Raw genomic sequence first — 72,089 nt, forward strand, 5'->3', positions numbered from 1 at the left:
CTCACAACAAACTATGAGTCATGACCTATTGTTTTAGCTATTTTACTAGTACAGTTGCAACACCAAACGTACAGAGAACATTAAGCTGCTTTCCAAGCTCACCTCGGCAGTTGAGACAAAATGAGGATTTAAAGCTACTTAGTGTGTCATCAGAGTTTGCCTTCTTCCACAAAGCACTACACTGGCTTTTTTATTTTTTATTTTTTTTTTACCTTCATGAATATAAAAAAAAGATTCAGTCAATATTTTCTCCTGATTGGTATCAGTCACCTGTGACTACAGTTCCATAAGATTAAATGTATTTTTATCCCTATTTGCTCAGCAGTCAAGAGGAATGATTTTAAAATGTTAATTACAAGTTATCCCTATATTTTCTCCATCAGATCGCTCTCTGTTAGGCAGTGCTAATGTTCATATATAGATAGCTCAGATCACCTTGCTATTTCTCTTTGCCCTCCAGCTACCTGCCATCTTGTCATTTGTCTTCTCCCCTGGAAGCTGTCCAAGTTCATGGAGAGGAGGGCAAACTCAAATGGCTCTTAATAGCAGCTCTTATCAATGCAGCTGTGAGGGAAGAGTGAACAACTATTGTCTGACATCTTTATCATCTGTGAATTTCAATTATCCAAATGATCCCCACCCCCATTACACTGAATAATTGAGAGTTGGATTTACTGTATCTCAGAGATATTTTGCATTCGTTAATATTTAACACTAAGCTAATATACTCATAAGTATGCAAACTTCTAAAACAAAAGCAAACTTATAAAACAAAGAAAATACTCATTTTTTTCTGTTTCATCCCCATTCCTGTAGTTTTCTATTAACAAAATACAATTTTAATGTGTTGTTTTTCCATAGCTACTTTGAAATTTTGGCTCAAATTTGAGATCATTAAATAGCTATAATGATGTCACCAGAAGTGCCATGCTCAACCAAATGCAAACATAATTAGAATTTAAATGCCATTTTAATTTCTGTTACATACTTTTTAGCAGGAATTAATTTAAGAATATTTACATATCAAAATTTTATATATGTACCATGCCAATTACTAATTTTTTCAACCAAATATGTTGCTTTGATTAACATTTCTTGTTTCAATAAGTGAATATAAATGCACACAGAGATATAGTAGAAATAGACTGGTAGATGATAGATGATAGATAGATAGATAGATAGATAGATAGATAGATAGATAATGAATAGATAAAGTGTAAAGTGTATTTTTGGTACAATTTCAGAGTGCAATGCAGTGTGTTATCTTGTACAAAAATATAAGATGTTCTTTAAATCACTGTCTGGGAGATGAACAAATTACATAAAGTGAATTCAAAATTTTTTTGCTCTGTACAAAAAATTATGTTTTGCAATTATAAGTGATCATATTCAGATTGATCCTTTCTGAAGTGGGTCAGGAAAGGGGAGTAAAAGACTGTGCAACACGTGGTAAATATGTTTTCATCCCAGTGTAGTATTTTATTTTTTACTTTTCTCCACTTAAAAAAAATCAACAAACACATATTAATTTCTAAACCAAAAATACTATTTAAAAGAACAATATTCTGGCTTAATAATAGTAACTACTTACCTGTATTGAGAACAGTGAAGTGATACATTAGTGTTATGTACTTTACAAACATTACACCATTTTCATCCTTACAGCCACCCTATTAAGTTATTTCCATTTTCAGATGAGGAAACTGAGGCTAAAAAATAGTTTATCCTGTCTAAGTTCCCAGAGCTATTTCAACTTTGTTTTCTTATTACTCTGATACTTAGTAGAAATGTTAGCCACTTGTTCATGTTTTCATAAATTGTCAATATGTAGTTTCAGGGAAAATGGATTATTGTCATTGGATTTTGGTTTATTAGTGACTGAAAAGGAATTTCTGAGGCCTTGGATTGATAAATACTAATTCCTGGAAGTTATCCAAGAAAATTTGAATTTTTTTGGTAATAAAGGTCACCTTATAGAAAAGTTGGTTTTCTATCTGAGTAGATAGTTTTGTGTCTTTGCTTATAACTGCACTTATGGTCATCCAATTACTAGTGTGTAGCCCATAGAATGCAGAAGAATTGGTGTCTTCAGCCCTGAAGGGGACTTGACTCACTGAGGAAACTATAAATATCTTCAAATACAGGGAATGAGAATGCTGTTACCAAGAGATTTTGGCTTAGAAATAGTTGAAATAAAAAGTTAAAAAAAATGCCTCAAACCACGAAAACCTTAAATTGTGTTGCACTTTACAAATAAAGAACCACATTTTCTACCTAATATAATCTTCACAAACAAAGCCATCAAATTTTCCTCTCAACATTCAGCTATTTTGCCTCCCAAACAGGAACTCCAGGCTCATAGGAATTTTGGCTGGCTCTGTAGCCTAAACCATTTAAACTTTTATTGATGCTAGCTCAATTCAACTTGAATTGAGCCTATATCTATTATTTGTCCATGATAACTGACCCATGTAAACCAGTTCTAGAACATCAAATCTTTTTTTTCTGTGTATTAATTACAATCTGAAAATTTTACATCTACTTCTACCCTACATGCGCATACCCCCACACCTATAAAATACTGATATTTTATCCCCAAAGGAGTTATTGATGAACATATATAAATTATTACTGCATAATGAAACCATTGTCACTAATTGTTAAATCTGTGATTGAGCAAAAGTATCAAATGAGAAATTTAAGGAAGTTGCTAGGTGACACAACAAATAAGAATGTTTTTATTTTTGAAAATAATCCTAATAATCCTATCATTTCCCCCCTTTATGTAAAGTGACTAGCATTGGGGCAGATTGGGAAGAGGGACAGAGGAGGAAATGTTCTTTGGCTTTATGAATGCCCAGGAGCATCAGCAGCTGTGAAGACTAGTAATGAAGCATTTGGCCCTCGTTTGGCATTGCTCACTATTGGGAGGATTTTCCTACAAAAGATCAGCTATTTGATGTGTTCCACAGGCTATCACTTTGTGGCATATTGGCATCGACATGCTGTTGAAACTGATGTTCCACCTTCAGCATGGCACAGTGCCCTTTTCACAGATGGGCCCAGGTGTTGGCATGACACAGAGAAAATATTGTCATTACATTGAAGTGTTAGGTACTAGATTTCTTTCCTTAAGTGTCACATTGTGATTTTGGAAACAATTTTATCCTTGTGAGGAATAATAGTAGGCATTATTCAGGATTTTATACTGGCTGAAGGATACAAGAGGCAGCAACTATAGAATTACTAATAAGATATTATTGTAGTTCTAAATTTTAAAGTATGATAGCAGAATGATTTATCCTAAGGTCAATTCTCCACTAAAAATATAAAAAGGGTTTATATCTAACTTGAAATTTATCTTATGTGCTTTAGTTTCAAAATTCACTAGAATGCAGATCTTTCTTGAGTTAAATGAAATCTAAGAAATGAACTTATTAGATGTTACTAAGCATTGGCTAAATCAATGTTAAAATTTTGTCTAAAAGCAGAGGGAGACACCTAAACTAGTTTTCCAAATGAAGACTAGATCTTTAACTGAAATAGTCCTCAGAGACTGACAGGAAGGACATTATCCAAAGTCATTTTGCATTATGAGCCCGGAGTGCCCAGCTGCGACATCGGTGAGGTTAAAAGGTGTTAGCGCGTGTGCCTTTTAAATGAGCATAGTCAATGACAGTGAACAACTCGGTCAGAAATTTGGCTTACTGGTTGTGCATGCTGTGCTTTATTGTGGTGGTGCCAGCTTCTCTGAATGAAAACACAAGCACAAATTAAATGGCTTTATGAACTCATAGGGGGAACAGTTGTTCTAGTGGCTTTCCTACAAATGCCTAATTAATTCTTGAAGTAACCAAAATTGTTCTTTTGTGATCTGTGATTGAGAATCTAAGAGAAAACCTGTGCAGAAGAAACTAAGTGAAAGGGGAGTGGGGATTTCATGATTAGCTTTCAATTCGCTGCTTTGGGGACCAGCACAATTTAGTTATTCTCCTCATTAATCTTACATTAAGCAAGCTAATGAAACATTTGGGTGAATAAATTATGAGTAATAAAAGCATTAATTTTATTTTTCTGAACACTCAATTATGCTAATTGGCATCTGTTATTGTTTATTGTATATATTTATCTATGGAAATTAAGAACAAATATAGAATACACAAATGATTTTAAATACTGCCAATCCAATACATTTCTGTAATTTGCACACTTTTTGTAATTTGAGATTACCACCAATTTATAAAACTTAACCATATTTAAATTATATTTCCATTTAAGTATACCTCCTTTTTTAATTTAAAATACAATTGGGTTCTTTTAACATGAAACATACGTTTCTGTTAAATAAATACCATTGTTTTATGAACCAATTCAATACAACATGATTAGTATACATGTAGACTATTTCTAAGCATGAACAGTGTACAGGATGAGTTTAGGAGTTTATAAATTTTCCTATTTCTGGATGCCCAATAGGATAATTTAGAAAAAAAAGACTCCGTTATATTTTATCAGATATTCTTATATTTAGGTGTTTGTTTGTTTTTCAGGTAGTCTCTATATTTTTTACTCTTTCACAGCTAGAATACCTCTCTTCAATGTAGATTTCCATTTAAAGGAGACTTTATTTCTACAACATTTTCCATGGTTCCCTATTTTAATGTCCCATCTCATTATTAGCAAATAAGAGACATTGTATTTAAACATTGTTTTCTAAAATAATTTATGCAATTAATTACATATAACAAGGTGAGCATGACTTACAGGTGTTCAGTCTTAAACACTGTATATCAGAATCTAATTTCTATATCTGTCCAAGTGTTGACTTATAATTCCACATACCTGTCATTGTTAATTAGAAGTCAGTTCCCCCTCCCTCTTCTCACAACATATAAAATGAAGCATAGAAAGCTAATTAAACAATCTGGGTGAGTAAGTTGGTTGTCAAAACCAAACCAATTAATTGAAGAAGTTATATTAGTTCCTCTTGTGTCTTCCTCTTGAGAATTAGTCAAACAATATAGTAGTGACAAAATAAATCAATGAATTACTGTGCAATCCCACTCCTGGAACTTGACTCATAAAAAAAGTTCTACCTTTTCCATAGACTGTTTGTCTATTGTTATATTTATCTGACTATATTAAACTAGAGGCCTGGTGCATGAAATTCGTGCACTGGGGAGGGTGTCCCTCAGCCCGGCTTGCACCCTCTCTAATATGGGACCCCTCGGGGGATGTCCAACTTTAGGATTAGGCCCGATTCCACAGGAATCGGGCCTAATCCTGCAGTTGGACATCCTTCTCACAATCCGGGACTGCTGGCTCCTAACCGCTCACCTACCTGCCTGATTGCCCCCTAACTGCTTCCTTGCTGGCCTGATTGCCCCCTAACTGCTCCTCTGTGGGCCTGATTGCCCCCAAATACCCTCCCCTGCTGGCCTGATCACCCCCAAGGCTTTTATTAGTATAGATATGACCCTGCACAGAAAATTTTACTAACCCTGCTTTACAATAAGGGCTTGACGATTGAATCATTAGGACCAGACACCAAGATTTCCTTTCTTTGAATAGTGGAGGGAATACTTATATTGTCTTTAAGTTGCCCGGAAATTAAAATGAGATAATGACTTAGAAAAGTATAAAAGCACCATATAAAGACAACTGTCTTTTTAATGAAGTGGCAAAATGAAAAACACTTTTTATTCTCTCCTTCCTTCCTTTACAGCTTTTATTTAAACTTTGAAATTTATAAAAATTTCACTCCAATTTTCATTTCTTTACATTCAACATTATTTTGTATTGGTTTCAGGTTTTATATTAGTTACAGAATAGTGGTTAGACAATCATATACTTTACAAAGTGTTCCCCGATATTTCTAGTACCCACCTGGCATCATACCATCATTACAACACTATTGACTATATTCCCTATTTAAGTGACAATGGGTTTACAGGTTCCTTTCAATCTTTCTTTTGTGTTGCTCGTCCTTCCTTTTCTTTCTCACTTCTTCCCTCATTTTCTTTATATAGTATCTCAATTGGCCATCAAAGCTCAGTGTAGGCACTGGGACACGCTTCATCCATTTTACAGACCAGGAAACGGAGGCCAATTCCAGTTGGCTGTGGAACTTGACTCAGCACACAGGAAGCCCTCAGAGCCATGCTCTTTGCGCTTCCTAAGGGGCAGTGGCCCAGCAAACAGAACAAACCTTCCAGTCAGGCTTCTGAGCCTCTTTCTCAAGCACCTCTTCATTGCGGATGCTCCACATTCTTTCCTCTCCCCCCATTCTTTACTGCCCCCCCCCCCTTCTCCGAAGCAGGTGGAAGGCTTCCCACTCACTGCCTAGGCATGCTCTGCTATGGGACAGGGTGTAGCGAGCTTGCTTTTGGGTCAAGGCAGGAGCAGGAGTCACTGCCTCTGAAGTGTGAAGGCCGCCTGAGCGAGGCCCATTAGCACTGGGAGCTTCTCTGAATCATGTCAGTCAGTCCAGTACCCTGCAGTGCAGCACCCCTTCACTGAGGTGGCTCCACCCCTCAACACCCGCCTCAGGGGTGAGGGTCCTTGCCCCTCTGCCAGGAGTCCTTTCATGCCCCTTGATCCCTGGCTGGGCCCACCCACATCTTGGGGGCACTGCAGAACCTCTGTCTCTCTGCAGATGAGGCAGATCCCTGCCCTAGGTCTCCGCAAAGCTATGAATCTGTGGCCAGAGGCCTGGTCTGGGTCTCAGCAACCACATGCCTGCAATGTTCCCAGGGACCCTGGGAGGGGCTGGGCGAGTCCTGCCACGCACCCCGCAGGGTGGCGATCGCTGCCCGGGACCCCTGGAGCGCCTGGCTCGGCCCGGACACGCCCCCCCGGGTGGCGATCGCCGCCCGGGACCCCCGGGAGCGCCTGGCTCAGCCCAGACATGACCCCCCGGGTTGTGATCGCTGCCTGGGACCCCCGGGAGCGCCTAACTCGGCCTGAACAGGCCTCCCAGGTGGCGATCGCCCCCGGGACCCCTGGAACTAAGAGGATTGGGCGCCACCATCTTGGTCTTCTCAACGGCCGGATAGGCCACCCGTAGTCCCGCCCCCAGCCTCTCGCAGGCCCAATCATGGGCATAGCGGAGGTGCGGTCAATTTGCATGTTTCTCTATTATAAGGTAGGATGGCTGTATGTAGTTTGTTTTTTGTCCTAATTTTATCCAAATCACTTCAGTTTGAATGATGAGGCTTATGTGTATTTTGAGCTTCTAAAGTCTTAATAAAAAATGTTATTGTTCACCTAAAAGATTAGCTAATTAATTCAATGTGTGCATGCATGTTTTTTGCTGTTGTCATAAAACGGAGACCAACAAATCACAGTAATAGTTTAACAATGTATTCTATAAAGTTGCTAATAATCAGTGTGTTAGAGATAAATATTAGAATATGAGTTGATACACCACTTTAGATATCACCACCAATTATATGTTAACTGTTATAGTTTTATAGTTGTCTGAATTACAGTTTGAGATACTATTTTGTTGTGTGTATAGAATTTTTGCTTAAAATATGGCTGCCCATTTTTATATGAAGGGTCATTAACAAGGTTCTCTTTATTTCACTGTATTTCAGGCAGGTTTTCATCTATTTTATGTATTTATGGGAAGTATAAAAGGCACGCATTTATGAAATTTTCCTAAACCAGATGAGTTTGAACTGTAACTTATTTTAAATTACTGGGATATAAGTATATCAAATCTCACAAAGCTACTCTATAACTTACTTACAGCATTTCTTTTGTTAAAAATTTGGATTTTAATTCTGCCTTATGAAGCACCGTCTTCCAAAACTATTTATTCTAAGTTCTACCTATAAGTGTGGTTACCTTTTTCAATTTGTTATTGTTAGAAAACTGGCAAGTTATATTTCCTGGAATGTAAATATATATATTTATATATAATTTACTCTGAGTACTTAATATTCTGAATTTCTGTTCTAAACCCCTCTCAATGGAAGAGGTAAAATGTAAAGACCACAAACTGAGGTGAAAAATATTTAAAACAAAACAGTATTTTGTCTAAATCCCCATTCTGCTAAAATTTTAAAAAGTTCCTCATTTCCATAGCTTCTTATTGCTTTGAAATGTCATAAGGTCAACTTATGACATTTTTTTTTCTCTTCATCTTCTCTTTTTCTTCTAGGCGTGATAGGGAATAGGGTTTCTTACATATAGTACTAGAATTGAACAAAAGGTGTCTATACCCCTATCATGGCATTTGTCCATAGTGTATTCATCATTTGTCTTTACTTGTTACTATCTATCAGACTCTCTCTGAAGCTGAAATGCCTAAGGTTGCTTCATGCTTCCAAGTGATAAAACTCAGAACTTAAAGTCTCTTTCTTCTAAAAAGGAAATTTGGGCCACCAGAGACTCTGATAAAGAATATATATTCTTGTCCTAACCAGTTTGGCTCAGTGGATAGAGCATCGGCCTCCAGACTGAAAGGTCCCAGGTTCGATTCCGGTCAAGGGCATGTACCTTGGTTGCAGGCACATCCCCAGTAGGAGGTGTGCAGGAGGCAACTGATCGATGTTTCTCTCTCATCGATGTTTCTAACTCTCTATTCTTCTCCCTTCATCTCTGTAAAAAATCAATAAAATATATATATAAAAAAAGAATACATATTTTTTACTTAAATATATAATTACTTTTATCATGTATATGGAGATATACATTTCCTTCTAATCTAGTCAACAATGTTAATATTAATTTAGGGAATTACTGTGTTAAAATATAATATACAGATTATGTATTATAGAACTGTACACTTGAAACCTATATAATTTTATTAATCAATGTCAACCCAATAAATTTTATAAAAATAAAAAAGAAATACATTGCATAAATATTTTTGAAACAAAAACACAGGCAAAAAACAACATACTTTAAAAGGTGTGGAGAGCTGTCCTTTTTCATTGACATGGCCATGCTTCTCAAATGGGTGAACCCAATTTCACCTCAGCATTTAGTTTCAAACATCCTAAACATAGAAAGTCAATTCAAAAAGGTTTACCTGAAGTAATGTATCAAATAAGGCTTTGGAAGTATTTTGTATTTAAGATTTTCATTGTAACTTATACATTAAAACAAAATGTTTGTCTATATCACCTGCCAGTGCACAATCCATTAAGTCACATAGGCATCAGTTTTTCATCAATCAACCTACAGAACAATTGGCTACATTTAATTCTGAAGGTGCTACAGAAAGAACTCCTAGTCATAACTGAGAGCAACATGAGCATAAAAGACTAAGACACAACATTTTCTCCTTATGTTATAAAGTTCTCCTTATGTCATGCAAGTTATTTTCAGTTCCAGATAAGAACTATTTTTTGAGGAAGTAATCTTTAAACACAAAAACAAGTGATTTTAAGAAAATTGGAACATTTTACTTGATAATTAATTTTAACAAAAGGAACAAGAATACGATTCAAGCTAATATTTTTAAAAGTTTCAAAACATAGGAAAATGGCAATAATCGATTCATTATGACACCACCGATAAAAGTCTTTTATATCTTTCCCACTCGCAATCTGGGACCACTGACTCCTAATCGCTCACCTGGCTGCCTTCCTGATTGCCCCTAACCACTCTGTCTGCCACCTGCTCACCCCAACTGCCGCCCCCACTGGCTTTCTCGCCCTCAACTGCCCCCACGCCCCACGCCGGCCTGCTTGCTCCCAACTGCCCCCACTACTGGCCTGATCACCCCCAATTGCCCTTCCCTCCTGGCCTTATCAGCCCCACCACCATGGCTTTGTCCAGAAAGACTTCCAGAAGGTCTCAGGGTCTAATTAGCATATTACCCTTTTATTAGTATAGACTAGAGGCCCAGTGCATGAAATTTGTGCACAGAGGGGGGTTGTCCCTTAGCCCAGCCTGTACCCTCTCTAATCTGGGACCCCTCAAGGGATGTCCGACTGCCCGTTTAGGCTCAATCAGACATCCCTTGAGGGCAGTCGGACAGTCGGACATCCCTCTCACAATCCAGGACTGCTGGCTCCCAACTGCTTGCCTGCCTGCCTTCCTGATTGCCCCTAACCTCTTCTGCCTGCCAGCCTGATCACCCCCTAACCACTCCCTGGCCAGCCTGTTTGCCCCCAACTTCCCTCCTCTGCCGGCCTGGTCACCCCTAACTGCCCTCTCCTGCAGGGTTGATCACCTCCAACTGCCCTCCCTTGCAGGCTTGGTCCCTCTCAACTGCCCTCCCTTGCAGGCCGGGTGCCTCCCAACTGCCCTCTCCTGCTGGCCATCTTGTGGTGGCCATCTTGTGTCTACATGGGGCAGGATCTTTGACCACATGGAGCAGCTATATTGTGTGTTGCAGTGATGATCAATCTGCATAGTACTCTTTTATTAGCTAGGATAGAGGCCTGGTACAGGGGTGGGGGCCAGCTGGTTTGCCCTGAAGGGTGTCCCTGATCAGGGTGGGGTACCCTGGGGGCGTGGGGGGGCCTGAGCGAGGGGCCTGTGGTGGTTTGCAGGCCAGCCATGCCCCCTGGCAACGCAAGTGGAGGCCCTGGTATCTGGAATTTATTTTCCTTTTACAATTGAAACTTTGTAACCTGGAGCAGAGCCAAGCCTGGGGCTCCCTCCGAGGCCAAGGCCAACAGCCATTTGTGTTGGGGTTATAATTGAAACTTTGTTGCCTTAAGCGGGTGGGCCCTGCCAGGGTGTGTGGAAAGCTTTGCTTCCCCTGTTGCCGGCGGCAACCCTGGCCTGCTCTCTCAAGCTCCATTCTGCCGCCATTTGTTTGAATTTGTTTACCTTCTATAATTGAAACTTTGTAGCTTGAGTGGAGGCTTAGGCCTGCAATGGCTGGCAGAAAGCTTGGCTTCCTCTGTTACCTAGGAAACCTTGCTCTCTGTGGCTGTAGCCATCTTGGTTTGGGTTAATTTGCATACTCGCTCTGATTGGATGGTAAGTGTGGCTTGTGGGTGTGTTGGAGGTATGGTCAATTTGCATATTTGTCTATTATTAGATTAGATATTCAGGTGTCTTAATTGTATCAAATTGTCTATGGACGAAAATAGGACCTACATAAATAAAGCGCTTTTTTTTCACTAAAACTAGTAAAAAGTTGTCATGTCTTTCAAATGGTCCTAACATGCTTTAAAATGATGTGCAAAATTGGTGCTGCAGGATGTGCTAGTATTCCTTAAGACAATTCATTTTTAAAATTAATATACTTTAAGATATGTATTATATTGTAGGATCAATCCCTTTTATTAGCTTTATTTCTTTTATTTACTTTTATTTTTTTTATTAAATTTCTTGAGTATTGATATTGGTTAATAAAATTATGTTATTTTAAGTGTACAATTCTATAATGCATCATCCACATATTATATTATGTGTTCACAATCTAAAGCCTAGTCTTCTGTCACTATTTTGTCCCCCTTTACCCTCTTCTACCACCTCCGCCATTTCCCTCTGGTCATCATCATACTATTATCTCTTTCTATAAGTTTTTCTTTTTTTGCTTAATCCTTTCACTTTTGTCACCCAGACCCCCAGAACCCCTTTCCTTTGACAACTGTCAGTCTGTCATTTGTATCTGTAAGTCAGTTTCCAATATGTTTGTTTGTTTGTTTGTTTGTTTTCATTAGATTCCACATATAAGTGATATCATATGGTACTTGTCTTTCTCTGTCTGGCTTATTTCACTTAGCATACTCTCCAGGTCCATCCATGCTCTCAAAAGGTAAGATTTCCTTCTTTTTTGTGACTGAATAATATTCCATTGTGTAAATTAATCAGAGCTTTTTCATCCACTTGGCTAGAGATGGGCATTTGGGCAGGTATCTCTCCAATTTTCCCAATATAATTTATTGAAGAGATAGTCTTTACTCCATTGTAAATAGTCCTCCAATGAAGATAGTGGTGCAAATATTCCTTCACATCAGTGTTTCAGGTTTCTCTGTGTATATTCCCAGAGGTGGAATCACTGGGTCATTAGGCAGTTCCAATTTTCATTTTTTTAGGTAAGTACATACTGCTTTACACAGTGACTACATGAATCTGTATTCCCACCAACAGTGTACTAGGGTTTCCTTTTCCCACATCCTCCCCAACACTTGTTGTTTATTGATTTAGTGATCAAACCCATTCTGTCAGGTGTGAGGTAATATCTAATGTAGTTTTAATTTGCATTTCTCTAATTATTAGTGATATTGAGCATCTTTTTGAACGTCTATTGCCTATCTGCATGTCCTCTTCAGAGAAGTGTCTATTTAGGTAGTTTGCCCATTCAGTGGGTTGTTCTTTGATTTATTTTGTTGACAGTTTGTTTTCTGTGCAAAGCCTTTTCAGTTTGATGTACTTACATTTGTTTACTTTTTTGTTTCCCTTGCCCAAGGAGATATATCAGGTTATATATGAAAAACCCACAGCCAACATTATACTCAATGGGCAAAAACTAAAAGCGTTTCCTTTAAGATCAGGAACAAAACAGAGATGTCCACTTTCACCTCTCTTATTCAACACTAGTAGCCCTGCACACAAATCTGTGTGCCAGTAGCTCTCTGCGGGGCCTGGCCACTTTGAGCCCGCTTCCCAGAGGCTCTCTGGGGCCCAGAGGCCCATCGCGGCCAGGAGTGGAATGCTTGCCTCATTGCCGTGCCCGCTGCCCAGAAGCCCTCTGCAGCCGGGGGAAAGCTTGCCTCGTTGCCATGGCAACAAAGCAAGCATTTTGCCAGGCCACTCAAGCTGCCCGCTCTCAGGGACCATCCCCCCGGGACTTGGGGACTCCAGCGGGGCTGAGAGGACTGGGTGCTGACATCTTGTGGCTATGGGTGCCACCATCTTTGTGAAGGAGTGACAGTTAATTTGCATATTACCATTTTATTAGATAGGATAGTATTAGAAGTTCTAGCCACAGCAAGCAGACAGGAAGAAGAAATAAATGGCATTCTAATTTGAAAGGAAGAAGTAAAACTGCATTATTAGCAAATGATATCGTAGCATATATAGAAAACCCAAAGACTACACCAAATACTACTAGAACTGATAAACAAATTAGTAAAGTAACAGGATACAAAATAAATATCCAAAAATCAGTTACATTTTTATATGACAATAATAAACAATCATGAAAAAAAAAAAACTAGGAAAACTCCCATTTTTTATTGCATCAAAAACTGAAATAAAATATCTAGGAATAAGTTTAACCAAGGAGGTAAAGTCCTGTATTCCACAGGTTGCTCTTGTCTCTTTTGTTGAATGTTAATTGAGCAAAATGGCCTGGTTTGATTTATTGGGCCTCTGTTCTGTTCCACTGATCTACTTGTATATGCCTGTTCTTGTGCCAGGACCAGGCTGTTTTGATTATAGTGACTTTGTAGTATTACCTAATATCTGGTATTGTGATCCCTCAAACTTTGTTCTTCTTTCTCAAGATTGCTGCAGCTATTTGGACTCTTTTTTGTTTCATATAAATTTTTGGAGTATTTGTTCTAGATCTGTGAAATATGTCATTGGTATTATAGAAGGGATTGCATTGTATCTATAGATTGCTTTGGATACTGTGGACATTTTAATGATGTTAATTCTACCAATCCATGAGCATGGTATATTCTTCAACTTGTTTATATCTTCTGCTATCTCTTTTTTCAATGTCCTGTAGTTTTTTGAGTATAGTCTTTTACCTCCTTGGTTAAGTTTATTCCTAATTAATTTAATTTTTTTTGTTGTAATGGAGAATGGTATTGGTTTTACAGTTTCTCTTTCTGAGAGTTCATTATCAGTGTATAAAAATGCCATCAATTTGATTTACGGGTGTTAATTTTGCCAATTTGCCAAATTCATTTATTAAACTTAGTAGTTTTTGATGGAATCTTTAGGGTTTTCTATGTACAATATGATGCAAGAGGTGTATAATGACAGTTTTTACTTCCTCCTTTCCAATTTAGATGCCTTTAATGTTTTCTTGTCTGATTGCTATGGCTAGGACTTCCAGTATGATGTTGAAAAAGAGTGGTGGAAGTGGATGACCCTGTCTTGTTCCGGTGCTTAGGGGAAATGGGTTTAGGTTTGGCCCATGGAGAATGATATTGGCTGTAGGTTTGACATATATGGCCTTTATTATGTTGAGGTATGATCCCTCTATTCCCACTTTGCTGAGAATTTTTACCAAAAATGAGTATTGGATTTAGTTGAATGCTTTTTCTGCATCTATTGATATGATCATGTGAATTTTGTCCTTCAATATGTTAATGTGCTGTATCATATTAATTTACAAATATTGTACCAGCCTTGCATCCCTGGAATAAATCCCACTTAGTCATGGTGTATGATCTTTTTAATATATTGCTGGATCTGATTTTCTAATATTTTGTTGAGGATTTTAGCATCTATGTTCATCAGGGCTATTGGCATGTAATTCTCTTTCTTTTTAGGTCTTTATTTGGTTTTGGAATTAGGATAATGTGGCCTCATAAAAAGGTGTTGGAAAGTTTCTTCCTCTTGGATTTTTCTGAATAGTTTGAGGAGGATAGATGTTAGTTTTTCTTTGAATGTTTGATAAAACAAGGAATGAGGCCATCCAGACCAGGGCTTTGATTGCTGAGAAGGTTTTTGTTTTTTGTTTCTTGTTTTGTTTTTTTGTTTTTTAATTACTTCTTCAATTTCATCAGTTGTTAGTGGCCTATTCAGATTTTCTGATTCTTCCTGATTCAGTTTTGGAAGATTACATTTTTCTAGGAATTTATCCATTTCATCTGCATTGTCCCACTTGTTGGCATATAGTTATTCATAGTATTTTCTTACTATCCTTTGTATTTCTGTGGTGTTAGCTGTTACTTCACCACTTTTGTTTCTGATTTTATTTATTTGGGTCTTCTCTGTTTCTTAATGAGTCTGACTAATGGAACATTAATCTTATTTATCTTTTCAAATAACCAGCTCTGGTTTCATTGATCTTTTGTATTGTTTTTGTGTTTAAGACCCTTTCTTGCAACTTCAAGACCATCACAATTTCCTCAGTCTTAATCCATAGTATTATTTTTTTCTGCTGTTTCTTTAATCACTGTTTCATGAAAGGGCCTTGTATGCCAAGCAACCCTGAAATGCTGAAGAAGCTGAGTATCCAAAATCAATGAAGACAAATCCGGCTTGTTGCTTTACTGGGAATTTACTTACAAAAGAAGTCTGTGCAGCAGTAGGAGAGAAAAAAAATGGATCCCTGTATGGTTCAGCTCCCAGACCATCAGTATAATACACCCCTAAAACAGGGATTTATGTACTCCAAAAGGAATGTAAGGGTGATCTCGGGGAGCAAAGAGAACAGGTCCTAGGGCTCTGGCATCAGTACAGATTAAAAGATAGATAACACTGAGGGCACATTGCCCTAGAGAAAGGGCTAAATGGTGAAGAAAGTTAATTAATGTTAGTTCTGATTATTTCAAAGCCTCTGTGCACATTCCAGAATCCAAGTGGTAGGGAAGACCACAAGGGTTCAGGCCGATTAGCATTAAAATTAGGTCAGCTTTTTAAGATAAAGTTAACTTTTTTCCACATAATCACTTTATTTTTTTTCTTGATTTTAGAAACACTTATTTTTGTAGGTATCTATTTTTCCTTCCTTAAACTCTATTACTAAGTCAATTTTTAAAAATCTTTCAGTCTGTGGCTTCATAAAGGTAGAGCTATCCCAACCCATCATATTTATAACCTCAAAGGTTGTTCTTGACTATCACTTTTAAATTGTAAGAACTTAAAACTATTGTAAACACAATTTAATATTGTTATATTAAATACTAGAGGCCCAATGCATGAAATTCATGCAAGACTAGGCCTTCCTTCCCCTGGCTGCCGGCACTGGCTTCCCTCTGGCACCCGGGACCTTCGCAGCCCCGATTTCGTCCGGAAGGTCATCCAGAAGGACATCCAGTCTAATTAGCATATTATGCTTTTATTATTATAGATTATTTAAAGAAGAGACACCAACAAAGGATATTTTAACTGCCAGTATATTTCTTCCAGTATATCTGAATGATTATTGTTCATAGAAATACACAAGAAAATATTTTTATGAAATATGTACAATTAATGTGGCAATAATAAAATGGGACAATACAAATGAAAGAAGGAAACTGATATTGAAAGGAATACTTAAAATAAAATACAATAGCACAACCAAGTATTAAATGAAGTCTATAAAATATATGAAATTACATTTATATTACATAAAATCCTTGGTTTTATCAATACACATATAATTTCTGAACATATGCAGTTTTTCAAAACTCTATAAAATACTTGTAAGAATACTTTAATCATAACTGGAATATTTTCCACAAATATGTTAAAAGTGTATCTATAGTGAAAGAAAAATTAACTGAAGATTGAAATATTTAAATCTTTTTCTCATTATGTAGCTTCATTTAATAAGCTAGATTAGAAAATCAAAGTAATTTTAAAATATAAGCAAAATTAATGATGATATTTATTAAATGTGCTATGCTTTTCTTATTTCTTATATGATATAACATAGAAAGCATATAATTTTCACCCTAGCCAGTTTGGCTAAGTAGATAGAGTTTAGGATAGAGTGTATGGACTAAAAGGTCTCTGGCTTAATTCGGGTCAAAGGCACATGCCTTGGTTGCAGGCTCTATCTCCAGTAGGGGGAGTGTAGGAGGCACTCGATCAGTGAATCTCTTTCATCATTGATGTTTCTATCTCTTTCTCCCTCTCCCTTCCTCTCTAAAATCAATAACAATATATTTTAAAAAAGAAAGCATCTAACTTTCTTCATTCATGGATGGATATACATTCTATTGAGCAAGCATGCTTATTATTATGGCACCTTTAATTTTCAGAAAAATTTTTATAATACTGGAAGGAATCAATTGTTTATTGTTAGATTTTGTGTCCATGGAAATTTTACAGTGAAGAGTTAAAGATATCAGGGCAAAGACATAATAGACCATCATAGCACAAAGTGAGTGTGTAACACCTACACAACAAGAAGGAATGAGAAAAATACCTTCTCTAGTACAGTTTTAGACAGGTGGTGTAATAACAAGGAGTGTGCTCAGAGAGAACTAGAAGAGTATAACTTCAAATGGTGAAGAGGAAATGGTGCCTGGTTAAGGGAAAAAAATAAAATTAAACTTAATTCTAGAGAATGTGTTAGCTGGAATCACATATTAAAGCATGTGCCTGTCATTAAGTGAGGAGGGAAAGATGTGGAATAAGGTGATTTCCCTACAGAAACCAAGAAAGGAGAAACTGGGCTGCTCAAAAGACATGGGTAGAAGCAGACAATCAGACCATCTTCTTCAGAGGGCTGGAGTCAGAAGGAGCTATCAACAGTGCTCTGAGAAAGGCAATACTAAAATTGTCAGCTCTCCTTCAAATTTTTCAGGTCTCAGCATAAGACATTGTCTGAACCACCACCTAAATTTCATCTCTCTGAAAATAGAGATTCTATCATTAATCTCAAGTATCTAGAAACGTGACTGGCACACTTAAGGCATGGCATTATCTATTGAATGCATAAAAGAATAGAAAAGGTAAGAACTCTTGCCAGAGAAACTGTTTCGATACATTTAGAGACCTGGGGCATCTGTAGCATGTATAGAGTATGCATTACATAGAGCTAAAAATGGTAATAATAACAGAGAAGTGGTTCACATATATGTAGGTGATGCAATTCAACAAGTACTAATTGTCTACCAATTGCAAGACATTATGATTAGTGATGTAGATTTAAACAAACAAATTCTCTGTTCTCCATTGCTTACAATACTATATAATAAAAGCTTAATATGCAAATTGTCCCCTCAACCAGGAGTTCCACTCGACCAGTTGCAATGACACGCACTGACCACCAGGGGAAGACGTTCCAACCAATAAGTTAGCTTGCTGGGAGCGCTGGTGGGCTGGCCTGGAAAGTGAGGTGTGATGTGAGAGCTATCAGGAAGCTTCCACGGTTTGGCCCAAGCCCCTGCGGAGGCGGGTGGGAGTGGGAGCCAGGAGGGACCTGGTGGCACAGGAGGCTGCTACATGTGATCTGAGAGCCATGGACTGTGCAGCCCTCCGCAGCCTGAGGCATTCTCAGTGCGCAATTTATAATATTCAGAGCTGCTTCTTTGTATTTGTTAAGTTTCACTAACTACTCCAGGAGAGTGGGCAGCACCATTATGGGGGGACTGGCCAGGCGCACTTGCCCAAGCCCAATGACTGGCCTTGGGCTCCCGGGGATGCAGCAGAGAGGGTTTGGGGCTGAGTCAGAGAAACTGAGTCCAAAACTTGAAAGGAAGCAGGAGGCAGTGAGGGGCAGAGGGTGACAGCTGTGCAGGGATCTAGAAAAGCTGCTGGGTGGGGGCAGCCAAGGAGCCCAGTGCCTCTCCCTTGGGACAGTTTCCACATCCCTCCCTCCTCCTTCCCATGACCTGTCACCCCAGCTCTCCTCTGAGGCAATCCCTGCACAGCCCCATCCGCACTGCCTCGCCCACACCATCTCAACCACCCAGCAAAGCCCCACCCCACCCCATACAGTCCCGCCCTGCACAGCCCCACCTCACCCTGCACAGCTTGGTGAGCTCCACCCCTGGAAGAGAAAGGGGGAGGCTGCAGACAAGAGGTCACAGGAGGAGGGGGCAAAGCAGGGCCCACCGAGTTAGATGGAGGGGAGGGAGGGAAAGATCCCCCGGACTGGGGACAGAGATGGGCAGGGAAGGAGGGCCGTGCAGAGGCATCACCTTTGGTTGAAGTAGAAATTCTGACCCCATTTTACAGACCCCAGCAGAGTGTGTGTGTGTCGGGGACAGGGGCGGAGGGGGGGAGGCGGGGAAGACAAAAGAGGGTGAGAGGGGACTGGATGGATGGAGAGCAGCAACATTTGATTCATGGCCTATTTATTTTTATTTTTGTTAATATATTTTTATTTATTTCAAAGAGGAAGGCAGAAGGAGAGAGAGATAGAAATATCAATGATGAGAGAGAATTGATTTGCTGCCTCCCACACACTCCCTACTGGGGATTAAGCCTGCAACCCAGGAATGTGCCCTTGACCAGAATTGAACCCAGGACCCTTCAGTCCGAAGGCCATGGCTCTATCAACTGAGCCAAACCATCTAGGGTGACCCATGGCCTATTTAAAACCACTGCAGTAGGCTGAGCAGGGGTCTCACTACGATGGTATTACCTGATAATGAGGGTGTCCCTCCTTATGTTGGGGTAATCAGAACTGCAGTGAAGTAAAGACACACCCATGGAGCCTGCAAAAGGTTTCCATGCACACGATGAAATTTACTTCATGTGGCAGCTGAAGAGGGTGAGCAGAGCCTTGGAAGGACATGAGGTCTCCAAGACCCAGGGCTGGAGGGAAAGTGCGTACCGAGCATTCCATGCCATGAGTTACAATCTATATATATAAAAGCCTAATAAGCTAAGTGTCCAACCGAGCAGTCAACCCACCAGTCGCTATGACGTGCACTGACCACCAGGGGGAAGATGTTCCGATTGGTAGGTTAGCTTGCTGCTGGGGTCCAGCTGATCGAGACTGGGTGAGATGGGGCCAGACATGCCCTGGAGCCCTCCCATGGTCCCTCTCCAGCCACTGGCCCCGATTGGCCCCGATCGCTAGCCAGGCGGAACCCCACCCATGCACGAATTTTGTGCACCAAGCCTCTAGTCTAAATTAGAAGATTCAGGTCATTGAAATTAAAAACAAAACAAACAGAAACTACTAAGATGCTATCATTGTCCCCTAGGGATTTCCAGACTAATAGAGGAAAGAGACATAATAATAAGATAATTATAATCTATTATGATACTAGCAAACCAAAGGCATAGAAAATGTTCAAAAATGTTTGGTGAATGAATCAGTAAAGACTTTAAACTTTCTATAGAAACACACAAAATAATTAAAATTTATGTATAGAAGGTTTAGCTTGAGCTCTTGGTGGTTAGTAGAATAAAGAAAAAGACCATGTTTGTAGAGAAGTCACTGATGTGGGAGCCATATTAGGGTATTTGAAGTTGTTAGTATAAGATAATTTTAACATAGATTAAGAGTCAGATATAAGAACAGGATTCTGGCAAACAAAAACATTTAAGGGGCCATCAAAGAGTGACGTAAAAGGGGAACCAAGGAACAGATGGTTTCTAGGACTAAATAGTTAACAATGCCGTCATCTATAAAAGGACATAGCTAGGCAGATTATACCAAGTGCTCTAGAAATACAGACAAGTGTTACAGAGGAATTAAAGATAAAATGTTTTGGATTAAGAATACTTAGTGAGCTCATAGTAAAATTGATAATGGGCAGATTACAAATTCATATAAAAGCGAGGCTGAGTAGGAAAATGAGAGGAATTACCAGTTACAGAAATTTAAAACAATTTTATAGATGAGAAATCTAAGATACTATCGTATATGTTTGTATCAATAAAGATATGAACTGCCTTCTGATAAGAGTATAATCCAGTATATAACTTAATTTTTCTAATATATCACTTTGTTTTTATGGAACCTTTCTATAATTACCTTATTAATAATATAGTCCATGGATTTTTTTAGATAAGTATTGTGACAATTATCAGGAGTAAAAAAAAATTGTAGAAACCTGGAATTCAGTAAGTGATGGCTTACTGTATTATGTCCACATTACTGGAAATTATTTTTATAAAAAAATGTATTGAGGGGTTCCAACTTGTCAGAATTACAGCTTCTGAGTTCTAACATAAAATTTATATTTGTGTGTGTTTTTTTTTATTTTTTGCTATTGAGAATCACCTTTTATGCCAGTATAATTTTATATTATTTGGTTCATCTCACAGTTCTGCTAAAACATCATGTTATTTTCTTGGAGTCAAGACTTTCTTTTAGATTCTCCCACAGGTCTCTGAGTGACAGTTTTGTAAAGACACTCGTTCCCTCCACAGCTGCATGGCAGCTCTGAGGCACATTTTGCACCTCATTCCTCTTCTTGCCATTGTTCCAAGCAACCTTACTAGCTGAGCAAATGGTGAAGGTTGTGCGGCCCTCTGGGAACCCAAGAGGCTGAGGGAAAAGGCCAGACAGGAAAAAATATAAACTGATGATGTTTACAAAGTCTCTTTCAAATGGCAGGTTTTTGATCTTGTGATTCTTATTATACCTAGATGAAGCCTCTAGAGTATTGGCAGAAGCCAGCTTCCTTTACAGGTAGAAACTCCATTGAGGAGAAACTCTGGCACATACTAATTAAAATATGACTGAAGCTTCCATTTCCCTGTCTCTATTTAGATTTGATGGTGTTTTGTTTGTTTGTTTGTTTTTTCAAAAGTGGATTCTAATAGTCAAATAATGATGGTTTAATAATCTGAAAAAAAATTCATTAAAATGTATTGATTAACACAGTCATATTATCTACAATATACACAACTTGTAAGAGACTGAAGCATTTTGGAGGTTGCAGTTTGGCTTGAAAAGCATCAGAGATCTCAATTCTGAAGAGTAATTTCAAGTTCATTTATCCACTTGCTTTGATCAGTTTTCAATGTGAAGGTAAACCTTTCGAAGGTACTAATTCTCATTCAAAGTGCAGAGAGGTTCCAGGGAATTTAAATCACATGCGTAAGTGTGTGTAATGGCATCCATGGTTATTTCACGGTAATTTAGAAGGCCACTTTCAGGATGAGTGGCTCATTCTAACTATTATCATAGAAAACCTGTAAAAAAGGAGGACTGCTCTTTACATTTTAAACTTCAGAGGTGCTGCTCAGATTTTAACAGTTCTTAGGGGAAGAGTATTATTGCAGCTAGGCATTGAAAGAGACAAAATGAAAAAATATAAACAAGGGGTAATGGAAAATTCAGTAAAAAGTATTCCATATTGCCTCTTTATTGTATTTGCTGCATTCCCTGCTGTTAACCAGATGACATCATCTAAGTTATTTTCAAAGACATGAAATTTTAGTATGTAATTGTAATATAGAAAATATATTGCTTCGGAACAAGGAATTTCCTTGCAGGCAAAAAAGGTGTCTAGGCAATTTATGGTAGAATATTTTATGGCACTATGTAATCTGTACGTGTTCACTTGTCTCTGTAAAAATATAAAATATAAAAAGAAAAAAGAAAGGGGCAGAAAGAAAGGGCAGAATAAAGTTAGAAGGAAAACTGGTTGTTAAGAAACAAAGAAAAATACTAAGGGTGGGAAGGAAAGAAAAATGGGAAAAGGAGAGAAATGGAAAGAAAAGAGATAAGGATAAATAAAAGGAGTGACTTGAGTTGAATGGCAGAACTCTTGGATTGCAAGCATAACAAAACACTTTAATAAAACTAAAAGAATATGTAAAACAGTCATCATGCAGTATTGCAACTTGGTTTCCCTGGGAGCAGATTCTAAGTCAGAATACAGTGTGCAGGATGCTTTCTAGGGTGGGCTTTTCATATAAACACTTGTGGAAGGTAGGAGAAAAGAGGAGCAAATAGCCATAAAGAACTATATAACCTCTGCAGCCATCAGTCATTTGATTTGTGTCACCCCAGCAAAGTGCATGACCTTAGGTGAAGTGGACCTCTGAAATTAAGTAATTCCTGAAAGGGATGATAGCTGGAAGCTGTCTCCTGACAGCATTCCCAGGAAGGAAGACAAAAAGTCCTTCAAAGAAGGAGCATACAGATAGTGAGCACATCATAATGTCACCAAAGTCTGGCCCTTATTCTGCTCTCTCTACTTTTTTAGAATAAATTCCTAAAACAAATATTTCAGGGTATCTCAGGGGCTGTCTTCCTGGAGAACACTAATAGGGAAGGGGAGAGTGATGAACTATAGCCCTTCCTCTTGGGTCCACAACTGACAGTTACATTCTTCTTACTTCTCTACTCATTCTAGATTCCCTTCATGCTTTGCCAGTCTTCAGATGGTCTTGATGGTTGCCCGATGGCATGACAAAGACCCTCATGCTGGAGGGCCTGAAAACAGATCTTTGTGCTTTTCTCAGCGTGAGGTTGCTGCACTTGTCTATTTAGGATTAGAGTGTCAAAAAGGCACTCTGGTAATCACCTAGGCGCTAAACATAAATCCCTCTGTCACCACATGTTATAGCAGACTTTTGATATTTTAATGGTTATGGTCGATTACCCCCCCCCCAGATGGAAGGATTATTTTCTTGCCAATTAGTCCCTTAGCAAAAAGAATCTAGAGGTCCCAGGTGACACTCACAGCTTATAACAGATTTAGATGCCGGCTGTATCCCTGGGTGAAATTGTTCTCCTTTTAGGGATGAAAACATCTACACTCTCAGGGACCATATTTGACAGAAGAGAAAGAACACCTTCACAAGAAGGTCATGGGGATAATTGCAGTGTTTCCATTCTTTGGTTCCATGATTCATGTTTTGGAGACATAGAATCATGTAAATTGCTCTGATTCCAAATATATACTACTTCTGGGAATAGGGTGTATCATCCTCTTAATTATGATCTTCTTTGGCCTGGCAGTTTAATTTTTCAGGCTGTTCAAAAGCTCTCTCAGGCCTGCAGTTTCTGGATGGTGTGGTATAGGATCCCCTCTTTTCTATAATATAGGCCCTTGTTCTGAAGCTATATGATATGTGAGTCAATGCTGGTGGATAAAACATTTGAAAAGCACTGGGATAAGGACCATTGGGAAAAAAAAAAAAAAAAAAGAAAACACACATCTGATGATATCTTCTCCTGCCAGAATGTATTCTCATCCAATGTAATCAACCTCCCACTAATGCCATGTGATTTCTCTGGTGCCATATTGGGAACTGAACATTGGTGTCTTTCTGGAAGGTTGGGCCTTTGTCAGCAGCATTGCTAGATCAGCTTTAATACATCTTCATGTTGCTGAGCTCATGCATATCCTCTATCCCTCCTACTGTGGTCCTCTTACTTATATATGATGTGTGCCAGCACTGGGGTGGCCATTGGTGAAGTAAATATCAACTGGCCATGTCATTCTATTTGGTGGTTTAGTGCCTCTTTTATGGTAGATGCTTTCTGTAGATACTTTTATGATATATATCAACATAAGAAATAGAGGTGACCACATTTTATGCCCATTCCCTATGTCAATCCACAGGCTATAATGTTAATATTAATTTACCTACCATATAAGTACAAAACATAAGCCACTATTTCTCTTATTATATTATCCAACAGTAGCACCCAATAATTTTCTGTAATGTCATGAAACTGAAAAGTATTTTTTCTTTCTAAAACCAAAGCCCATTATACTTTGTAGCTGTTTGATGAATGCTCTTTGACACAGTTCAGAGAGCTGAACTCTATATATAAAAGTGGACCTAGCCCAGCCAGTGTGGCTCAGTGGTTGAACATTGACCTATAAACTAGGAGGTCATGATTTGATTCCAAGTCAGGGTACATGTCTGGACTATGGGCTCCATCCACAGTGTGGGGCATGCAGGAAGAAGTCAATCAATCAATGATTCTCTGTCATCATTGATTTTTCCATCTCTCTCTCCCTCTCCCTTTCCCTTTTAAGTCAATTTATATATATATTAATATTATATTATATATTATTATAATATATATAAATTTTTTATTTTTTTAATGGGCCTAATGGGCCTTATCCAATTTAAGAAAATGTGCTTGACTACTAAAAATAATCAGATGGTTATTTTGGGTGAGTGATTCCAAAACAAACCAATTTCTACCCAAGTAAACTCTAATCCTTGTTTATGCTTAATTTGGATTTTAAGTCATTAAATGTAAATCCTAAGAACTATTTGTAGCACTACATTTTAATTATCAAAACTCCTCATTTAATTGAGTTATATGGCTAAATCAGTGCATCTCAAAGTTTCAAAGGTGTCTGTATTATAAAATGTTGATACTCTTGAAATCTCAAATACAATTTTAAAACATATTTTACATTATATCTTAATCTTTTATAGTATAATTCAGGTATGCTTTGAGGAATCTGGATGGTTAATATAAACAAGTTCTACAAAATATTAGTTTTAAAATTGCTGATTATATTACAATATGCAGGTGTAAATATGAACAAAATGCTATTTTTATTAAATGTATTAATACCAATGAAGAGTAAATGATATCATAGTATGCTGTATTGGAAAGAAAACATATGAAGGTAGAAGTTATTAGTACTTTCTTATCATAGAAATTAAAAATATTTGAAGGTCATTGTAAATTAGAAAAGTAGTTACATGCTTACACCAACATCATCATTTGAAATATTCCCACAATTATGATCAAGGAATAATTAACTCTTTATTCTGTAACATTGGGGACATTGTATTCTATCTAGATAATTATTCTCTTAAAGTATGGTCATCCCATCATTGGCAAATGTATACTCCATCAAGCCATCTAGAATTATTATATGAAGTGCTCATTATTGAAGTTGTCAAATTTGATCTAAATGTTGTCTTTAAGATGAAAGATTTTTCTCTTTTCAATCAAATTGAGTAAATTATGATGATTTAATGTGAATATTTTTATTTTGACTACCATTTTAAATAATTATTTTTCTTACCTGCAATTGTTTTCCTACACTGTCATTATAATATATCTTTTTCCTGTATTCAGCCACCTGATGTTATAAACATTTTTTTCCTTCATTGCCTGCCATCATTGAGAGAGAGATACTTTTTATGGGTTCCTCAGGTCATAGAGGATAGATTGATTTACTAATTCCATCAATGGGGCATAGCTGCCTGGAGCAGTGTTTCAATTTATAAGCTTTCAAACAGATTCCAAGCAGCAAAATGTCAATTTATTTTGCCAGCATTTGAATTCACTCAAAGGCTAGGTATGATCCCCTTTATCTTTGAGAATATAAATTAGGTATAAAATAGGCAAAAATTAATTTTAAATTAATTTTAAACTCAGCAATTTTTTTCATATAGATATCTATATAGAAATATTAAACATTCATAGATGGTACTATTCTGTCCTTGTTTTATTCATATTTATTCTGTTATCAGTTATTCAATATCAACTGGTTTATTTCTTCAGAAATAACAAATTATAAGAAAGTATGTTGTTATTGTGTGGATTTGTTTTCTATTTTTTATTTGTATTCACAGAGGAGATTAGACAGAATAGTTAACTCACTTAAACATTTTATTTTTTAATCTGCACCCAACTATATGTTTTTTTTTATTGATTTGAGTGAGAGAGAGGAAGGGAAATACAGAGAGACACCTTGATGTGAGAGAGAAACATTGATTGGTTGCCCCCTGAACAAACCCCAGCTGGAGATCAAACCTTTTGGTGTACAGGAAAATGCTCCAACCAACTGAGCCACCTGGCCAGGGCTCTCCTAAATAGTTCTAAAACATTTCTTAATACCCTAAAACTTCAACAGTTTCTTTTCAATTCTGTAGGTCTTATCAGGCAGGAATTTCACCATTATTATTTCAAAAACAATCTTTTTTTTAAAAAAAATATGTTTTCGTTGATTGCAGAGAGAGGAAAGGAGAAGAAAACAGAGATATAAACATCTATGAAAAATAATCATTTATAGGCTGCCTCCTGCACACTCTCTACTGGGGATCAAGCCCACAACAAAGCGTATGCTCTGAACAGGAATTGAACCTTGACCTCCTGGTTCATGGGTCTTTGCAAAACCACTGAGCCACACAAGCCGGGCAAAAAAACAATCTTTGACTGGACTTAATGTTGGCTTATCCTATCTAAAAAGAGGGAATATGCTAATTGACCCTCATGTTGTCACAGATGGCAGCACCCACAGCCAATAAGGAGGGAATATGCTAATTGACTTCCCCACCCTCAAAGATGGGGGTGCCCAAAGCCACAGGATGGCAGCTCCAAGTGCCCTCAGCCCCGCCGGGGCGGCACGTGCACGGCCGTTCCGTGCACCTGCCCCCAGAGTCCTCCAGTCCCCTAGGCCCCCCAGCCACCCAGGGCTGGCCCAAGGCACAGGCAGGCCTCAGATGGCAGCTGCCCAGCCACCCAGGGCCGCCCGAGGCTCAGGTAAACAGGGCCAGCCGAGGCTTGTGCTGCTGGCAGTGGCAGTAGCAGAGCTGTGATGGGGTGTCGCCTTCCCCTGATCGCCAGGTCGCCTCCTGCCCCTGAGGGTTCCCGGACTGTGAGAGGGGCAGGCCGGGCTGAGGGACCCTCCCCCATTCAGTGCAAGAATTTTCATGTACCAGACCTCTAGTATTATTTATAAAAATGAAAACCAAGATAGCATCACTTCCCCTTTGTAACATTTAACCATATGTGATAGAAATATTTTAAATCATTGTAAAAGATAATGGGAAAAAATATTCTGTGTATATATTATTAAGCAGTCATCCTTATAGGCGTTGTTCCTATGCTCACTTTATAAATAAAAATACTTTTAAAATGTTAACTGACTTATTAGTGAATATACAAATCATTGATTCAGCTGAGATCTTTCTTCCTTCTCCTCCTCCACAAAATATCCAATTCTCATTTTATGAGAATTTATTGATGTGTCAAATAACCCTAACAACTTAAAAGTACAGCTGTTAGAATTGCTGGATAAGGTACTGCAAACACTCTAGGAAACACAGAACTGCTAAACAAAGCCCCATCAGTACCTTCCTTGTTTGGGACACATCTACTAACTCACTTTTCTGCTTTGTAAAATATAGGTCTTTACCTTAAAAAAAGAAATAAAATTAGGTTCCCAACCAGAATTGTCATTCTCTAATTTTTTTAATTATTGGAAATGAAAGCCCCTATTTTCAAATAAGGAATACATAGCATCTTTCCTTTGCAGCTAGTCATATGTTTCTTAGTGATTCTGTTTAGCCTCCTAGTATAACCTGCTACTATGAAATGCAAGTACTGAGAAATAGAATGAAGAGGCTCTTAATTTCAACTAAATCACACTTTGAAAGAAAAGTACATGGGGATGGTAAGGCAGATGCAGGAAGAAGAGTAAAAAAATTCTTGACTGCTTAACAAAGGTGAATTTCCACTCATGGGCCAAATTATTTTGCCTCTCTTCCCTCTTCCCAACTGCAAGAAACAGAAAAAAATTAAATTGCATTCATTGGAATGATTTGATAAGCTAATAGATATATTCATTCTGTCATCAACATTTATTTAAATGATCATAGATTACTTGGTCCTTAGAATGAGATGCTGTGCCCCTTTTAATACTAGCTAAGTCAAAGTCATTTTTTATCCATCAGTCAATGGAAGAACTATTTCCCCATGGGTGGGGAAACTGCCATATACATATAATGCCATCCAATATATACCAAATAGAAAGTTTGTTTTCTGTTATCTTCATATTTGTTGTCCCCTGGCTTCTGTAGATTAAGACTCAAGTATTACATAATGAATATCTTTTATGACATTTATAAATTGGAGACATATCACTTTGACACAAAGAAGGAGGTAAGTAATCTGGCCTACTTAAATCTATTTTGCATATAAAATTCAGAATTAGCCATAAGAATAGATATTAATTATTTCCTTTCATAATATCACTTGTGTGATGTGTGTTAATAGCTAGCACTTTTGTGTTTATTTGAGGAACTTTAAACTTCATATTTATTTAGCAATTATGTATTAGAAAATGGAAACTATAATTTCATTTTAAGAATTTTTACTGTATTATTATAAGTTAAATTCCTATTTGTGCCTTGTAATCTAAATAGTATCATAATCTTATATAATAAAGAGGTAATATGCAAATTGAACCTCACACACTCACATCACAAGATGGCCACCCCCATGTGGTCACAAGATGGCCACCCCCACATTGTCACAAGATGGCTTGCAGGGGAGAGTAGTTGGGGGGGACCAGGACTGCAGGGGAGGGCAGTTGGGGGTGATTGGGCTGGCAGGGGAGTGGTTAGGGGTGATCAGGCTCGCAGGCAGAGTGGTTAAGGGCAATCAGGCAGCCAGGCAGGCAAGTGGTTAGGAGCCAGCAGTCCCAGATTGCAAGAGGGATGTCCAACTGATGGGTACCAGATTGGAGAGGGTGCAGGCTGGGCTGAGGGACATCCACCCCCTGCCCAGTGCACACATTTTGGGCCTCTAGTATATTATAAGTCCTCTAAAATCCTACCATATTACAAAATATGACTTTTTATACAGTCTACTGTGCTTTAACTTATCAAATATATAAAGCCCATTTTTTATGACCCCCATGGAAATATGTTTTTCTACAAATATTTTTTTGAACAAACCCTTTATGCCAGATAATGTTCTAGGCTCTGGAAAAGCAGCAATGAATAGAACATTAATCACTTATCTAATTGTGCCTATATAGACTCATAAGGAAGAGTGTATTTCATTGCTTTAATATTGCACAAAATACAAATCCCCTAATGATGGAGCCCCTCTTATTGATATTTTTGTCAAAATATATAATAAATTGTAGATTTCAAAGTATTATTTTTTATTACAATTAACATACAATATTATATTAGTTTCAGGTGTACAACCTAGTGATTAGATACTCATATTACTTGTGATTATGCTGATTAATCTAGTACCTATCTGACACCATATGTAGTTATTACAATATCACTAACTACATTCCTTATGCTGTACTTCACATCCCCATGACTATTCTGTAACTACCAATTTGTACTTCTTAATTCCTTCATCTTTTTCACCCACCTACCCCTAACCCCCTCCCATTTGGCAACCATCAAAATATTCTATGTATCTATTGAGTCTGTTTCTGGTCTGTTTGTTTTTATTTTACTTTTTAGAACCCACATATAAGTAAATCATATGGCATTTGTATTTTTCTGCCTGACATTTCACTCAGCATAATACCCTCTAGGTCCATCCATGTTGTTGGATATGGCAAGATTTCATTCTTTTTTTATGGCTGAGTCATATTTCATTGTGTGTGTGTGTGTATATATATATACATATATATATATATATATATATATATATATATATATATATATATCACTTATTTATCCATTCATCTAATGATATACACTTAGGTTTCTTCCATATTTTGGTTATCTTACCTAATAATAGACAAACATGTAAATTGACCGTACCTCTGCTACACCACCAGCCAATCAGGAGTGATATGCAAATTAACCCAACAAAGATGGCAGTTAATTTGCATACACAGGTGCCATGGTAATGACGCAGGCGTTCTGCCCCACCCCCAGTCTCTCAGGGCCTCTGGACAGCGTGGGAAGGCGGGGCAGAGCGGAAAGGGGCTGGGACAGAGTGGAAAGGCGGTGCTGGTAGCCAGGGAAAGGAAAGACCATTCTAGCACGAATCTTCATGCATCAGGCTTCTGGTTGTAAATAATGCTGCAATGAACATATGGATGCATATGTTTTGTTTTGTTTTTTGATTTAGTGTTTTGGGTTTCTTAGGATAAATGCCGAGAAGTAGATGCTGAGTCCTTTGGTTGTCTCTTGTTATAACCTTTGTTTTAAAGTCTATTTTGTCTTGTATAAGCATTGCTACCCCAGCTTTGTTTTTTCATTTCCATTTTCATAAAGTCACTTTTTCCATCCCTTTACTTTCAGTCTGTATGTGTTTTTTAATCTGAAGTGAGTCTCTTATAGACAGCATATATAAAAGTCTTGTTTTGTTATCCATTCAGCCACCGTATATCTTTAGATTGAATCATTTAATCCATTTGCATTTAAAATAATTATTGATAGATATGCATTTATTGCCATTTTATTATTCATACTAGAGGCCCGGTGCACTAAATTTGTGCACTGAAGGGGGGTCCCTCAGCCTGGCCTGTACTCTCTCGCAGTCTGGGACCCCTCGCTCTTTACCACCTGCTTGCTTGCTGCTACTTACCGCTTGGCTCACCTCATCTTAAAGCCCGACTTCTGGCTGAGTAACACTCCTCCTGTGGGAGTGCACTGACCACCAGGGGGCAGCTCCTGCATTGAGTGTCTGCCCCCTGGTGGTCAGTGTGCATCATAGCAACCGGTGTTCTGGCTGTTCCACCGTAATGGTCACTTAAGCTTTTATTATATAAATTATATAGATTTCTTCTTCTTCTTCTTCTTCTTCTTCTTCTTCTTCTTCTTCTTCTTCTTCTTCTTCTTCCTCCCCCTCCTCCTCCTCCTCCACCTCCTTCTCCTCCTCCTCCTCCTCCCCCTCCTCCTCCTCCTCTCCCCCCTCCTCCTCCTCCTTCTTCTTCTTCTCCTCCTCCACCTCCTTCTCCTTCTCCTTCTTCTTCTCCTTCTTCTTCGTCTTCTTCTTTGTCTTCATCTCCATCTTGTCTCATTCTCATTCTCATTCTTATTCTTATTCTTCCTCTTGTTAAAGAAGACTCTTTACCATGTCTTGTAATACTAGTTTGGTGGTAGTGAACTCCTTTAGCTTTTGGGACACTGAGTGCAAAGAAATGAAGAATCAGCAGGAGCTGGAGAGGGAAAAGCTCAAGAGGAAAGAGATTAACTGGATTGAAGGCTGGTAATCAAATAAAAAGTTAAATAGAGAAAGCAAGTCTTGAGGATGTGTTAGGTTATATCCCTCTCTTATCTAAGATATCAATAGAAAGGTAGAATAATTTTATTTAGGAGATAGTTTTTTTTTTAAAAAAGCAAAAGAATGAAAATATCAGACAAACTAGCATTATAAATATGAAAACTAAATAAAAGAAGATAAAGAACAGATACCAGCTCTCCAGAAACAAGGATTAAACATGATGTAAGAGCAGGTTTGTTTGACCTCATCCTTGTATGTGGGAGGCCTAGTTAGGAGACTACTATGGAAGGATTTAGGTAGGCAGAGGTATGTTAGACTGGGGAAGGTTAGATGATGTCAACAAAGTTACATGGCATATGTAAAGATTAGAAATGAGGTTGTAGTCAATAGGTCTATTTAATTCAGCTCAGTGTCTGGAAAATGTAGAAACTACAGAGGAATGTGTATGTATACATGTAGGAAAATCACTCTTAATTTTGAATAAGGCAATGAGAAATTGCTCCACTCCTCTGAGAAGATAATATTTGAAGAGTACAAGGTAGGAACCACACAGGTATTCAGGGAAAGAGTTTTCAGGATAAAAGAGCAAGTCTAAAGGCCCAGAGAAATGAAAATGATTGATGTGTTCTAGAAACTATAAGGGATCCAGAGTGAAAGACTATGTGGTCATTGAAGTAACTGGCATTCTAGAAGTATAAGGAACTTTGTGACTTTAGCTTTTACTTTAAATAAGGTAGGAAGAATGTAAGGGCTTTAAGCAGAGAATGTAATGATCTCATTTGTGTGTTAAAAAGAACAGTTACTTGGTTGATGCTATATTAAAGATCAACCAGGGTCAGGGCAGGACAAGAAAAGAACCAGGAGAGCAGTTAGAAAGCTATTGAAATAAACCAGCTAAGATGTGATGATGCTTTGAACAACAGTGGCAAAGTGGAGGTGTTGATAAGTGCCTGGATTGTGCAGATATGTTGAAGGTGAATTTTACTGAATTTTCTTATAGATTTAATGTAGGGTTTGAAATAAAGAGAGAAGTCATGGATTACCCAAGGTAATAACAAATCCATAGTATAGCTTGATCCTTTTTTTTTTTTTTTGCTACTAAATTTTTGTCAAGTGGATCTGTGTACTTTCTTTTGAAAATAAATGTCAACTCAGGATCTCATTGTTAGCTGAATAAAAGCTAAGGAGATGTTAGCCTAACAGGATTCTGTGTTGTGGGGAAAAGGACAAACCAACCATTAACCTGGAGAAAATCCAGGATTTTTCTGAAACTGGAAACAACCACTGGCAACAATTATCTGTAATAATAAAAGCGTAATATGCTAATTAGACTGGACAGCCAAACGACCTTCCGGACATCATTCCGGACGTCCTTCCTGATGAAGCTGTTGCAGTGGGGGCTGAGGCAGAGGTGGTTAGGGAAGATCAGGCAGGCAGGCAGAGTGGTTAGAGGCGAACAGTCAGGCAGAGTGGTTAGGGGCCATCAGGCAGGCAGGCAGGCAGGCAGGCAGTTAGGAGTCAGCAGTCCCAGATTGCAAGAGGGTGCAGGCCATGCTGAGGGACCCCCCCCCCCCACCACCCCGCTCCATGCATGAATTTTGTGCACTGGGCCTCTAATATTATATAAAAGAACAAAATAACAAATGTTGATTTTTTACAAATTTAAGAATTAGTAATGAGGTAGGGTGCTCTCTTTCTCATCTCAAGCTGCTCTAACAAAATACCAATGACTAGGGGCCTAAAACAACAAACATTTATTTTCTACAGTTTTGCTGGCTGGGAGGTACAAGATCAAGGTGTCTGGTGAGAGCCTTCTTCCTGGTTTGCAGACAGCCAGCTTCTCATTATTTCCTCACATGGCCTTTTTTTGGTGCATGAATGGACCCACCTCCAAATACTAAATTAACAAGGATTAAGGCTTCAGCATTTGAATTTGGGGCATTTACAATTGCATCCATTGCAGGCTTTGATAACACAATACCATAGACTGGGTGGCTTAAACAATGGACATTTATTTCTCACAGTTCTGGAGGCTGGAACGTTTAAGATTAAGGAGTCATCCTATTTGGTTCTGGATAATAACCTTCTTTTTGGCTTGCAGACAGCAACCTTCTCACTGTGTCCTCACATGGAGAAGAAAAAGAGAGCTGTGGTCTCTTTTTTTGTTTCTTATAAGAATACTAATCCCCTCATGGGGGTCTCACCTTCATGACATAAGCCTAATCTGCAAGTACCATCACATTGGGGGTTAGTGCTTCAATATCTGAATTTTGTTGCATCACCAATGTTCATACCATGCAGGGACTCTAAGAATCTCTGAGACAGCTTGGTCAGAGTGGCTCAGTTGGTTGAGTGCCTCCCTGTGCACCAAAGGTTATCAGTTCAATTCCCGGTCAGGGCATGTACCTGAGTTGCAGGTTTCATCCCTGGTCAGGACATATAAGGAAAGCAACATTTCTCTCTCTCATCAATGTCGCACTTTTTCTTTCTCCCTTCCTCACTAAGCATGTCCTTGGGAGAGGATTTAAAAAAAAACAAAAAAAGAATCTCTGAGAGATGTAATATTTAAAGACAGTGGATAATATTAGATCACCTTGAGACAGAGAAAAACAAATAAATATATTTTGCATTTTACATTTTATAAAGCAGCTCAGGTTGATTCAGACCTTTATTTTCCTCACCACTCAACTATCATCCCACTTTGTCCACCTCTTCGAATTATAATTCTACATGAATTGTTTTTGATGTATGTTTTTAGATTAGTGGGCATAATAGCTTTTTCACCCTGATAAGTCTGGGCAAATGTAAAAACAAAGAAAAAAAAACCTATGCAAAAGTGAGGACTGTTTTATGATACACTTAAGAAATTATAAGTTAAACTTGGCTGTAGGGCAAAGAACATACTGTAAATGAGGAGAGTGGCAGGGGATGAGTCAATAAAGTTGCATAGAATTAGAACTCCTGTATGAAAAGGCAAATATTTTAGTATAAGGAATTTATAACTTTTATTTTAGTCTCTCAGGATTTACTTTATTTTATATATGTATATATCTATAGTTTGCTTTTTCTTACATTATAAAGGTTAAGTGATGTTATAGGTTAGGTACATAGATTGCATGAACCTATACTTAAACATTATATAAGATAAGTATTGATTTTGGAGTCAGACTCTAAATTTGAGTCTTAACTACACAATTTGTTGTTTTTATGTTTATAGAAAAATTATTTAATTCCAGTGATTTATTTCTAGCACTCATCTATCTCAAATCATTCTTGTCAAGTTTAAGTTTGATATATTTCTCAAGTTGTGGTACATGTTAAGTACTCAGGCATTATCTATTTCCTTTTTCATTCTTAACTGTGTCCTAGATATTTGATGTTACCACATAAGTTGTCTCAAGATAAATGGAGTATTAAGTATGTGTCTGCCTTTAACGTTGTCCAGAACTCAATTGAACATTTTATTAGCATTTGAAAAGTGATTTATTTATTTTTATACTTTAATATGCATTTCACAGGCCAAAAACTTTGCTAGTGTTCCATGGCAGAGTTGTAAATGTTTTACAACTGCCTCTTTGAAGATGAATTACTGTTTTCTATATTCCCTTGTGTCAGAAAAATGTTCAGTTAGAACAGTGTTTTGCTTAACAGTGACTGCCATTTATACTAGCAACATTTCTGTTGATACTAGTAGAGAAGAAGAGGGTTGGGTCGAGCATTTTAATATATAGCATTTGAATATGGGATGATATGATCAAACCTGATAAACTTATGTCAGTTATAATTTTGATCTTGAATATTCAGTAATATCCTGGGGTTCCTTTACATCTAATGTTAAATCTCTAAGCATACTTATTCATAGTTTAAAATAATTGATCTGTTATTAAAGGATAAGGAGGTACTAATTATGTAGAAGGACAATTAACTTCAAATTGTTCTGTTACAATTGACAGTTTAGAAAGTAGTGTGTTCTTAATGAGATTTCTATGGGCTTTCTAACTAATAAAATACCAATCTCACTTCTCACATTATACTTTAGGATTGAACTATAAGGGGGGGGGGGGCGGAATGCAGGCACTGCATACCTCATTACACAGACCTAAGAGGAGGTGATGTAGCAAGGGCTACAAAATTACTGTGAATCATCAGAGCCAAACAGAAGCTGATGAAATAGAAATAGTTTATCAGAATCAGTCAATCCAAGAAAGCAATGGATTTAAATCAAAATGATTGTATAGAGACTAAAAGAAAATGTCCCTCTATGAGCAATGGAATAAAAAATTATTATAAAAGGAAGAACAGGACAGAATGGAATTCATATTTTATTTTTTTATGAAATTCAAAAGGTAGTCTGCAAGTATGTGAATGTTAGAAATATTATTTTTATATGCATCTGTTAAAGTTAAATAGATAGAAAAATTAAGGTTCTTTTTAATACAAGTTTTAACATATATCCCCCAAAATAGGGAATTCAATTTCTACTTTTCATTTTGGTTGTGTTATGGGTAAAACAAAAAAATATATATATTTTATATTGAAAGAGAAAGTCACTCTTTTTCTCTGACATCCTATTTTTTTCTTATGTAAAACAACAGCATTGGAATAGATGTTTATCATATATGCCTCTGGTTTCAAATTTGCATGATTCCATAAACATCGTTTTCCACTGTAGTGAAATACCTTTCCATTCTTCACAAGAATAGTCATTTTAAGTGCTTTATTTTGTAATTTGTCAAAACTTTTGGTAACATTTGTTTGTGGATTATATTTGATTTCTCACTCCTCTCTGGTGATTAATTATATGTAAATTATTATTAAACCTCAATTTATCTCCATAAACTGAAGATATCCTCTAATAAATATGTGGACTAATATATTTATGCTTATAAAATATTTTATAAAAGTTATTATTTGTATGTAGGCCAATCTCTGTACTTAATAACAAACCAACAATGTAAAATTAAATTCTTGATAGGACAGGCTGTTTTTAAACTCACAAAATAAGTTTTAATTTTCAACACACAGGCTTTGTGTTTTTTACAAAGCAAAATATACTTCACCTAACTTTGTGGAAATCCACCCCAAGCCCCAGTTAAAACTTTCAAACTTAAATTATCATACTGATATAGCTATCAGCTGTCCCTTTTGATAACACTATATAGATGAATAAGAACAGAAAATTCATTTCATTTGTGTCAACATTAACAGAAAATAATATGACAGAGTGCAAGACTCAAGGGGTTCATCTGACATTATTGAACAACCTCTTACCCTAGGAACTGCCTTTCACTGGGCCTTCTCCAGACACATTACACAAAAGAAAATCTTCTGGTGGCCTTTGAACAATCTGAGACACTGATCTATGCATTTTTGAAAGGCTGCCCTAATGGAAATGCAAATAATTTCATCTGGAAAGCATAGTCAAAAGCCTGAAAACTATTACTTTTGTATGGTTATTTGAAGGATCTTTTACAATGACCATTCACATCTATACCAAATCCTTTGTGGGGAGGAGAAAAGAAAAACTTGACATAAAATTATAAAATACAAATTATCATTTTATTATTCAATTTAAAAGGGGATGAAATATGAGAGAGGTTTTAGCTTACTGGGAAATGAACTTGAAAAAGAGAAGCAAAATGTGTCCTACTAATAGATGTAGGTTTTTAATTTCTAAAGAGATAGGTTTCTTTGTCACAAGTTACATTTGGCAGGACAATTTTCTGTACAAAATTATTGTTTACTAGAGGCCCAGTGCGCACGAAATCGTGCGTGGTTAGGGTCCCTAGGCCTAGCCTGGCCTCCATCGCATGGCCTCTGCCGCCCTGCGAGGCTATGTAAAGCTCCCCACCCCAGGATGCTCCACTATGCTCGTGGCCCCTCAACTGCTCTGCAAGGTCCCCCACACCCCTCTACTGCTCCACGAAGCTCGCTGCCACCCTGTGAAGCTCGCTGCTGGACACTTCGTGAAACTCCCCCCACCCCGCCACTGCTCTGCTAGGCTCCTCCAGCCCCGCAACTGCTCCATGAAACTCCCCTGCCCTGCTACTGCTTCGCGAAACTTGCTGCCGCCTGGGTGACTGCTCTGCTGAACTCACAACCACCCCATGAAGCAACCCAGCATCCCCGCTCAACAGTTCCCAGTCCTGCCCCGCCACCAGCTCCCCCTCATGGTGAGCGGCTCAGGGGCTGGGGGAGAGAGGGGACTGAGAGGTGTTCCATGTACTTCATGGTGACCTGTCGCCCGTTCAGTCGTGATGCCACCTAGCTCTTTATATATAAGGATTATTTAAGAAAATTATTTATCATTTATTTTTTATGAACAAATAATGAAATAGTAATTAAATATGGATATATATAAGATATAGACATGCATAATAATTTTATATATAATAATCCATTGGTAAGTTATTATATGATATAGAATTGATTTTTTTTCAGTATTTGAACTTAAATAATAATTAAAATTTCTAATTACTCAAGATTATTCTTAGTGGTTTCTTTGGTTCAGTAACAGGCAAACATATCATTGGAGTGATATGCAAATCCAGCACAAATGAAATGCTGCGGTGATAGTGCTAAGCTTTATAATTTTCTTTCCATAATATTTCATGGTATAAATGTACCACAGCTTTTTTACCCACTTATCTACTGCTGGACACTTGGGCTGTTTCCAGATCTTAGCTATTGTAAATTGTGCTTCTATGAACATAGGGGAGCATACATTCTTTCTGATTGGTGTTTCCGGCTTCTTAGGATATATTCCTAGAAGTAGAATCACAGGGTCAAATAGCAGTTCTATATTTAACTTTTAGAGGAAACGTTTTCCATAATGGCTGCACCAATCTGCATTCCCACCAACAGTGTACTAGGCTTCACTTTTCACCACATCCTTACTTGTCACTTGTTGATTTGTTGATGGTAGCCATTCTGACAGGTGTGAGCTGATGCCTCATTATTATTTTAATTTTCATCTCTATGATGATCAGTGACTTTGAGCATTTTTTCATATGTCTCTTGGCCATCTGTATGTCTATTTTGGAGAAGTGTCTATTTAGGTTCTTTGTCCATTTATAATTGGACTAGAGGCCAATTCGTGCACTCAGCCCGGGGGGGAGTCGGGTCCTCAGCCTTGCCTGCACCCTCTTGCAATCTGGGAGGCCTTGGGGGATATCCAACTGACAGCTTAGGCCAGAAGCCAGCAGTCAGACATCCTTTGCACTGCCATGGAAGCCAGAGAGGCTCCCACAACTGTGGCTGTGCTCGCTAGCCGTGAGCCCAGCTTCTGACTGAGCGGCACTCCCCCTGTGGGAGTGCACTGACCACCAGGGGGAAGCTCCTGCATTGAGCGTCTGTCCCCTGGTGGTCAGTGCACGTCACAGCGACTGGTCATTCCGCAGTTCAGTCTATTTGCATATTAGCCTTTTATTATATAGGATTATTTGTCTTCCTTTTGTTAAGTTGTATGAGTTCCTTGTATATTTTGGATATTAGCCCTTAATCAGATGTATCATTACTAAGTATGTTCTCCCATACAGTGGGCTCTTTTTACATGTCTTGATGGTTTCTTTTGCTGTGCAGAAACTATTTATTTGGATATAGTCTAATTTGTTTATTTTTTCCTTAGTTTCCTTTGCCCTAGGAGATATAGCTGCAAACTTATTGCTAGAAGAGATGTCTGAGATTTTTCTGCCTATGGTTTCTTCTAAGATTTTTATGGTTTCATGATTTACATTTAAGTCTTTTATCCATTTTGAGTTTATTCCTATATATAGTGTAAATTTACTTTTGTGCATGGTGGTCTAGTTTCATTTTTGTGCATGTATCTGTCCAATTTTCCCAACTCCATTTATTGAAGAGACTCTCTTAATCCATTATATGCTCTTGCCTCCTTTATCAAATATTAACTGAGTGTAATGGCTTGGGTTGATTTCTTGGGTATCAGTTCTGTTCCATATATGTTTGTTCTTGTTCCAGTAACAGGCTGTTTTGATTACAGTGGCTTTGTAATATAACTTGATATCTGGTATTGTGATCCCTCCAACATTGTTCTTCTTTCTCAAGATGACTGTGGCTTTTTGAATCTTTTTTGGTTCCATATACATTTTTGGAATATTTGTTCTAGATCTGTGAAATATGCCATTACTATTGTAATAGGGATTGCTTTGAATGTATAGATTTATTTGGATAGTATGGACATTTTAATGATATTAATGCTACCAACATATGAGCCAAGGTTTATTCTTCCATTTGTTTATATTTCCCTCTATCATTTTTTCCACGTTCTGTTTTTTTCTGAGGACAGCCTTTTATGTCCTTGGTTAAGTTTATTCCTAAGTATCTTAATTTTTTTGTTGGAATGGTAAATGGGATTTCCTATTTAGTTTCTATTTCTAAGAATTCATTATTGGTATATAAAAATGCCATCAATTTCTGGGTGTTAATTTTGTATCTGATACATTGCTGAATTCCTTTATTAAATCTAGTAGTTTTTGATGGAGTCTTTAGGGTTTTCTATGTACAATATCATATCAACTGCATTTTATGGCAGATTCATTTTATCCTTCCCAATTTGGATGTCCTTTATGTTTTCTTCTTCTCTGATTATATCCTCTTGTTGGATTGACCCCTTTAGTATTATATGGTGAATTTTTTTTTGAATTTTGTGATGGTCTTCATTTTGAAGTCTATTTTGTCATATGAGTATTACTACTACAGCTTTTTTTGTTTCCATTTGCATGGAAATTTTTTTCTATCCCTTCACGCTGATCCTATGTGTCTTTTGATCAGAGGTGGATCTCTTGTAGACAGAATATATTTGGGTCATGTTTTCTTATCCATTCGGCTACTCTACATCATTTGATTGGAACATTTAATCATTTTGCATTTAATGTTATTACTGATAGGTACTTATTTATTCTTTTTGCCTAAGTTTTTCTCTCTCTCTTATTATTATTACAGCAGTCCCTTTAACATTTCTTGCAGTGCTAGTTTGGTGGGGATAAACTCTTTTAGCCTTTTTTTTTTTTTTTTTTTTTTTGGTCTGGGAAGTTCTTTATTTAACCAGCTCTTTATTTTGAATTATAGCCTTTTTGGATATAGTATTCTTGTTTTCAGATCCTTGCTTTTCATTACCTTGAATATATCATGCCATTTTCTTCTGGCCTGTAGAGTTTCTTATGAGAAATCAGCTGACAGCTGCCATGACCTTCACGGCAGGGTTCAGGATCTGAAGGAGGGGCTAACACACAAATGAAAATACTATACAGGAAATATCAATTTAGAAGGCATTGGTGGGGCAGGTGGAGACCTCTTTCTTGAAGAGGCACACAACTTCTTGCCTGGTCTGCTTTTTATTTACTTGAATACACATTTGCCCTTGAGCAATGCATATAGGCAGATCAAGGGTCAAGTTTGGTAAACAGTATAAGGATTATCAGGTTAGGAAATTGCCTTGAGCCATTGAGCCCATAGCAGGGCAATTTTATGCTGATTTTCAACCCTGCTGAATATCAAAGTCCATTGGCCTTCCAAGGTTTTCTTTTTGCATTAACCTTTTGCACTCAGATGTCGAGTGTGACTCGACATGGTTAACATCGGTAGCAGCTCTTTTTATATTCTTTGAATGTATCAATAATTTGAAATATAAAAAAATCCAAATAAATAAGTTTGTATGAAAAGAAACTCCAGTTTTTTATTCTACTGCTGCGCTTTGTAATATCTGGGGTATTTAAAAAATTAAATCCCGAGTAGAATAAAGGAATCGAGAAAAATGCAAGAGAGTGCAAAGGGTTAATATGCTAACTGCTGTTGGCTTTAGCCTCTGGCAACAGCCTAATGGGAGCTCCTTTGTAGATAACAAATTACATTTCCCTGTTGTGTTAAGATTCTCACGTTGTCTTTAATTTTTGGCATTTTAAATATGATGTGTCTGGGTATGGGCCTATTTGGGTTCCTCTTTCCTGGGACTCTCTGTGCCTGCTGAACTTGTGTGACTTTTTTCTTCATCAGGTTAGAGAAGTTTTCTGCCATTATTTCTTTAAGCACAATTTTCTATACCTTGCTTACTTTCTTCCCCCTCTGGTACACCTATTGTGCAAATATTGTTACATTTCATTTTGTCCCACAGCTCTCTTAAGCTGTCCTCCTGTTTTTTATTTTTTTTTTTTTCTTTTTAGTTCTCTGATTGAGTGATTTTTTTCCACACTATCCTCTAACTCACTGATCAGATCCTTGGCTATAACTTGTCTAATGTGTATTTCTTCTAATGTGTTCTTTATTAGTGCTGTGTAAATTTTTTTCCAACTGGTCTTTTTTCATAGTTACTATATATTTTCTCATGCTGTTGAGCATCCTTGCCATCATTATTCTGAACTCTATATCTGATAAATTTCTTAACTCCATTTCATTTAGCTCTTCTTCTGGAATATTCTCTTGTATTTTCATTTGAGGCATATATATATACACACACACACACACACACACACACACACACACTGAGTGGCCAGATTATTATGATATCAGAACGCATAATAATCTGGCCACTCAGTATGTATATATATATATATATATATATTAGAGACCCAGTGCATGGGTGGGGTCTGGCCCAGCCTGGCCAGGTGAGGGGACATGGGTGGTTGGCCAGCCTGCCTGCTGGTCAAACTCCTGGTCGAGGGGACAATTTGCATAGTAACCTTTTATTATATAGGATATACACTGAGTGGCCAGATTATTATTCATTCAGAAATCATAATAATCTGGCCACTCAGTGTATATATATCTATATCTATCTATCTATCTATCTATCTATCTATCTATCTATCTATCTATCTACACTTGTTTGATTTCAGAGAGGAAGTGAGAGGAATAGAGAGATAGAAACATCAATGAAGAGAAAGAATCATTGATTGGACACTGGGTATCAAGTCCTCAACCTGGGCATGTGCCCTGACTGGGAATCAAATTCTGACTTCCTGATTCATAGGTCGATGTTCAACCACTGAGCCATGCTGGCCCGGCTGCAGCTTGTTTTTGTCTCCCCATTTTGGCTGCCTATTTGTGTTTGTGTCTATTTATTAGGTAGATCTGCTATTACTCCCCATCGCTAGTGTAGGACAATGTCAGACATTGTTTATGACTGGTCTTGAGTACCTGTTTGGAGTTATCAGCAATCCACAGCTTGTGGCTCCCTCTCCTGGGGCTGGGTACCTTTGGGAAGGACCTAAAGTATATTACTTTTTAGCATACAAGTTTTTATCATGTATATTATATACTGAATTAATTTTTGTATACTACAAGAAAAAAAGTCCTTCAATAAACCTCGACAAAATTAAATATATAAGAAATTATTATTGTTATTTTTAAATAGTTCAATGGTGACAAGTTTGGAAGAGGTATGAGAATTGCAAAATGTTTTATAGAAGGAGAATAAGAGATGAAAGAATGCACCCCAACAATTGATGTAAGCCCATAAGAGCTGTCTCCTTAAAAAGGATTTAGATAATTGTGCTAAGAATACTCCCTGATTATTCCCATGAACTTAAATGAGATGGCAAGGATAATTGTCAAGGAACTTGACAGTGTGTGATACATTAAAAAATCACAGGGAAAATCAGCTTTAGAATGAAATAACACAATAGCAAATTATTAATATGCAGAATGTGACACTTGAGGGCTTCATTTTCACTGATGTGTGTAACTTTAAATGTGAAATTAATCCATGGAGTGAAAGCTGCACATTTTGCTATCCATAAAAAATTGGTGTTGCAAAGTATAAGTTGAATTGTGACCTGGATTTCAATCAATGCAGTCAAAAGCAAAAAAAAAAAAAAAATGTCAGTGAATTATGATAAAATTTTATTTTGAGCAATATTAGTTTCTTTTCGGTGATCTTTTTTGACATTTGATAGACTTTTCAGTCATGCACAAATAGAAGAAGAATGTAAGTGGGATGAAAGTATAATACTTTTTGGCACCAAATGAAACATTAAACCATGCCAAAGAGTGCTTCTGGATAGGGCCATTTCACCCATGAATGCTTCAGGCTCCAGACCTAATGTGAGGGAAGCGATGCAGTGCCTGGTCTCCTGGGGCGCTCACACTGGGGACTAGGGCTAAGAGGTGGCTGACTACAAGATACACTGCTGAGTTCTGCAAATAAATCAGTTCACTTCAGTTTTAGAAAGAGGGTTTTCCATTTCCAGTCTGTGAAGTAAATTTGAACAATCATATATAGAGAGATGCTACTGTTCCATAATGACATTGCTTGCACATAATTTTAGTTATAGGTGCATCTTTTAAATATCAGGCTCTTTGTTATCAATATTGTGAAGAATTGTAAGCCTAGAAAGTGCACAGAAAAATAATAACTATTCATGTACTATATAAATTAACATTTTTCCATAGTTTTATTATTTCTAATTTTTTGGAAGTAGAAAATATGAGAGATTGAAGTCTCATCCCTGCAATTCTCCTCTGCACTGACCTCTGAGGAGAGAGTGGCTATCTCAAGTTTGGATGTGACATGCCATATTTTTATTTTATATAAATGTGTAATTAATAATATATTCATATGTAATGTGTGTATATATTGTTTTGCATATTATCTCATACTAGAGACCTGGTGCACAAAATTTGTGCACGGGGCCGGGTGGGGGGGGAGTGTCCCTCAGCCCAGTCTGCACCCTCTCTAATCTGAGCCTAAAAGGGCAGTCGGACATCCCTCTCACAATCCAGGACTGCTGGCTCCCAACCGCTCGCCTGCTTGCCAGCCTGATTGCCCCTAACCTGCTTCTGCCTGCCAGCCATTTCACCCCCTAACCACTCCCCTGCCAGCCTGATCAACGCCTAACTGCTCCCCTGTCAGCCAGGTCACCCCTAACTGCCCTCCCTTGCCTGCCTGGTCGCCCCTAACTGCCCTCCCTTGCTGGCCCAATTGCCCCTAACTGCCCTACCCTGCCAGCCTGGTTATCATTAACTGCCTTCCCCTGCTGGCTTGGTCACCCCTAACGGTCCTCCCCTGCCAACCTGGTCTCCCCTAACAGTCCTCACCTGCAGACCTGGTTGCCCCCAACTGCCCTCCCCTGCTGGCTTGGTCACCCCTAACTGCCCTTCCCTGCTGGCTTGGTCACCCCTAACTGCCCTTCCCTGCTGGCCTGGTCACCCCTAACTGCCCTCCCCTGCTGGCCCAGTAATCCCTAATTGCCCCACCTTGCCAGCCTGGTTGCCCCTAACTGCCCTCCCCTGCCAGCCTGGTCGCCCCTAACGGTCCTCCCCTGCCAGCCTGGTCTTCCCTAATAGTCCTCTCCTGCAGGCCTGGTTGCCCCCAACTGCCCTCCCTTGCAGGCCTGGTTGCCGCCAACTTCCTTCCCCTGCTGTCCTGGTCACCCCTAACTGCCTTCTCTTGCCAGCCTGGTCGCCCCTAACTGCCCTCCCCTAACTGCTCCCCTGCTGGCCCAGTCATCCCTAACTGTCCCACCTTGCCAGCCTGGTCACCCCCAACTGCCCTCCCCTGCTGGCCTGATCTCTCACAAGTGCCCTCCCCTGCTGGCCATCTTGTGGCAGCCATTTTTGACCACACAGGGGCAGCCATCTTGTGTGTTGGAGTGATGGTCAATTTGCATATTAGGCTTTTATTATATAGGATTTTAAAATGATGTCATGCTATATGCATCTGTTTTCATATTACTTTTTTTACTCAATTATTGGTTTGAGATTTATCCTTGTCTATATGTGCAGCTTTATTTTCAGTATTCTATACTGTTCTATTTTTAGCATGTATCAGAATTTATTTTTTCTCCTTAATATTTTTTCTAGTTTTTCTCTACTAAACACATGCTCCAATAAATTTTATTGCACCATTTATCCTGGGTGCATATCTAAATTATGTATAAAAATATGCATTCCTATAAATATGGAATTACCAAGTTGAAGATTTTACACATATGCTACTTTAATATTATTAAAGTCTTTCCAAATGTGTTTGAAAACTTCTATGCCTATCAGCAGTGTATGGACATTTTCATTGTCCAAGATCCTTGTCAAAATTTAGTATTGTGACAATAATTAATTTTTTGTAAATTTAATGAGTGAGAAACAATATCTGACTATAGCTTAATTACATTTTCCTGATGGTTAATGAAATTAGCCATATTTAAATTTTTTTTTCTTTATTGATTAAGGAATTACATATGTTTTTAATGTTATATTGGCCATTTATATTTCCTCCTCCATGTTCCTATTTATAGGCTTTTCTGACTTTCTCATACTATGCTTGTATTTTGCTTATAGATTTTGTAGATTTCTTTATATAATTTTATCTCCCTTGCATTGGCTTGCTGTTTTGCTCTTTTCCTATTGTCTTTGTAATATAGAAACATTTAGCAGATTTTTATTTCTATAGTTTTCAATTAATAGTTTAATTTTTACACCTAAAATTTCCTTTTATATATGGTTTGAGGAAGTTATCTTAATATTCCATTATGCAGAACTAATTATCTCAGTACCAATATGCTATACAATTATACATTTTATAATATATAATTTTCTCAATCCAATTACATCCTATTAATAGTTTGTCAGCATTTTTCTTTTTTTGTCAAAGAACCTATTAATTTTATATGCACTCTCTACTGCTTATTTGTTATTTTTGTATGTATGTTTCTTTATATTCCTCTCTTAACCTATTTGCATGTACTATTTCATTTTTAAAAACATCCTAGCATAGAAATGTTATCAATAATTTTCTATGTTATTTCTTTTGAAAGGAAAGCTCATAAAATTGTAAATTTCTCCTTTAATACCTAAGAGCATCGCACATTTTCTAAGTAAACAGTATTTTCATTATAATTCTAATTTATGTTTTAGCTTTTTATAATAATTGTCTTGATATATGAGTGTTTAGATGTTTGCTTCTGAAAATTTTAAATATGGATTATTCAAGAATAATAAGACAGTCTGAAATGCCTATATGTCTAAGGGTGTATGATGACTATAGATTTCCAGGCCCAGAACAAAACACATTAACTTCTTTTGCCTGAATAACACTTACTTGAAGTTCTCCATTTCACTTAGAGTTACCCCTGGAAAGGTCCTGACTTTGTAATGTAAGGTATCTGAGTTAAAGGTAATTTGTGGATTTTAAATCACCATATTGTAGTTAGAAAACATGGTATATAAATGGCATGATTTTATTATCCTTTTATATTTATGTTGTGCATACATAATTAATGTTGTATAATACGTATTTATATACCTACATGTTTATAAATACACAGATAACATATAGTTACATATATATGTGTGTGTGTGTGTATATATATTGTATATATATATATATATATATATATATATATATATTCAACAATTACCTGCTTGCCAATTTCTTGCTTCCTTTTTCTTTTCTTTTTTTAAATTTCTTTATTAATTAAGGTGTTACATATGTGTCCTTATTCCCCCATTACTCCCCCTTCACCCCCACTCATGTCCTCACCCCCATGTTGTCTGTGTCCATTGGTTAGGCTTATATACATGCATACAAGTCCTTTGGTTGATCTCTTCCCCTTATCCCCACCCTCCCCTACTTTCCCTCTGAGGTTTGATGTTCTGATCGATGTTTCTCTGTCTCTGGATCTGTTTTTGTTAATCAGTTTTTGTTGTTCATTATATTCCATAAATGAGTGAGATTCTTGGACTAGAACAGTCTCATCAGCAGAAGCCTTTTTCTACATCTTCCTCTTCTTAAAGAGAACCTTTCAGCATTTCATATAATAATGGTTTGATGTTGATGAACTCCTTTAGCTTTTTCTTATCTGTGAAGCTATTTATCTGACCTTCCATTCTGAATGATAGCTTTGCTGGGTAGAGTAATCTTGGTTGTAGGTTCTTGCTATTCATCGCTTTGAATATTTCTTGCCATTCCCGTCTGACCTGCATAGTTTCTGTTGAGAAATCAGCTGAAAATTGTATGGGTGCTCCCTTGTAGGTAATTAACTGTTTTTCTCTTGATGCTTTTAATATTCTCTCTTTGTCTTTTGCTCTTGGCATTTTAATTATGATGTGTACTTGGTGTGGTCCTCTTTGGATTCCTTTTGTTTGGGCTTCTGTGTGCTTCCTGGACTTGTAAGTCTATTTCTTTCACCAGGTGGGGGAAGTTTTCATTCATTATTTCTTCAAGTAGGTTTTCAGTATCTTGCTCTCTCTCTTCTTCTGGCACCCCCATAATTCTGATGTTGGTATGCTTGAGGTTTTCCCAGAGGCTCCTTACACTATCTTCAACTTTTTGGATTCTTTTTTCTTTTTGCTTTTCCGGTTGAGTGTTTTTTGCTTCTTTGTATTTCAAATTTTTAACTTGGTTCTTGCGGTTCTCTAGTCTGCTGTTAGGTCTCTGTATAATATTTTTTTATTTCAGTCGGTGTATGTTTAATTTCTAGTTGGTCCTTTTTCATATCCTCAAGTGTTTTGCTAAGTTATCGGCCTTTTCTAAGAAATTCTTGAAAAACCTAATAACCATGGTTTTGAACTCTATATCCAGTTGTTTTTTTTCCTCCATTTATGTTTCTTTGTCTCCGCATTTTCACTGCTTCCCTGAGTTGGTAGAGTAGCTTTGTGTGCTAGGTGTCCTATATGGCCCAGTGGCTCAGCCTCCCCAGTTACCTGAGGTGGAGACTCTTGGTGCAGCCCTTTGTGGACTGTGTGTACAGCCTTGTTGTAGTTAAGTCTTGATTGTTGTTGGTATCACTGGGAGGAATTGACCTCCAGGCCAATTGGCTGTGAGGATCAGCTGTGTCTATGCCGGGAGAACTTCTGTGCTAGAGACAGCCTTATGAGACAAGACTTGCAAAATTGCAAAAGCCTCTGTGCTCAGCTTGGATGGGGCGGAGTCTCAGGGCTGAGCAGACAGCCTTGGCTTCCCATCAGCCCTGCCCTATGAGGCCCCTGGGTCTCAGTGTCCCTCGGTAATTGCTGCAGTCCTCTCTGTGCACACTCACGCGCGCGCCTCTGGACCTCAGACTTTCGTGGCTCCCCTGAGTTTCCATGCGCTCCTCTCTTTTCCTGACAGTCCAGGATCCCCCCCGTATGAGTCTGGGTCCCCAGGGTCTCGCCCGGAACTGGGGTTCAGTGCAGGCGGAACTGGGGTTCAGTGCAGTCAGGAGCTTCCGTCTCCCTCCCGCTAGAGAAAGCCAGCCAGGCACTCAGCCACCATCCTCTCTGCACGCGTGTCTCCATACCTGTCTTTTGCAGCTCCTCTGAGTCTCCATATACCCCTCTCTTTCCTTCTAGTTGTATAATTTCCACTCAGCCAGCTTTTCTGTGGTTCTGGGTGATGTCCGTTCTGTCTTTTAGCTGTAGTTTTGAAATTGTTGTGCCAGGCAGCAGTTTAGGTGTTCACCTATGTCGCCATCTTTTTAAAAAACCTTTACTGTTGAAAGTATTACAGATGTCCCAGTTTTCTCCCCATTGATCTCTTCAACCCTGCATCTGCCTCCCACCCCAGGCCTTCACCATGCTATTGTCTGTATCCATAGGTTATGCATATATGCATATAAGTTCTTCGGTTAATCTCTTCCCACCCACCCACCTCCATCTTCCCTCTGAGATTCCACAGTCTGTTTCATACTTTTATGTCTCTGGATCTATTTTGTTCATCAGTTTATTTTATTCTTTAGATAGGTATCACATGATCTCACTCATATCTGGAATCTAAAGAACTACCATATTTCTTGATATGTAATTGTTTGTATTTCTTTTTCAGTCCAGCATAGTATTTAAATCTAAAGGTTCATGTATTTTATCAAAACTGAATAAAATTTGGTTACTTACTCTTTGACTATCACCCTACCCATTTGGGGCCAGGCTATGATTTTTTTAAATAGTGTCTTTTTTTCTTATTTTCTAATCTTACTTTATTTTCTATGTATATTATAGAAAAAAAAAATATTCATAAATTTTCTGTTATCTAAAGCACTCAGGGATTGAACCCTTCTGTTGTGTTATCTGTGAACTCTTTCTCATGGTGTATTTATAGTTTAGATTATGAGTTTACTTTCAGTGGGGCTTTATATATGTCTGGCTATGTTGAAAATGTTTTTCCACTCATCTTTGTACTTATTTCTGCTGGATTCCCAAGTGTTTTATCACACGGTGTAAATTTTATGGCTGGGAGTTGTCCCAGATCTAATAACACAGGAAGTCTGAGATGTAGACGTGCCTGAGGGCATATGATCGCTTTGCATTTTCAGGCCCAGGACAAAACACATTAACTTCTTTGTGCCTGAGTAGCAGACTATTTGTAGTCCTCCATCTCACTTACAGTTAGCCCTGAAAAGGTCTTCACTTTGTCATGTAAGGTAGAGTTTTATCTCCTCAGATTTCATTAGCCCAAGACTTTTTCTCCCATCTTCACCCAGAAATTAATACTGAAGCCCCTATAGCAGGCTCTACCACATCAACACCTTTAACATTTTGGGGTGGATAATTGTTTAATGGTACTGGTTATGGGGCAGATGATTGGGGATTTGTATCCTGTGTGTTGTAGGAGGGTTAGTAGCAATGCTTCTCTCTACCCACAAGAGGCCAGTAGTACACACCTCCTTCCAGTTGTGACAACCAAATGTGTACATTCATTTTCTAATATCCCCTTGGGGCAGAATTGTCCCCACTTAAGAACCACTGCCATAGATTATTGAGATCAGCAAGCCCTCCAGAGCAAACTCATGATTAGCTCATGTACTTAATGTTTTAATTTTCAGTTTTTTGTTATTTATAGTTTGCAGAAATTCCCCTTACTATCTTATGAGCTTAGTTACATATTTAACTAAGCTAATAAGAAAATAAAAATATTCTATCTAATATTTGTAGAGGGGAATTTTTATAGCAAGAGTTTTCAGGTATTTAATTTTTCTGTATTGCCAAAACTGGAGTTCTAAATTATTTTTTAAATCAGAAATAACTTGACAAGAGGATAAATTTTGAGCATTGTTAATCGATCATGTAAGTAACTATGATGTAGTATTTAGATAAGCATGAGTAGACAAAACACCTGTGTCCTTATATTTCTAGTGCAGTGAATGCTGTTTACTAGGACTGGGCACAGCTGGAGAGTCAGATAACCTGGTTTATAAATGTTGGCTCTGTCTCCAAATCACTCTGTGACTACAATTGCATAAATAGCTTAATTTTTTAGTTCATGACTGTAATTTCAGTTTTTGTTTACAAATTACCACTCGTCACTTATTTTGATTATAGTAAATCTAATTAGACTCTAAATATGAAAAATTTTCATTTTACGAATATTAAATTGATGATTTTGATGGCATACATATTGTTTGTTGATTAATCTACCCTAAATAAAACCCATATTATATAATGGGCCTCCACTCATTAAATTTTTTAATAACCTAAAGTGCATTTTAAATTTTTTCTTAATGGTTTTCCTATATAAAAATATTACCTAATACTTAACTGTCACAGAAATTAAGGAGATAATTTTTAAATTTGAGGACACTGTTTCTGGCTATCCCATGAATAGACCCACCACACCACCCTCACTACTGACTTTCTTTGTCCATGTTGCACAGAACCACATTAAATATTTTATACAGGATGAAGGAAACACATCTTCCCTACACCCATTCAACTTGGACAAGACCAAAGGCTTGCTTAATTTTAATTACTGAGGACAGTCTCAGGTACCTCAGTAAAGAAAACTTGAAGAATGGCAAAACTAAGGAGGCAGAATCCAATTGTATATTCTCTGGAAGTTCAGTTGTGATTATATACTGGGAAATCATAGGAGCCCAGGTGTTAAGATGTTTTGACTTGCAAGATCCATGCCTTCTAGGAGGTGAGAAAATTCAATAGTCTAAGTGATGAGGGATTTCACAGTGGGGTTTATTATGGCAACTTCAACATGATTACAATTCAGTAGAGGATTATTATGTTTACAGAAATATCCACAAAACAAAATAGCATATGGTTAATGATAGAATACAAGTAGCACGGGAGCTTAATAAAGTTAACCACTTAAGGAAAATTTATTTGAAGAATACAAGTCAGATCTGGAAGGGTATGTAGTATTTGAAATGACCTAATACAAGATCAAATTGGATTATAAGTGAAATCACACAAAAGCAGAAGTCATGTGTTAGAAAGGGATATAATAAAAGCCAGAGTGTCATTAGATTTGAGAAAAGTGGTGAAAGGAAAGAAATAGTTTAAATAATTCTTTTTAAATGCAAAGTAGTTCAAAGTGCTATAGAAACTCAATTTTTAAAAAACTGGTTATCAATCTATGTTAAACTTCATAATGATTTATCAGATTACTTGACACAAATGTCTTCATTTAAAAAGTGTCTCACTTGAAATAAGTTCCAGAATAAATGATGCAGAATCCTAGGAAATTCAACTGAAAACATTAACTCACTTGTTTATGATGAGCAATTCTCAACAGAAAAGATTCTAAATGTTCATGTCAGCACACACTATAATAACGTTTTGTATCAATTATTTTTCAGTTGGAGAGTTCCAACCAATTTCGTAATCCTCTCTTACAAATCTTTAGCAGGGTTAAGTACAATTTAGAAGAGTTTATATCTCCATAGCAGGAAAAACTTGACAGCATATATATCATGTGCCTCTTCTGAATTTTCTTCAGTTTCTAAGCATAGGATAATGAGAATAAAAATAGGAGAATAAATGAAGAAAAATTTGAAATGAAACCATGAAGAACCCGGAAATATTCTAAAGAGGTCATTTCTTTCTTCCTTAGAACATGCTTTCCATCCTAGGCTTTAAGCAGTCTTGATTTTATAATTTTATAGCTATACAAATTCTGGTGTATGCAAGCCTTTAGCAAGCTAACTAGAGCTTTACATTTGAACAGTAAGCAAGAGAAGAAAGTTTCTATTGTTAATCTTGCCCTTTTAAAAATACAATTTACTACTTAAACTTTATATCAATTGAAGATGTAAAGAAGTAAAACCAATCATTTCTGGTAGTTCTAGAGAAAACAACCAATATAAAGAATAATACCAAATTAAAATGAATACTTAAGAATTTCAAGCTAATGTTATGATGATCACATTAAAAATCAAGACACTTCTCTGATGCATATTAAATATGTATTCCCCAAATTATCAATTTTTTTTCACAGATGACTCAACCTAACCCTTTCTTGATTACTTAATAACTTGAAAGAGATAGATACATACACATATACAGACACAGATACACACACAGACACACACACACACACACAGAGATAGAGAGAGAGAGAGAGAGAGAGAGAGAGAGAGAAGAGAGAGAGAGAGAAACAATGGTTATTGAGTCAGAAGTTTTAATAACATTGCCATTTTAAGAACAAATCTAAGAATAAAGTCCACCAACTTTCCCCTCCTCTCTCTCTCTCTGTCTGTAGTCTGTCCCTCCCTCTCTCCCTCCCTCCCTCCCTTCCTCCTCTCCTCCTTTCCTCCCTTTGGGTAATGGAATAAAGAAGGAACTTTAATATTCACATGCTTAAAAAATGAAATTTTTTTCTAACTCTTAAAACTTACTGATGCATATTTTCACTAAATATTAAGGAATTAAATCATTGAAACCTCTAGAAGCATGGATGATAATCCTATAAAAATGGTATTTCTGCAATAACTTAGGAGAAATTATAAGTGTTCTAAAATAGGCATGCTATAATAATGAGAGAAGCACTATCTAGTAGCCTCATTTTAATACCAAGGCTAGTTGTTTTTTTTCCTAAAAAAATTAGTTTTATTTTATTGATAAATATCATAAAGCTATAGTGAAGTCTGCAGAGAAGATGATCAAAGAATATCCTTACATGATATTATTCTACACTGTCATTAAAATTTTTCCCAGATTTGGATCACCCTCAGTACTTATAATAGTTCCTTGCACCCTTGAGGATAAAAAACAAAAACAAAAACCATCTGTTTGGTGCTTGGAGACAAACTTAACACATCTCTGGATACTTTAGAATTACAACAGCATAATATACAATTATCCCAAGCAAACTTACTAATTCTTTGGATATTGCCACTTTTTAACATTTAAATTTAATAAACATACATTTACACAATGTGATACAATGGTGGTTCTTGCTATTCTGAGAGCACAGAATTTTTCTCTTAAAATTCAAGAGTTTAGGCACACGGTTCTTTCCATGGTGCCAATATTGGGCTAGGTGGTACCAGATTGGGAGGAAGATTGGAAAAGAACGAGGAAGCATCTTCTTCTTTTATATTTAGGGAGAGAGTTTTCCAGCCTGCTGAGGAAGGTGAGCATCTCATCAGCATCAGTCAAGCTTTACAATCAGAAGGCTTTTCTTTCTCTGAAAGAATTCTTGATTCTCTTCTATCACTCTTTCTTGGAAAATAATGAGACTTATCTCCTTATAAAGAAATTAATCTGCTTGGCAGGTTTTTCAAAAATCAGAACATGATCTAATTAAGAAAATATATTTGGTTGTATTTTGGCAAGTTAGAAACTGGGATTCACGCTAAATAAATTATAATTACTTTAGAGAAAAATCAGACTTTTTTCCTGCCTTTGTAAATATAATATGGCAGATGCGGCTTGTTGGAGACTGGATATTTTGTAGTACTGGAAATGGCTGTTTTTCTTTCAAAGTGTGTTAAATATCACTAATACTGTGTTACATGGTCTGTGCTGATTTCAGTGGCTGTCCTTCTACTGTTTCAGTCTTTTATTTTCTTAATAGAGTCTATTGAGCTATTTGAAGCTTTAGGTAAAAAGTAAAATAATACTTTACCTGTCTGCATTTGATTCTGTGTAAGTGATGATTATTTCTCTCCTTTTTATTTTTGTTGTTACCATAATGTAATTCAGACAAAACTCAACATCTGTTCTCATCCTAGCCATACATATCAAGAAAAAAAATGATTAAAATATACTCAAGCCAATGATCTTTTTAAAAAGGAAGCCTAGAGGACTACTATACTATTTATGGAATAAACAAAATGCTTGATGGTGTTTTTTTATTGCCTCATTTAGAATTGCTAGTAGAACTCAAAGACAGCCCTATCCTCTTTGAGAAATGGAGTCATTCTATACTCATGCTATAGCAATAAAGCACTGTAATATGTATTAAGCCATCCACATGACCGCAGTCCAGTACCCTTTATATAGATCTCATACCACATAAAACAGCAAGCATAACTAAAGGTACCTGCAAATGAGATTGTACATTAGCTTTAAAATTACAAATGAAAATAAGGCTAAGTCACCATGCACTATTGCTTGTGCTGTATTCATCATATCCTATTTTTTAACCTTTTATAACATAGCATGTTAAAGTTGAAAGGGACCCCAGAAATTGCTTTTGTTTTCTTTTTCTTCTTCTTTTTTTTTTTGTATAAAATGCAATCAAACAGAAGTTTCACTTCTAAAAAGTGCTCAGGGATTGGCAGTTTGTGAAGGAGGATCACATTTTAAGCTTCAAGCTTTGTTTTTGCCATTTCTAAAATGAAGGTATAATATATTTGGAAGTAGTGGGAAATACAATTTAAAAGTTTGGAATATAAATATTTCAAAATTATTATGTGTTTCTTCCTCCAAAGTCTACTAACATTTTTATCAGTATGCAATATTTTAAAATGTATTCTTCACTCTATAAATCTGTTACTAAATATCACTGACTCTCCCTGTGAACTTTTCTGTCTGATCATAAGTAACTGCATATATTTGCATGGTGGCTGCACAAAATTGGAAAATTTCCTTTCTTATTAGTTATTGTTCTATATCAGGTTTGTCAGATAGAAAATTCCATGATGATGAAAATATTTACAGAGTTGTCTAATACCTGTAGCCACATGTGGTTGTTGAGCTCTAAACCTACCATAATTGAGTTTTAATTTCATTTTAATTTTAATAGCAATAAACTCATATCCTTTAGTGGGTTAGCCATTTTTGTGTTCAATAAAGCTGGCCTTTGTTTTTTGAGCTCTGGAAAATTTTCATATTTTTTTCAGAAAAATAATGGGTGTTTAATATCTGTAAAGAAGTAATGTAGATGTATAATTAAAATAAAATATTCTGCCTTCACAGTCTGCATTTTTATTATCTAGCTAATATGTTTCAGTCACCCTTGTAAATCCCAGCCATGCAAAAGTTATTTCAGTAATATCTTTGCTGTCACCTCAAATCCTCCTCTGAAGCCAGCGATAGTGCCTGCCTGCAATACTCGTGTCAGGATCAAACCATTTGTTGTTGCCTGTGTTATACAGTGAGCTTTCAATTCTTCTCAAAACGGGCTTGTGTAGCGCAGGGATAAAAGTGTTCTGTCAGTGTCTGAACCAGGGACTTCGCACCCGTGATTCAGCAGGAAAATGTACGGGGCTGTCAGAGGATCTTCAGAAGAATCGTGTTCTGACAGGATATGTGATGGGCACGGACGGCTCCAGTAATTATACCAGAAGGAGAGCAGAGAAGAAACCCTGCAGCAAGTGACTTTACTGAGAAATTTGGAGAAGAATAACTAATAAGTGTCTTGTTAAAATTCATAAAAACACAAGGTTTTTTCATATTTAACATAAATTCAAGAGATCTTGCCCCTTTTTAGGTTGTTGTTTCTCCAGTACATATACACTTATGAATAAATTCATGGATGGAACCTGTTTGTGTTTTATGGAAGAATGAACTAGGCAGCCCTAGAAACACTTTCAATGTTAAAAATTTATCAATATCACTGGGTTCAAAAGGAAGCCAAGGTACAATGTGGGGAAGTTATTCTGTACTGAAATCCTGCTTCAATTTTTCCCAAAGCCTATCTCAGAGTACTTACTTTATAAAGTCTGTCATCTTCTCTAACGGATCTCCATATTAAATTAGTTAAGATTTCAAACCCCATAAATAATTAAATGAAGAAGAGAAGGATTACTAACATAACAGACATAATACAAGTGGCAAAAGTAAGTGAAAGAAAAAGCTATGATAATAAAATCAAATCTGTGCATATATTTCAACTGACATTTATTTACTGCTAATTTCCCTTAATTACTGGAAAGTACAGTTAGAAGAGAAAAGTCTAAGTAAAAGAGAGGGTGCAGTAATGGAGAGTCCAAAATATCCCAATTCCATGTCTACTTCCTATATTCCTTTACACACTTTTCTCTTCACTTCTTTGCCTTATGGTTTGACATCCTGTTTGTGTGACTGTGTCACACTTATAATTAGCAACTTTATTAACAATGAAAGTTATAACCCTGCAAAATGTTAGAAGAAAAATAATTCCCAGAGTTGAAACAAAAATCAAAATCAAAAAATATACTCCAATTTTTAGAATAAGTATTTGCTTTAAGTACTTAGGGAAGATGTTGAATAATCCTTATTTCATACATGATTTCAATACTTACTACCTAAAATTAATGGTTGTAATTCACCTACTTCCTGATAAGTTAGTGGAGCTATCAGCCACCATATTACTAGCACTAATGAGACCTCTCTGGGCTCTTGAGAGCAGGGAAATTCAAGTTCCATTTATACCATTGTATACAGTCCATAAGGAATCAAATTTATGTAATTGATATAATGTTTGAATTCATTATTTAGGCTGCTGTGTAAGCTTTATGCCTATAGATGCAGAGTGCAAGCAAAAAGCCAACCCACAAGTTACTAATAAAAAGGGGGCTGGTAAAAGATAAGTCAGTTAAATGTAGCAATATGAAAATGTGCCACGTATTTAAGTCCACACTCAAACATCTACAGCGCAAAGTTCAGACAGTTGAAACAGACTATCCAGGAAGTCTGGCCCTTTGGTTTATTCTCGAAGAGCCCCATCTGTTTTATACTAGTGTTGTCATGAGGATTAAAGACATGCATATATGTGATCATTTAGAAGAGTGCCTGATACATATTAAGTGCCATATAGCATTAACTGCTATCTTTTTCTCTTGGAACTGTGCTGGAAGGCTACATACAAATGATTTATATTTGATGTTACCATTCTCCTATCAGATAGCAAAACATGATTAAATTATAGCTGCATTACAAATATAGATGGCACAAAAAAACACATTTTTTCCAGTCCAACAGCTATTGTAATGGCACAGGAAATTAAGTGACTTCTGCCCTTTCTTCAACATGTTTATAATTTTATTTTTTTAATGTTTATAATTTTAAATTAATTTATGATAGTGAATTTTAATGTATTAGATATAAATTACCCTGAGCTTCTTTTTGTTTTAAATATTAGGCCAAATTGAAAATATACATAAGCAGACATATTTTGTAAAAAATAAGTACAGATATCCTATATAATAAAGAGGTGATATTCAAATTGACCATCACACCCTCACAAGATGGCTGCCTACCCCCAGGCTGGAAGGGGGGTTAGTGAGGGATGACCAAACAACTGAATAAGCAGGCTTCATGGGGCAACCAGGCCAGAAGGGGGTTAGTGAGGGATGACCAAACAACTGAATAAACAGGCTGCTTGGAGCGACCAGGCCAAGAGGGGGGTTAGTGAGAGACAACCAAACGACTGAACAGCAGGCTGTGTGGGGCAACCAGGCCAGCGGCAGGGGGAGGGGGGGGAGTTGAGGGGTGACCAGGCCAGCAGGGGGGCAGTTGGGAGCAACCAGGCTAGTGGGGGGGAGGCAGTTAAGGGTGACCAGGACAGCAGAAGGGGGCAGTTGGGGGTGACCAGGCCGGCAGGGGTGGGGAAGTTGGGGGTGACCTGGCCAGCAGCAGGGGGCAGTTAGGGTGATAAGGCTGGCAGGGGGGCAGTTAGGGGCATTTAGGGGCAACCAGGCAGGCAGGCAGGTGAGTGATTAGGAGCCAGTGATCCAGGATTGTCAGAGGGATGTCCGACTGCTGGTTTAGGCCTGATCCCAGGGATCAGGCCTAAACCAGCAATCGGACATCCCCGAGGGGTCCTGAATTGGAGAGGTGCAGGCTGGGTTGAGGGGATCCCCCCATGCATGAATTTTGTGCACCAGGCCTCTAGTAAATAATAATGAGATTTTCAAAAGAAGTTATTCATTCTCTTCCAACACTTTTCTCTACAGATTATTAAAAAAATTATTTGGTTCTCAAAGAAGAGGTATATTTTGGGAGTGAATGAAGAGTATTAAATGTTGGTAGAATTAAGAACTGGAACTTATATTTGTTTCTCTGTCACTGCCATCTGATGTAGTACTTCATCCCCATGAAGAGTCCCAGAAATATTTGGAGTCTGGGGGTGTCTTATCTACTCAACAAATCCAGGCACCTGCCTGGTCCTTGTCCTATTTGTCCTATTCTAGGGCTTTGCTCCCTGTTGCCGCTGGACAGAACCTTGACCATGGGGAAACAAACTCCCTTACTTGACACCGTTGCCACTTTCCATGTCATTCTTGTGTGCATGCCCTAAACCTTTGCATGTCAGGGCTATGCTGGGTTTCATGCCAAAGAGGGACAGAAATTTGAAGAAAGCAATCTGCTGCAATAATCATAGCGTGTTTATAATCATTAGCAGCAGACTTCTGCTCTACGTTCCTTGGGTCTGAGACAGAGCTCAGTAATATCCCAGACTTCTATTCAGACTCACTGTGTTCTGTTAGTGACTGGACACTGCTAAGCCAAGCTCCACACAGTTGGCTCTCTTTTTTGCTGTATGAGTTCCCAAAAGGAAGCTCCTAAGTTCACTGGGCCTTGTCCTTCAGGATTGTCCACCATGTCCTACATGTCTGAACCACACAATGGAGATTGTGGCTGAAAACAGAGCTTTTACCAAAAAGAAAGTATTTGGTTTCAATTAGAAATCTGTTAATAATGACTGACAATTGACTACTGGATATCAAAGGTTGTTTTTCCTTTCCCTTTTTAAAAGTACTATTTAAATATGAGCATAAAAGAATTATTCCAGAGTAACAAAATGCTGAGCCCTTAACTTTATTAAGGATTCATTACTGGGTCGGAATTATGGCTGAAGAGTGTTTGCACTAGATGTGACTCTAGGTACTTAACTCCATTAAGTTAGGCTTATATTTCAGTAATTGTGAAATTAGAATAAATATGTATGCATAGAAAAAATACTATTTTTTTATGATACATAGTGCTGTACAGAATTTTGTGCTGCTAAATTGCAAATTCTAGTATATGTAGTGGTGTATCACTGCATTAATCTATATTTGTCTCATAACTCATAGTGTTGAACTATTTTTTTAAAATCACCTTTTTTGCCATCTGGATCTCTTTTTCAGTATGTGTTCATGCAAAATGTTTTCATTCTTTTTATTGGGTTTTTGTTTAGTTTCTTTTTGTGTTTTTGTTTGTTTGTTTTTTAGTTTATTTTTCTTTTAATTTGTACTGGGAAATTTATACCTGGGATGTCCCTTTTTTATTTGTATTTATTTTTAACTATTTATTTATTCAATTATTTTAATCTTTATTGTTGAGATTATTACAAATGTCCCTCTTTTTCCCCCCCATTGCCCTCCCTCCACCTGGTTCCTGCCTGGCCCAGGCCTTCACCACCCTATTGTTTGTATCCATAGGTAATGCATATCTATCTATATATATATAAAAGTCAAGCAACTGGAACGATGGATCAACTGGAATGACCAGTCCCTATGATGTGAACTGTGGTGGCCAACCGGCCCGATCGGGGCCCCAATCAGCCCCCCAACCTCCTGTGGTCCCTCTCCCCAGCCAGCCTGGCCCCCAATTTTCCCCCACCGCAATGGGGTCGGGACGGGATGGCCAACCGCCTGCAGCTCCTGCCCCTGGCTGGCCTGGCCCTCTATCTTCCCCCAACCCCAATTGGGGGCAGCAGCAGTCCTCTAGTCTGCTGTTAGGTCTCTGTATAATATTTTTTATTTCAGTCAGTGTATGTTTAATTACTAGTTGGTCCTTTTTCATATCCTCAAGGGTCTTGCTAAATTCATCGGCCTTTTCTAAGAAATTCTTGAAAAACATTATAACCGTGGTTTTGAACTCTATATCCAGTTGTTTGTTTTCCTCCATTTCTTTTGTTTGTGATCTGTTTCTTTGTCTCCGCATTTTCACTGCTTCCCTGAGTTGGTAGAGTAGCTTTGTGTGCTAGGTTTCCTATATGGCCCAGTGGGTCAGTCTCCCCAGTTACCTGAGGTAGACACTCTTGGTGCACCCCTTTGTGGTCTTTGTGTACAGCCTTGTTGTAGTTAAGTCTTGATTGTTGTTGGTATCACTGGGAGGAATTGACCTCCAGGCCAATTGGCTGTGAGGATCAGCTGTGTCTACGCCAGGAGGACTTCTGTGCTGGAGACAGCCTTATGAGACAAGACTTGCAAAATTGCAAAAGCCTCTGTGCTCAGCTTGGATGGGGCGGAGTCTCAGGGCTGAGCAGACAGACTTGGCTTCCTTTCAGCCCTGCCCTATGAGGCCCCTAGTTCTCAGTGTCCCTCGGTAATCGCTGCAAGTACCTCTTAGAGGAAGCCGCCCTTAAGTTTCTCCCCCTGCCAGACAGTCCAGTTTCTCCCCCAATGAATCTGGATTTCCAGATTCTTTCCCAGAACTGGAGTTCATCACAGTGGGGATCTTCCGTTTCCTACCCGCCAGAGAAAGCCAGTGGCACTCTCTCTTCGTGCACTTGTGCGCGCACCTCCAGACCTCTGCCTTTCGCGGCTCCCCTGAGTTTCCACCTGACAGTCCAGATTCTCCCCCACCCCCCTGTATAAGCCTGGGTCCCCAAGGTCTTGCCCGGGACTGGGGTTCAGTGCAGTCGGAACTGGGGTTCAGCGCAGTCAGGAGCTTTAGTCTCATTCCCACTAGAGAAAGCCAGGGGCACACTCCCTTTGCATACTCACGCCCGTGCCTCCAGACCTCTGCCTTTCGCTGCTCCCCTGAGTTTCTGCCTGACAGTCCAGAATCCCCCTGTATAAGCCTGTGTCCCCAGGGTCTCACCCGGAACTGGGGTTCAGTACAGTCGGAACTGGGGTTCAGCACAGTTGGGAGCTTTTGTCTCCTTCCTGCTAGAGAAAGCCAGCTAGGCACTCAGCCGCCCGCGTGCGTGACTCCGTACCTCAGCCTTTTGCAGTTCCTCTGATTCTCTGTGTGCTTTCCTCTTTCCTTCTAGTTGTAGAATTTCCACTCAGCCATCTTTCCTGTGGTTCTGGATGATGTCCGTTTTGTCTTTTAGTTGTAGTTTTGAAATTGTTGTGCAAGGCAGCAGTTTAGGTGTTTACCTATGCTGCCATCTTGGTTTCTCCTCAGTAACCTAGTGTTAATCCAAAACAAGTACTGTGCATTATGAATTCCAATTAGACTTTGATAATGTTAGCAGGCAACACACGTGTTACCATTTTCAAATATAGTTTAAAGCTAAAATTACTCTTTAAATCAGGTAGTGTACTTGCTTTTCTTTCAGTCTATTTCCACTTCTTATTTGGTTCTGTCTATATTTTATTCCAGTGTCTCTCAAAATAAGAACATGCTATCCATGTTATGTATTGTATATTTACAGTTGTTTTTTAACAGTGTGAATTTGTCTATTATCTAAAAGTATATGTCCATATTCTGCATAATATGAAAAAGTGTGTACTACCAAATGACTTCCTTGTTTTCAATTTTTGAACCTCTTAGTGACTAACAATTCCACTTCTATAGTTACACAGTAATGTGAAAGAAATAGAGGAAGATTTGACGTAGAAATTATGAATGAAGTGAAGGCCAAGTAAAAATGCAGCACACTGTAGCAGTGAGTTCTGCAGTGTTCATAAAAGATAATATTTATAAGAGAATCGCCATCACAATGGATATGGTATTATATCCATGAGAACTGAAAAACATTGCTTTATCATCATCAGGATCATATTCAAATTGCAAATAACATTTACATTAGAGAAAAATAATAATCTATTTAATCTATAAATCTATTTAATCTTAAATAATAATCTATTTAATCTATAAATCTATAAATCTATTTAATCTAATCTAAATCTTTGCATAATCTTTGTATGCAAAGGGAGTGTGCCCCTGGCTTTCTCTAGTGGGAATGAGACTAAAGCTCCTGACTGCGCTGAACCCCAGTTCCGATTGCACTGAACCCCAGTCCCAGGTGAGACCTTGGGGACCCAGGCTTAATAATCTATTTAATCTAAAAATAATAATCTATTTAATTTAGTTGATTTAAATCAAATGACTTTAATTTCAACATTATCAATTTCTAGCATTTGTGTTTCATTTTAATTGTGCTTTACATTTTACGAGCTATAAGTATGATGAGTTTTTATATTTTTGTACATAGTTTTTATATTTTTGTACATATGATCAGTTTTTATATTTTAAATACATATATTTAAATAGCGATATAATAAATACACTTTATGTTAACCCTGAAGAACCAGGGAATTTTTCTTTTAAATTATGCCTGTATGTTAGTCAATCTTGAAAATAGTTTGTAGCATCCCTGGGATCAGAAAAAAAGAGGTAAATGCAATTAGAATAGATAAAAAATAAACTGCAAGAAATAAAAGTAGAAACAGTTTTGTCTGCTCAACTCAGTCCCTCTACATCCACTGTCTCTTTCTTTAGAAATTGTGTCCTTGAGTTTTCTATCCATATGGGAAGTATGAGGTTCTCACAGTCATCACACTTTGGCAACATTGGGTTAAACATTAACTTAGAAGCTGTTTACCTGACCAAAGCAAGGCCCATGTACTCTTTCTCTGGGACTTTTGTATCTAAAAAGTGTCGACCAACCTCTCACGTGCTGAAGATACTATAATAAGCCAACCATTGCTAGTGGCGAAATAATTCTAGTTGATGATAATAATGGTGACATTAATCTTTTCTTAAAAATGGTAAAATCTGCCACAGTGCAACTAGGGAACAAATGAAATGCTTTAAACACATAGAGAAATGGGATCATTAAAAAATTGCTTCTGTGTTCACTTTAATTTGACTGTGATTCTATTTACATGATGTCAAAACATCAGGTAAAGTTACTTTATTTAATTAAGAATCTCATTAATTAAAGAGAGAGAAAAATCAATGAAGTTTATTTGGGTTAAAGATCATCTTAAGAATTGCTATTCAATATAACCTGTACACATAAACAGCCTGTGCCAACACATTCTTGCCCAACTGAACCGTTCCTTCCCCGTGTCACTAATTGCTACAATATGTCTTATCTTGTACGCATAGCAACACTTCCACACCTCGCTTCAAGCTCTTTTAGGTATAGCAGAGATACTGTACAGAACTCAAAATGATCAGTCTTGAAAGAGGCTTAAAATTAAAGTGGTTTGAGGCAAGAAAATTTCAGTGCCATGAACAGTGCAGTTATTTCAATAAACATAATATCAAAGAGGGATAAAGGGCTCATAACTATTACAGCTACCTTTTGAGTTATAAAGAGGCTTTTGTGGACCACATGGTAAAACTAATCATAATTTCAACAAGAAAAAAAAACCCAAGTTTCCAAATGAGAACAGTCCATACTTGACAACATGTATACTTATTTTTAAATTTTACAAAGAATACAACTCATATAGCTACTTGGTAAAATTACACTAATTGATCAATATAACACTACATGCATGCAACATAAATGTGATTTAGTTTCAAGATTCTGTTTGCTTCTAAATCCGCTGAGACATTTATTACCCAACCATGTCTATAATGACTGTAAATATTCACCATTCAGGATATGACAAACATGTCTTAGGGCTGTGAACTATCATGTTCAATTAGACATTGCCTCTCCTGGGAATACAGTGCATGTGAGTATGCATTTGAAAAGAGAGCCTGAGTGAGGAAGAATTTATTTTGGAAATTAAAACCTGTTCAAATAGTTTCCAGTTTTACAGCTTTTTAAATTGCCATGTTTATCTAAATTCCATTTTACCAATAAACAACTCAAGAAGCATGAGGAGAAAATAATAAATTGATGCAGTTGAACCCCATTGCCCCTCGGAAAATAAACTATCTTTGAAAGCATCTGTATCAAATTTCTATGAAGATAATTTTATAAAACAATACATAAAAATCAATACCTTGACATTTTTTTGTTACTCAGCAGACAATCTTTTAAGGCCAATATGTTTTAAAATATATTATTATAGCCTTAAATATATTTTATTCTTGTTCTGATATTTTAAACTTAAATTTAACAGTCCATCTTACAAAGAAAATACTGACATTCAATGGGTAACTTAAAAACCTATGACAGCAATATATTTGTCAAATGTAGATTTTTCTGATCACTGTAGTACTTAATAATAGTATTATGAATATCTATTTTTCTATAGTTTACTCATAAATAAGTAAAAGTTCTGTTAAGAAATTTAAAATCTATTAACCTTAACAATGTGAAAAGCAAATATTTGTTTTCATATTGTAAAATCATACCAGTTTTCAGCGTTCCTAAAGGTAAGGTCATTTTTAGGTTCTGCTGTTTATTTTGTAATGAAAATTATTGAAAAAATAGAAAAGTAATAAAATAATTACACAGTATTCTAAGTTATATGTTAAGGAAATTGTATCTAGAATCATAGTAAGAACAATCCTAATAGTGGAAATAGTGGAGGACTTTATATAAAAATTCTTGATGCATCTTTTATTGGTGATCCTGCGATAAAGTGCACTAGTAAAGCAGTATCTTATTTTAAAATTTTAATATATATTAGAAACACATTGTATTTTTTATGCTTCATCAATAATAATTATTTAAATGTTTATATGTTAAAACATATAATAATATTGATATGGTTAAAGATAGGAGCCCTAAGTGGTCCAAAAGATAGACATCTGGCAAGCATAATATCAAAAGTGACCATTGGTCTAGTAATATGTCCCCAGTGGGTAGGAGGTGAAGAAGGCTGTGCAGCGGGTCATAGGGCTGACATATCAGCTGCAGTAGGATAGCATCACAGGCTCAGGAGTCCATTAATGCAGACCAGGTGGATTTCAGAGATTGTGGGAAGACTGACAAGAGAGGGCTATTCATGACCAATCTATGCAAAAAGAAAAAAAAAGACAAATTAATTACTCAAAAGGGACTATTTCATAAATGAGAATATGTGAGGGAGCTGAAGCCTTAGAAAGGACTGAGGCTTAACTTAAGGGTAAATGCTATCCAGAGGGGACCCAAAATTTTAAGTTTGTTTAGGATTTTAGAAAATAATCTGATAATGTTATCCATCCTTAACAGTCCAGTAAGAATATATAGAGGAAGTCTCCAGGTTAAAAAATGAACCTCTGAGATAGTTGTTGAGTGTGAGGTAGTGATGTTCCTGAGTGAGTGTTGGTATCTGACACGCCTAAATTATAGGTGCAGGGCCACACCTGTTGTTTTCACAGTTCCACTGAGAGGAAAAGCCACCACAGGGACAGATTGTCTCTCAGCGTGCTGGTCAGTCCTGTTCTGACCGGTATTACAGTGTCCACTTTCTGTCACACTGTTCAGTGGGCTTGTTGCTTCTTTCTTTGATATGACTTGATTTCTTCTATTTCTTTACATAAGTTTATTTAATATACACTATATGCACATGATGCAGGTAGGGAAAACTAAGTTAATGAACCCATGCATTAAGGACAAGACAGACTGGTACTATTGCCAAGCGTGCACTAAGTCAATTGGGATGTTTCTTCAAGTTCTTTATACTTAATGGTTTCCATAAAAATAAGTGCAGAAATAGAAATGTGTACATATCCCAAAGCACCCTTTTCATTTGTTTTCCTGTGCTTCTTTACAGTCTGTTTTTCTTTCATCTTTTCTACTAGTGGTATTACCTGCTGGTGTTCTGCTCAATTTTTTAACAATCCATAATGAAAGATAGTTAATTGTGCTTCCTTCTGATGTTTTCAATATTATATCTTCTAAATTTATGTACTTATTTCTTTAAATTTATTTTTATTGTTTAAAGTATTACAGATGTCCCCTTTTCCCCCTATTGACCCCTCTTCTTCCCACTCCTGTCCCCTCCCCAGGCCTTCACCCCACTATTATCTGTGTCCATGGGTTACGCATATATGCATAAAAGTTTTGGTTTAATTTCTGTACTTCTTCAATAAGCATCTGATTTTTGGCAACCTTTGACTGAATAGCACTTAACATTATTGCTATGATCTGTATCCATGGTTCTCTGCAAGTTGTCCTTGTAACTCTGCAATCTTCTGTTCATATATCATTCGTCTGTTAGACACAATTGCCATATGGTCCTTTATCTCAGCCTTTCAGCATAAGATTGAGAACTGACACTAAAAGGGTTTGCTTTCTATCCCTTAAGAAAATAAAGAATGCGTGCTGAATCACAGATGATACCATTATTTGATGATGCTTTCACTACTATTCAAAACTACAGTGACATATAAGCTCAAAATTAAGATGCTTATCAAAGTATTATGAAATGGCAGTCTTGATTGGGAGAATTTTCAATCTTTAAAAATGTACTTGTATGATTTGATCTTATTATATGGGTTTACTAGTTGATTAATTATTAAATGGAAAACAGAAAAAGCTGAGCATTAAATGCCAAATTGGACTTTTGCCCAGGCTGGGTCAGAGGAAATTTCTCAAAGTAAATATGGCTTGAGGAAGATACCAATGTGACTTGAGTTAGATGCTTCTCAGGAATATAGCATGAGTGCCTGGATGGAGTCAAAAGATAGAATAATGTGAATAGGTAAAGAAAGGATACCCTGGTTATCCCTTAGAGAAGAAACAGTCAGAGAGAAGAAAAGGGAATATGGGGGAGGTAAGAAAGGGTAAACGGGGTCAAATATATGGTGATAAAAGGAAATTTGACTTTGGGCTATAAACACACAAAGCAATGTACAGATATGTTATAGAATGAAACACTTGAAACCTATATAATTTTATTAACCAATGTCACCTCAATAACTTTCATAAAAATTAAAAAAAATGATAAGGGTAAAAGAGATGACTGAAGAAAAAATAAAACATCTGGTCTGATGGGAGAAGAGTCCATATGGAAGACTAGTGGCAAATAAACATGGATATATACAACACAGTTCAATTATGGAGACCTCTGACTGGGCCTCTAAGTTTAGAGCTGATGGTGAGCATTTAAAGGCCACTGTAAAAACTTTTGGGAGAAGAATTGGCCTATTGAAATCAAGCTTTTATGAAGGTTTTCCTAAATTTACCAGACATATATTTTGATGGAGATGAGGCTGTAAAACAGCTAATCTAAAAGTCCTAAGAATAGCCACATTCATTTTATTCATAGCAATCAATAACTTGGAAAACAACTAAATCCCCATCTACGAGAAAAGGGATAAAATACATTTTGGTATATTCATTTAGTGGGATATAAAGTAGTAATAAAAATACACCAAACTACCACTGCTGAAAACATCCTGAATGAATCCCACAAACATTGTATGAGACATAAATCCTTTGGTAGTACATATAATTTAATTTATATGAAGTTCAAGAAAAGGCAAAACTGATTATAAGAGAAGTCAAAAGAGCAGTTGCCTCAGATGGGGAAAGTGAGAATGGAAGGAAACTTCTGAATGCAAGAAATATTTTATATCTTGATTGAGGTTATGACTAAATGGACATATGCATACGTCAAAGTTTATTGATATCTATACTTAAGATCACTGTACTTTATACATATCACATCGAATATGTTTTACTAAAAACATTTAAAAAATTCTTGTTTTTGAAAAATAGATGGAAGCTAAGATAGAAATAGAGAAATTAGTTAGGAGGCAATTGCCATATCCAGACAAGAGAGGATGGTGATTTTTTGCTAACAGTGGGTATATTGAAGATGAAGGGAAATTGGAAAATTTTGATGAATAATTTAAAGATAGAATCATTTGGACTTAGTGATGATTTGGATATTACATGGGAGGGAGGGTGATAAAACTCAAGTTTCTATGAATACCTGGGTTAAATATATAGACATAGTGTTGGTTGAGATACAAAGAGTAGGGCAGGGTAGGATTGTTTTTAGGAATAAAGAATGAGTACTTGTATGAATGAGCTGGGGAAGACTGGAGAAAAAATATATATAGGCTAGAGGTGGAGGCAGGAAAGGATTTAATCAAGCATTCCATTTTGAACATGTTAAATTTGAAGTATCTCTGAGACAGGTAAGTGAATATGTCAAATGATTTTTGGGTATTTGGACCTGGATGGAGATGTAGAGATAGAGTGCTAAGCTGGAGAAATACCAATACATAGAAAGTATTTATGGATGGATTTTTCTAGAAGAAGGACCTAGAAAAAGAAAAGGGTCCAGAGCTGTCTCATTAGAGACTTAATTATTTTAGAGTAAGGCGAGAAAGAAGGAAGAGGATAAAAAAATGTCTCCTAAAAGCATGGCCCAGAAGATAGGAGAAAAACAAAGACTGGGTAGCAAAACAAATACCAAGAGAGGGTTTCCAAAAGAGCAGGCAGTAAATTGTTAAATATTTCTGACAGCTCTTCTTTAGCATAAGGAGGCCAATGGTTACCTTAATAAGAAAAATTTCAGTGACATGATGGGAGCAGAAGTCAAATGGAGTGATAAGAAAAGCAAAGGAAAGTTAATACAATACAGGAAGTGAATAGACAACTTTTCTAAAGGAACTTAGAGCCATGACTGGATAAAACCATAACTTTATGAGATAAGAAAGGAGTCAAGCAACACATACTTCTAACTATTGTTTTTCTTTTGATTCATGTTTGAAGTTGTGAGATAGTAAATCACATTGAATTCTGGTGAAAATAATTGACTTGAGAAGAAAAGATACAAAACAGAGATAAAATTGGCTTGAACAAAACAAGAAAAATAGCCATTTGTATTAGGAGGGAATTTTCTAGAAAAAGACCATAAAATAAGTTGGCTAAGTAATGACTTTTTGGGTGTTATTTTACCTCGCAAAAGACAAAGTAGATAGAAAGTTATGATTACTATCTAGTACTGGTGAATGGGAGAGTCACTCACAGCATAAATTTTAATCTTTGATCTAATTACCAAGAAAGGATCATAAATTCAAAATTTAATTTTGTAAATTATATTTAAATGTCTATTTTATTTGCAACAAAAAATATATTCTTCTTTTTCCATGAATCTCAAATCATTTCTTAGACTTCAAAGTGACTAAAATAAAATAGTAACCAAATATAAATTATTTGTATGGTTTTATAATTGCTAAAATTTACTTTTATTTTTGATTGCCTTATATTTCACTTGTTAAAAGCTGAATAACCTTTAAGTACTTGTATTTAATGTATATAGGTGACAACATTCAATAATTTTTAAAAAGAATCATAATTTCCCAATTTTAACAGAAAAACATATAATAGATAATTTCCTTCTAATTCCGATAGTTGTTTTTTTATTTACTTTTTTTCCTCTGTCGTAATCAACCTTTTTGCCTCTGATCTCAAACTGGCCTCAAATAAGAGTAACTTGAAGACAAAAAAAATTTGAAATCATGGCAAATAGAGAAAGTGCAAAAGTAAAAGCAACGAACACAAAAGAAAATTGTTTCTGCCATATAGTCATCTTCTTATCTTTTAGATGAAAATCATTATTTAAAGGTCAACTTCTATATGAGAAAACATAGTGAGAGAAACCAAGATGGTGGCATAGGTAAACACCTATACTGCTGCCTTGCACAACAATTTCAAAACTGCAACTGGAAGACAGAGCAGACATTGTCCAGAACCACCGGAAAGCTGGCTGAGTGGAAATTCTACAACTAGAAGGAAAGATAAAAGGACACTGTGACCCAGAGGAGCTGTGGAGGATAGGTGCGGAGACCCGTGAGCGAGAAAAGGATGGGCAGCCAAATACGCGGCTAGCTGACTTACAGCACTCAGAGACAGTGGACGGTGGGCAACAAGACGGTGGACGGTAGGCAGCAAGCACGGCTAGCTTCCTTGTTTGGGAGGGAAATGAAACCTCCTGACTGCACTGAAATCAAGTTCCAGGTGAGAGTTTGAGTACCCAGACTCATTTGGGGAGAAACTGGACTGTCTGGCAGTGGGAAAAACTCAGGGTAGCCTTCTCTCAGAGGTGCATGCAGCCATTGCCGCAGAACACTGAGACACAGGGGCCTTGTAGGGCGGGGCTGACAGGAAACCAAGGCTGTCTGCTCAGCCCTGAGACTCCGCCCCATCAAAGCTGAGCACAGAAGCTCTCCCAGTGGAGACACAGCTGATCCTCACAGCCAATTGGCCTGGAGGTCAACTCCCCACAGTGATACTAACAACAATCTAGGCTTAACTACAACAAGACTGAACACACAGCCCACAAAGGGGCACACCAAGAGTGTCCACCTAAGGTAACTGGGGAGTTTGAGCCACTGGGCCCTGCTAGGACACCTAGCACACAAAGCCACTCCATCAACTCAGGGAAGCAGCCAAAATGCAGAGACAAAGAGGCAGGTCACAAATGAAGGAAATGGAGGAAAGTAAATGACTGGATATAGAGTTCAAAACCACGGTTATAAGGTTTTTCAAGAATTTCCTAGAAAAGGCCGATAAATTTAATGAGACCCATGAGGATATGAAAAAGGATCAACTAGAAATCAAACATACACTGACTGAAATAAAAAATATTATACAGAGACCTAACAGTAGACTAGAGGATTGCAAGAATCAAGTCAAAGATTTGAAATACAAAGAAGCAAAAAACACTCAACCGGAAAAGCAAAAAGAAAAAAGAATCCAAAAAGTTGAAGATAGTGTAAGAAGCCTCTGGGACTACTTCAAGCATACCAGCATCAGAATTATGGGGGTGCCAGAAGAAGAGAGAGAACAAGATACTGAAAACCTATTTGAAGAAATAGTGACCGAAAACTTCCCCCACCTGGTGAAAGAAATAGACTTACAAGTCCAGAAAGTGCATAGAACCCCAAACAAAAGGAATCCAAAGAGGACCACACCAAGACACATCATAAGTAAAATGCCAAGAGCAAAAGACAAAGAGAGAATATTAAAAGCAGCAAGAGAAAAACAGTTAGTTACCTACAAGGGAGCACCCATACGATTGTCAGCTGATTTCTCAACAGAAACTATGCAGGCCAGATGGGAATGGCAAGAAATATTCAAAGTGATGAATAGCAAGAAACTACAACCAAGATTACTCTACCCAGCAAAGCTATCATTCAAAGTTGAAGGTCAGATAAAGAGCTTAACAGATAAGAAAAAGCTAAAGGAGTTCATCACCACCAAACCAGAATTATATGAAATACTGAAAGGTATTCTTTAAGAAGAGGAAGAAGAAGAAAAAGATAAAGATAAAAATTATGAACAACAAATACATATCTATCAACAAGTGAATCTAAAAACCAAGTGAATTAAAAATCTGATGAACAGAATAAACTGGTGAATATAATAGAATCGGGGGCATAGAAAGGGAGTGGACTGACAATTCTTGGGGGAAAAGGAGAGTGTGGGGTGCGGGAAGAGACTGGACAAAAGGCATACACCTATGAGATGAGGACAATGGGGTGGAGGTAAGGGCAGAGGGTGGGGTAGGAACCTGGTGCAGGGGAGCTATGGGGGGAAAAAAGAGGAACAATTGTAATAATCTGAACAATAAAGATTTATTAAATTTAAAACAAAAATGAGAAAACATATATAACTTGCTGAAATGAAGTGATCTTTAACTGTTCAGTGGTGAATCTCTTTACTGAATATTCTTTTGTAATAAAATGCATTGATTTTGTGTGCTAATATGCTCCTTTTTTACTTTATTCTCTACCA

This window comes from Eptesicus fuscus, chromosome 3 (assembly GCF_027574615.1).
Source record: "Eptesicus fuscus isolate TK198812 chromosome 3, DD_ASM_mEF_20220401, whole genome shotgun sequence".
Classification (NCBI taxonomy): Eukaryota; Metazoa; Chordata; class Mammalia; order Chiroptera; family Vespertilionidae; genus Eptesicus; species Eptesicus fuscus.